The sequence below is a fragment of the Cricetulus griseus genome, chromosome 5, assembly GCF_003668045.3.
Source record: "Cricetulus griseus strain 17A/GY chromosome 5, alternate assembly CriGri-PICRH-1.0, whole genome shotgun sequence".
NCBI lineage: Eukaryota > Metazoa > Chordata > Mammalia > Rodentia > Cricetidae > Cricetulus > Cricetulus griseus.
The window spans coordinates 60295870-60367958 of NC_048598.1; the positions used below are offsets into that span (position 1 = coordinate 60295870).

Sequence of the window (72089 nt, forward strand, 5' to 3'; positions counted from 1 at the left end):
ACTCACCTATAAAAAGTCACAGGCTAACAGAGTGGATATGAAGACAGAATCCATCCTTCTGCTGCATACAAGAAACACACCTCAACTTCAAAGACAGACATTACCTCAGAGTAAAGGGTTGGGATAAGATATTCCAATCAAATGGACCCAAGAAATAAGCTAGGGTAGCTATCCTAGTATCTAACAAATTAGACTTCAAACAAAAATCAATCAAAAGAGATGAAGAAGGTCATTTCATATTCATCACAGGAAAAATCCATCAGGAAGAAGTCTCAATTCTAAACATCTATGCCCTAAATACAAAGGCCCTGACGTTCGTAAAAGAAACATTATTAAAACTCAAATCACAAATAAGACCTCACACAGGTATAGTGGGAGACTTCATCACCCCACTCTCACCACTGGACAGGACCACCAGACAGAAACATAACAAAGAGACAAAAGAACTAACAGAAGTTATGACCCAATTGGGATTAACAGACATTTATAGCTCATTCCATCCAAACACAAAAGAATATACCTTCTTTTCAGCATCACATGGAACCGTCTCTAAAATCGACTACATACTCAGCAAACACAGCAAACCTCAACAGGTACAAAACAATTGGAAAAACCCCCTGTGTCTTATCAGACCACCATGCTTTAAAGTTAGAATTCAAAAACAACACAAATTGCAGAAAATCTACCAACTAATGGAAATGGAACAACACGCAATTGCACCATTCCTGGGTCAAGGAAGAAATAAAGAAAATATCAGGGGCTAATTAGAACACCCAATATAGCCATAACATATTTGCAAAGAACTTGAACAAGAAACATGCTGCTACCAATATTTAAAAATGAGAGAATGATATGAGGCCCTACGAATTAGAGGTTATAAGAATATAATGTTAGGCAATTCCCCTAAAATCAGGAACAAGACAAGGCTGTCCACTCTCTCCATATTTCTTCAATATTGTCCTTGAAGTTCTAGTTAGAGCAATGAGACAACAAAAGGAGATCAAGGGGATACAAATTGGAAAGGAAGAAGTCACTGTTTGAAGATGATAGGATAGTCTACATAAGTGAACTGAAAATCTCTACTGGGGAACTCCTACAGCTGACAAACACCTTCAGCAAAGTGGCAGGATACAAGATTAACTCAAAAAAATCAGTAGCCCTACTATATATGAATGATAAATGTGCTGAGAAAGAAATCAGAGAAACATCTCTCTTTACAATTGCCACAAACAACATAAAATATCTTGGGGAAACTCTAACCAAACCAGTGAAAGAACCATATTATAAGAATTTTGATTCTTTAAAGAAAGAAATTAAAGAAGATACCAGAAAATAGAAGGATCTCCCATGTTCTTGGATAGGTAGAATCAATACAGTAAAAATGGCAAGCTTGCCAAAAGAAATCTACAGATTNAATGCAATCCCAATCGAAATCCCAACACAATTTTTCATAGACCTTGAAAAAAACAATTCTCAACTTTATATGAAAAAACAAAAGACCCAGGATAGCCAAAACAACCATGTACAATAAAAGAACTTCAGGAAGCATCACCATCCCCGACTTCAAGCTCTAATATGGAGCTATAGTCCTGAAAACAGCTTGGTATGGGCACAAAAATAGACAGGTAGACTGATGGAATTGAGTTGAAAACCCTGATATTAACCCACACACCTATGATCCCCTGATTTTTGACAAAGCAGCTAAAGCTATACAATGGAATAAAGATAGCATCTTCAACAAATGGTGCTGGCAGAACTGGATGCTGACATGTAGAAGACTGCAGATAGATCCATGTCTATCGTCGTGCACAAAACTTAAGTCCAAATGGATCAAAGACCTGAACATAAACGCAGCCACACTGAATTTATTAGAAGAGAAAGTAGGAAATACACTTGAACGAATTGGTACAGGAGACTGCTTCCTGAAGGTAACACCAGTTGCACAGACTCTGAGATCAACAATTAATAAATGGGACCTCCTGAAACTGAGAAGCTTCTGTAAGGCAAAAGACACAGTCAACAAGACAAAACGACAGCCCGTGGATTGGGAAAAGATATTCACCAACCCCACATCTGACAGAGGACTGATCTCCAAAATTTACAAAGAACTCAAGAAGCTAGGCTCCAAAATACCAAATAATCCAATTAAAAAGTGGGGTACAATTGCAGATTTGGCATGAGAAGTAACTCAGCTGAGCTCTGTGGAGTCACTTGTTGCTGCAGCATAACCAACTTTGTCCTGACTGATGCAAGTGGGTGACTGAAGGAAGACAGCGACCAACTGTGGGCTACAAGGCCTGACCTCCACCCTGAGTGGAGTTTCACCACATCCCCCATCTCTTCCCCTATCTTGGAAGCACTCCTATTCCCTCTCATGCAAACAATGGGTGTGAGGTTTAGAATAAACTGGGATCCAGGTCCTTTGTTTTTTCCTCCTTTTCATATGACACTAAATATACAAACACTCTTCTTTATCAGATTAAATCAAATTCTGTGAGAAAGAAAGAAAAAAGTGGGGTACAGAACTAAACAGACAATTCTCAATAGAGGAATCTAAAATGGCTGAAAGACACATAAGAAAGTGTTCAGCATCCTTAGCCATCAGGGAAATGCAAATCAAAACAACTCTGAGATACCATCTTACTCCTGTCAGAATGGCCAAAATCAAAAACACCAATGACAGTTTATGCTGGAGAGGATGTGGAGAAAGAGAAACACTCCTCCACTGCTAGTGTGAGTGCCAACTCGTACAGCCACTTTGGAAATCAGTATGGCGATTCCTCAGGAAAATGGGAATCAATCTACCACAAGATCCAGCAATTCCACTCTTAGGCATATGCCCAAAAGAAGCACATTCATACAACAAGGACATCTGTTCAACCATGTTCATAGAAGCACTATTTGTAATAGCCAGAACCTGGAAACAACCTAGAGACTCCTCAACTGAAGAATGGATAGAGAAAATGTGGTACATTTACACAATGGAGTACTACTCAGCAGGGAAAAAAAACAAACAAACAAACAATGGAATCTTGAAATTCAAAGGCAAATGGATGGAACTTCTGGGCGAGGTAACCCAGTCACAAAAAGACAAACATGGTAAATACTCACTCATATGTGGATTTTAAACATATAGTAAAGGATTACCAGCCTACAATCCACACTGCCAGAGAAGCTAGGAAGCAAGGACTCTAGGAGAGACATACATGGTCCCCTGGAGAAGGGGAAAGGGACAAGATCTCCTGAGCAAATTGGGAGCATGGGAGGTGGGGAGAGGGAACTAGGAGAATGAGAAGGGGAGATGAGGAGGGGTGAGGAAGACATGATGGGGCAGGGAGGTTGAGTTGGGGGAAAAACAGAAGAGAGCAAGATAAGAGATAATATCTTGCTCATTATAGGTTTAAAGAGAAATCAGGCACTAGGGAAATGTCTGGAGAGCTACAAAGATGACACCAACTAACAATCTAAGCAACAGAGGAGAGACTACCTTAAATTCCCTCTTCTGATAATGAGATTGATGACTAATTCATATGACATTGTATAGCCTTCATCCACCAGCTGGTGGAAGTAGAAGCAGACACCCACAGTTATACTGTGAACTGAACTGAAATCCAGTTTCAGAGAAGGAGGACAGATGAGCATAGGGGTCCATACCAGGCTGATGAAACCCACAGAAACAGCTGACCTGAACAAGGGAGAGCTCTTGGTTCCCAGTCTGATAGCTGGGAAACCAGCATGGGACTGATCCAGACCCCGTGAATGTGGGTGTCAGTGAGGAGACCTTGGAAATCTATGGGGCCCCTTGTAGTGGATCAGTACTTATCCCTAGCATAGGAATGGACTCTGGGAGCCCATCCCACATGGAGGGATACTCCCTGAGCCTAGACACACGAGGGTTGGCCTAGGCCCTATCCCAAAGGATATGACAGACTTTGAAGACCCCCTACAAAAGGCCTCACCCTCCCTGGGGAGCAGATAGGGTATGAGATAGGTAGTGTATTAGTTGGGGGGGGCAAGGGACGAGGGGAGGGAAAAGGACCTGGGATTAACATGTAAAATAATCTTCTTTCTAATTAAAAAAAAAAAAGAGGATTGAGTGCTTATCCCTAAATAGGACACCTATATCAGTTCCACCCCACTCCAACCCCAACCCTGACCAAGGCAAAAGGAACATCATGAAAATAATGTAAGAGCTGAAGGATGGAGAAGAGAGCAGTGAAATGACCCAGACAGTGCACTCACAAACTCCCTGCAGCTGTGGTTGCCTGCACCAGACCTGCACAAGGTGAAGCCAGCAAGATCAGTCAACATTCTAGGAGGCAGCAGTGATTGGACTCAGCAGGTTACAAAAACAGGGGGAAAAAAGGAAAGGACATGAAGGTGAGAGGAGGGTGCTGTGAGGGGTACTCGGGAAGTGGAAGGGGAGATTTGGGGTGGAGATATATCCATATATATCTATGAAATTATTAAAAAATAAAGAAAATATATTCTATTTATCCTATTTAAAAATAGGAACAGGAGATAGTGCTCAATGGACAAAACACTTGCAAGCACAAGTGTGAGTACCTGAGTGTGGATTCCCAGAACCCAAATAAAGGCATATTGTGCTCTCTGTCTGTCTGTCTGTCTCTGTCTCTCTGTCTGTCTCTGTCTCTCTGTGTGTGTATCTGTCTCTCTCTCTCTCTTTCTCTCTCTCTGTGCATGTGTATGTGTACGTGTACGTGTACGTGTACGTGTGTGTGTGTGTGTGTGTGTGTGTGTGTGTGTGTGTGTGTTGTGTGAAGTACATGTGTATCTGTATGAATGCAGAAAACAACCTGAAATATCCTTCCTCAGACCCCATCCACCCTGGTTTTTGAGACGGGAGTTTCTCAGCAGCCCGGTAGGCTAGGATGGCTGGCCAGCAAGTCCTAGGAATCTGCCAGGATTACAAATGTGCACTGCTACCACTGGCTTTTTATTTATGTGGATCCTGGAGACTGAACTCAGGTCTTTGTGCTTGGAAGGCGAGCACTTTACTGAGTGAGCCAACTTCTCCCCAACCCCTAAGACTGTCTTTTTACGATGTATTTTTATTTTTAACTATGTATAATTGTGCGTGTCTGCCTGTGGATATGTGCGTGTGAGTGCAGTTGAGTGGTGGCCAGAAGACAGTGTAAGCTAACCTGGAGCTGGCGTTGCAGGCTCTGTGAGCTATAGGACATGGAAGCTGAGAGCCAAACTTGGATCTTTTGCAAGAACAGCAAACGCTCTTTTGTTTTGTTTTGTTTGTTTTTGATTTTTCAAGACAGGGTTTCTTTGTGTAGCGCTAGCTGTCCTGGAACTCACTCTGTGGACCAGGCTGGCCTCAAACTCAGAGATCTGTCTGCCCCTTTTTCCAGAATAGTGGTACTAAAGGGGGTCTGACACCACTGCTCCACCAGCAAATGCTCTTAACTGCCAAGTTATCTCATCTGCCCTTGATGCTGTCTTATCTAGAATGAGATTAATATTGTAACTCTGTTTTCATCCTGATGAACACATAGACGCCAGGATGCTGCCGGCACTAGATGAGTTTAGAATCTGCCTAGCAAGCAGTGGTTTGCATGCAAGCACCTGCACAAAATAGCTAAGCCCCCTTGACCACTAGCTCACTCAGGGCTGGAATCCTAAATAACTACTACAAGGTGCTATGAGCAGTTCGGATCATAGAGACAGGAAAGGCTTGGCTGCAGCAGCAGCAGGAGCAGCGTTTACAGAGGCAGTGGGAACAGTCTCTAGGCCTGCACATCATCTTGTGGGCTCTCTGCCGAATCTCCAAATAACTTCAGAGCGCTCAGTTTCCTCACAGTGTTACAACTCAGCTCTATGCCTTTGATCGTCACACCCTGTCAAAATATGTGAAGTTGAGAGTCCAGAGTCCAGACCTCCCATGGAGGTCTAAAAGAAAGAAAGAAGCAGCTACTCACATGCTGGCTGCTACCTCCTTTCTCCCTTCCTCCCTCCCCTTTGCCCTGCCTCCCAGGCAGCTGGGTATAGGAGCCTTTGCCCATTCTTCTCCATTCATTTCCTTTTTGAGACTTCTTTGCACTTGGCTGTTTGTCTTAACCAGAGTTTGCCCATATTTGGGATGGGGGAGTTAGCAATGGAAAGAGTCAGTTCCTCTCTCTTTCCCCGGACAGGCAGCCTCCTTTAGACACATTATCTCTATTTTGGATAGCTACAGCTAGGGCAGGGCCTAGCTTATTTTGTCTGTTTGGTAGGTGGGAAAAGGAACTGGGGGGTACAGAGCAGTTGGTACAATGCCTTTGGATTCATGAATCCCTTGGTTCCATCCCAAGCATCATATAAACCCTGTATGAGCTGGTCGAGGTAATGCACACCCTTAATCCCAGTACTCAGGAGGCAGAGGCAAGGAAATCTCTGTGAGCTTGAGACCAGCTGGTGCTACACAGTTAGACCCTGTTTGAAAAAACAAAACTGACGTGGTAACCCAGGCCTTCAATCCCAGCATTGGAGAGGTGGTGGCAAAAGAATCAAAACTTCAAGGACTTTGACTAACCTTGAGGCCAGCCTGGGCTACATGTGACCCTGTCTGGAAAGTATAAGAATGATATAATTTGTTTGAGAGCTAGATGAGTGATAGGCCTATGTCACCCGAGCCCGGGCACTATGAAAAACACACCCTCTCTGAACTCCACTGAAAAAAATATGTGCCACACATTTTAATTTTTAGGTTGCACCTGCCACTCAGTTACCTTTCCAGTACTTCACAGAGATAAGAAACTCACTTAACATCTGTCATTCCACAGATTGTTTTATAAGTTTCAGGAGGTGGCAGAAACTACATTGCAGCAAGCAATAAAATATGGTATAGATGCCTCCAAGGTTCCCATTAAAGATTATTGAAAGTATGTTTAGAACTACCACAGGCAATAAGATGACTAGCCAGGCAACGGAAATGGAAACAAATACAATTGACATTATTTGGTTTTAAAGGGCAGAAAAAAAAATACTAGGTAAATATTGTAACCTCAAAAAAATCAAAAGAAAAGATTAAGATTCATTTATGTTAAATAAATTTAGACCATAAAAGGAACTACTTTCTGTCTAATGTCAAAAGCCAATTATCATTTGCCTACCGTAGAAGTAATGATACCCTCTTTGTTTAGCGCTACAGTCTCTCTGTCTCCATCTCTCTATGTCTCCCTGTCTCCATCTCTCTCTCCCTCTCCCCCACCAGGGTCATACTCCACCAGTGAAGTTATCATTGCCTCCTCTGGAGCTATTTTCGGGTTTGAGAAGACGATTCTCAAGAACTTCGCCTGTGGTGATCCAGGAGGACGTTCTCACTAGGCAAGTCTTAAGTTCAATGGGAAGGAGGAAGGAACTTGTCTCAGAGAAGTGAGAGAAAGGTAAACATCACCAGCTTGGGAGCTCAGGGCTCGCTAAGACTTCTGCCTAAGCAGAAATGCAAGGCAGCAGGGAGCAGAGGTCTGTGATGAGCTGGACGGTCAACCAGGGAAGCTCTGACAGGCCTGCCCTGAGAGCAAAAGGAGGACTGAAGTGAGTGTAGCTTTTGAGACAGAACTGTAAGACTAAATGAAGAATTCAGATAGAAGATGATAGATAGATAGATAGATAGATAGATAGATAGATAGATAGATAGATAGATAGATGAATGATTGCTCAGACGGTGGGTTTTAAGCCAATGGAAAGTCTTTATTAGCTGGTCAGTGACTACACCTGGTGTTCAAGATCCCAGCACATCTGGAGTCTTTCTCAGGGTGAGATTTTAAGCACATAACCATGACCTGGGTTGAAACACTCCCGTTAACAAGAACAGTTGGCCAGAAGCAGAACTACAGAAGTAAAAAAGCAATGTTAGTACATTTAGAGACTTTTCCATAACTATGAACTTCAATGGATTAGGTCTTTGTTTTTGTTTTGTCAAGTGGTGATGTCTAATGCTGAGTTTTACAGCCTGAATGGTACTTCCATCATGGAATCAGTTGTGTTAAGGTCTTGGGGCCTACTAAGGTCTGGGGCTCTGTTATAGTTAGATACATACATACATACATACATACATACATACATACATACATACATACATAGAGTGGTAAAGTGGTAGAGATTTTTGTTTTTCTTTTTTGAGACAAGGTCTAATATAACCCAGACTGGCTTCAAGTTCACTGTGTAGCCAAAAATAACCTTGAATTTGCAACCCTCTTTCCTCCACTTCCCAAGTGCTGGAATTACAGGCACAAGCCACCATGCCCAGTTTATTCAGTGCTGGGTACCAAACCCAGAGCCTCCTGCATGCTAGGCAAGCACTCTACTGTCTGAGCCGAGCCACATCCCTAGAGAAGCTGTCATATTCTTGAGGGCATTTTGTTATTAAGCATTTCATCTCTATGGCAACCTGTGAGGGTAAGTCCTATCATGGATTCTATTTTATAGAGTAGGAACCTAAGGAGGAGAGAGGTTTGTAAGCAATGGATCTAGGGGGTAAGTAGCTCCTTGTATGTTATTGAATAAAAGAGCAAATCAGTAAGTCACAATTCCTATATTTGGGGTGGGTATTTTGTTTTGTTTTGTTTTAAAGAAAAAAGCCTTTTCAAGTTTCTCAAACAACTTTAGTATGTGTTTGAGATTCCCAATTAAAACCTTGGACACAAACTGCTTAAAGTGAGCAATTCAAATGGTGTACAAAGCAGCCAAAGGGTGATCTTTAATTAGTTTATTTGACTGTAAAATGCAAGACTGTGAAGACTGTTATCTCAGGGAAGGGATAAAAGGCAAGCAGAGGCAAAGATAACAGATTTCGACAGTCACAGGATCTGCTCTCTGGAAATCACAGCTGTTTTCCTTATGTGCCAGCCAACTGGAACTCGTCAAACGACTCTGTTGAAAGCCCACAGGTCCTGGCAGTTTAGAGAGGGATTCATACAGATGCCATGGGAAACTGGCCTGCTAAGGAGGTGAAGGGTATCCGATCTTCTGGTTTCTCTAGGCTAAGGGGCATGCTCAAGAACTGTGAAATCAAGTTTACGCACACGCGAGTGTGCGCACATGCACACACACACACACACACACACACACACACACACACACACACACACAGGTGTGCTTGGCTTGCAATCCTGAGGAACCTAGGTCAATCCCCAGATCTCACATAAAAGAGCTGGATGTGGTGACCACACTTGTAATCCCAGATCTGGGGAGATAAAGACAGGCAGACTCCTGGTGCTCACTGAACAGCCAGCCAGGCCTACCTACTGAGCTTCAGACAAGTGAGAGACTCTACCTGAAAGAAAACGGTAGATGGTGCCTATGGACTGACAGCCATACTTGTCCTCTGGCTTCACACCCACATACACACACGTACACACACACACACACACACACACACACACACACACACTCTCATTAAATACATGCTGTGAGAAAAGTGTGTTTTTTTTTCATTTCGCTCTCCTGTCCTCCCTTTCTCTCCCCATCTGTCCTTTTACCACAAGAGGCTAGAGTAAGAAGGCATTTATCAGATGCCAACCCCTCACCTGAACTTCCCAGTATCCAGAATTATGAGGCAACAAATCTTTGTTCACCATATCTTATTTAGTGTGGAGCTGGGGACACTCCCCAGCTGGTAGAGTGCTTGCCTGGCATGCCCAGGACCCTGGGTTCCATCCCCACTCTTGCATAAAGCCACATGTGGTGATGCATGCATTAACCAGTAGAGTAATATACACCTGTATTCTTAGCACTTAGGTAATGGAGACAGAAGCATCAGAAGCTCAAGGTCATGCTCAGCTATATATTGAGTTGGAAGCAAGCCTGGGCTACATGAGAATCTGTCGATAGATAGATAGATAGATAGATAGATAGATAGATAGATAGGTATACTAATTTGGAGAAAAAATGAATTACCCAGTCTGTGGTATTCTTCTATAACAGCACAAAACAGACAAAGACAGCCAACTAGCCAATCAACAAGCTTTGGGCATGACCCACACTGTTCTGGTTCAATGCTTGGATTTGCCAGCAGAGTAAAATGGTCCCCTTGGGCTACAACTCAAGGGACCTCATTTCTTTATAGAAACCAACAAGCTAGACTGCAAGTTGAAGCAAGTCAGTTTCAGGTGGAAAGCCAGCTGCATTAACAAATTCTCCCAGCCACTCTGATCCAATCAACAAACACATTGCCTCCAGCCTTATCTGCCTGGCATCAAAGCAACAGGATCAACTGCATCTGGTTGCCAAGGGCCCCCTGCCAGCCTGCTGCCCTTCCTGACATTTTCATCTCTCACTCCCCTCTGACTACTTGTCCTTATCCCTAGCACTTCTGTGCACTGCTGCCCCTTGAGCTGGCACTCACACTGAGCAAGGTCACCTTCGAAATTTCATTCTCACTAGGCTTTGTCTGTGTGTCAAACACTTCTGACCCTTAGAAAGACACCCAGTGAATAGTTGCAACCCAACAGCTTGGCTGAGATGAAGGGGGGAGGAATGGGGTTAGCATTTACTGAAACTGGGCAGGCTGAAGTGGAAATCCCCAAAGAGAAAGATGCAAAGTACACTGTTTCTAGCAAGGATGGAGAGATTTGTCGAACCAAAGTGGGTGTGGGCACCAGAACACAATGCAAAATTAGCTCTATAGTGAGAGGAAAATGTGAAGACTATATCTCTTTAGGTGAAGAAAAAAAATTTCAAACCTGTAAAATAATAAAGAGAATAACTTAATAATGCCCCAATGAAATAAGTTATGTCTACTTTTTTCTCCAAGTCCTTTAAAAACCATGATAACCAGATGTGATCTTGCCTGTAATGCAGCAGTCAGGGGGCTTAGGCAGAGGGATGGAGAGTTCAGGCTAGCCTGGGCCACATAATAAGACCCTTCCGGAGAGAAGTGAGAGACAGGAAAAAAAGGGAGGGAAGAGGAGGGGAAGAAAAGAGGAGGGGAAGGAAAAAGGAGGGGAAGGGTAGGGAGGAGAGCACAGGGAAAGGGATCAGAGGGGAGGGGAGCAGGAGGGACGGGATCAAGAAAAGAAAAGAGGCCTGGGGCTGTAGCTCAGTTACTGGAGTGCTTGCCTAGTGTGCACAGAGCCCTGGATTCAATCCCCAGCACCTCATAAAACTGGTGTGGTGGTGCATGCCTCTAATCTCAACACTCAGGAGATAGAACCAGGAGGACAGAAGTTTAAGATGATCCTTGTCTATATGTCAAGTTCAAGCTCAGCCTGAGCTACACCCACCTTGTCTCAAAAAAGAAAAAGGAATGATGGCAGGGGAGATAAGGTGAAACCTACTTTTTTGATATTTTGGTCTCATGTCACCCATCTTTCTTCTGTGAAATGCCAATTATTCTCAAAAGTAAAAGCTATTGCTACTCAATCATCATGCTGGGGGTTTCAGTGTGTGTGTGTGTGTGTGTGTGTGTGTGTGTGTGTGTGTGTGTGTGTGTGAGAGAGAGAGAGAGAGAGAGAGAGAGAGAGAGAGAGAGAGAGAGAGAGAGAGAGAGAGAGAGAGAGACTTCTTGGTGGTTTTCCCTTCATGTTAAACATAATAAAGCTGCTAAACATCTATCTGCCTCTTTAAAGATGTGACACAAAGCAAACTCTGTTTCCTATAGACTCCATTGTGTGACGGAATAAAGTCTGCTCCTGGGTCTCTTCATGTGGAAGGATGCTTGTTTTACAGCTGCTCTGGGCCCCATTTCTGAACTTCACCTCTTTCAACAGATGTTGCTCACTTGTGGCCTGTGTCACTTTTGAAGCTAACCAACACCTCCCCCTAAGAGTGTCTCTCACTTTAAGTCATGTAAGTCAAAAGGAATCTCCCTACATACTTCATGCATATTAACCCATCTCATCTCTACAGTGCCCTAATTTGGATAGATCCAATTATCATTTCCGTGTGTGTAGTAGCAGTAGTAATAGTAGTAGGTTAGTGATGCATTTACCTGTGTGTGCACATGTGGAGACCAGAGGTGTGCTATGTGTATCTTCTTCAATTGCTCTCCACCTTAAGTTTATGAGACTGAGTCTCTCCCTGGACCTGGAGCTGACTGTTTCAGCCAAATTGGCTGGTCAGTGAGCAGTTGATGGTCCTCCAGTCTCTGACTCCCCAGTGCTAAGATTATAGGCAGAAGCCACATGACTGGCTTTGACATGGTTGTTGACTGTCTAAAACCAGGACTTCGATGCACAGCATGCACTTTACCCACTAAGCCATTATCCCCATCTTACAGAAAAGAAAATTTTATCTGTAAAACCTCCTGGTCTGTGTGTTTCTGTGATGGAGTCACAGGACTGCTAGGATTGCTCGTGTGCAACTGCACACTGTAGCCCTTGTCCCACCTAATGTCATTGCTCTCTATATAAACAACTGAACCTAGGGGTTCAAACCACCCCACTGTGCCCACATTTGGTTGTATGGTAACTACTCCTATGCCCTTGGTTTCCTACAAATACAGTTCTCATATCTTCACAGAGAATTTACCAGAACACAAATGTTGCCCAGAGTCCAGATTGCCCATTTGGTATGCAGGAATAAGTTAGCCAGCCAGCTAGCTTCATGAGCCAAAGGAGAGGCTGCAACTCCACTGGGGGTACATTGAGTCACTCAGCAAAGGCAAGACACAAGCCAGATGGATACAAAGGATACAGCTACCATCTCTCTGCCCTCCCTTTTCTTTCTGTGCTCTGATCACTTCTCTCTTCCAACTGGCCAGGGCAAACAACAGTCATCTTTCATGGCCAGCTTAATTCATCTCCAGAACTGAAGCCCATTCTTTCCTTTGTTGTGTGATTCCCCCAACAGTGTGCAATTGTCTGTTGTGTTCTCTCCCTTCATTTCTTTGACTTCCAAAAGGCAAGGACAACAGCTTATGCTTACATGTACCTATTAACCACTATTGGACTCACTGAAGGGACTGGAGAGATGCCTTGGAGATTAAAAGCATTGGCTGCTTTGAGAGGACCCAGGTTCGATTCACAGCATCCACATGGTGGATTACAGCCATCTATGACTACAGGTCCAGCGCCCTCTTCTAGTCTCCACAGGCTCTAGGCACATATATAGCACAGAAACATACACACAGGCAAACATTTATACACATTTTTCAAAAAAAAAAAAAAGACTCACTGAGGGGTGGGCCAGCAAGATGTCTCAGCTGCACAAGCCTAACAACCTGAGTTCAAAACCTAAATCCCAGAGAAGAAGGAGAGAACTGGCTCCCAAAAGTTGTCCTCTGACCTCCACATGCATATTGTGACTTATATGCTCCTGCCCTCACATCTCATACATATACTAGCCATATACATAGTAATATTCACACATACACACAGATATACATATAGATAGATGTATAGAGTTACTGAGGTGCAGAATGGGGAACAGGCACACTACCATGCCCAACCTTTTTACATGGGTTTGGGGAGCTCAGATCTTTGTGACTACATAACAGGCATTTCACCAACTGAGCCATCCCACAGTCCATGCCTGCTTCTTAATCTGGAAAACCAAGGTGGTCAAGATAGCACCTACTCTATGAACTCCTTATGACTTTAAACCTGTTGATCTACACCAAGCTCTTAGCATTATACACTATACAGCCTTAGCCATTTTGATCAGCATCACACCCTCTTCTAACATTTTTCTTTTTCACTCTCATGACGCTTTTCCACAGACACCTGATCTTTTGCTTTGCATCCTATGGGTCTAAAAGCCCACTTTAATATATAATGGTGATTTCTTTTTTCAAAAGCAATGATCATAAATGTCTGACACCATGGACAAAAAGGACTATAGCAAGCATACTCAAATACCAGTTTTCCCCCAATAGTATCTCTGAGTCCCAATTACTTTACCTGATGACATTTTCTTCATATCCTTTTGAAATGAGAAGCAATGGCAGGTATAGCAATCAGCTGAACCATGCATGGTAGGCTCTTGATTCACACAGACTTTCACTGTTACCACCGCCATCATGAACTAGCTTCTTTTGTGTTCTATAGAGTACTTAAGAGTACTTAAATACAAGGAGAGATGTTTGTTTCTTTTGAGTGAAAGAATATGTAGCACAGGCTGGCCCCCAACTCACTATGTAACCAAGAACAACCTTGAACCCCAGATCCTCTTGCCTCTGTCGCCTGAGTACTGATGACAGGCATTTAGCTCCAGGCTCAGCTTCAGAACTTACTTTTTTTTTTTTTTTTTTTTGCTTTTTTTTTTCGAGACAGGCTTTCTCTGTGTAGCTTTGGAGCCTATCCTGGCACTTGCTCTGGAGACTAGGCTGGCCTCGAACTCACAGAGATCCAGCTGCCTCTGCCTCCTGAGTGCTGGGATTAAAGTCATGTGCCACCAACGTCCGGCTAGAACTTACTTTTTAATAGTAGTTTAAAGAATTATTGACTCTTTAGCTACAAGACAGCATGAGTTCCATAAACTTTATTGTACAATTCCAAGACTTTCTACCAGTTGACAGTGATAGGTAAGAAAAATCTAAAAACAATTTTGTGCTGTGTCTATTTTAAGCAAAATCCTATTTCACTATACACACTGAAGGATGAGTTTAAAATTCCTGGGACTAGGGTATCATTCAGCTGATATAGTACTTGTCCAACATGAATGGGGTTTGATTCCCAGCATTTCGTAAGCCAGGTGTGCCAATCATGGCTTTGATCTCACCACTCAAGAGGTGGAGGCAAGCAGATCAGTAGTCCAGGGCCATTGTTAAGTACATACTGAATTAGAGATCAGCCTGGGCTGTGTGAGACACCTAAGATGGAATAGTTGCCTACCATGTTCCAGCTGGTTGTTGTCTCTGCCATGGCTTCTGACTTCTATGAGGATATGGGGATTTTTATAATGAAATAATAAATGATGAAACTTTTCAAAATGAAGGATTTGGCTTTAGTGGTATCCTAAGTGTGATTTCATGTCATATGCAACAGCATGCTTCACTATGTGAATTTAACATCATCAGTGGAAGACAGTGATGGTTGTTATTCAAGAGGCACCTTGCCTAAAGAACGCATGACAGTGGAGGAGCAAGTACCCAAAATCCCTTTGAATTGACGAGGGATTCACTACCTTAAAATCATTTTCAGACAAGGGGTGTGTGTGTGTGTGTGTGTGTGTGTGTGTGTGTGTGTGTGTGTGTGTGTACACATATATAATTAAATGGCTTTTGCTTCACATAATTAAGAACATAAGATTATATTTGGGGGCAATTGTCCTGTTTCACAGATCAGGAAAAAAAAAAAAAAAAAAGCTTGAGATATGAGAACAGCCTCTGAGGGCCAGTCTTCTGCCACCTTCCTCAGCTGGTGGCCTCTCTAGCTTGAATTTCTACATTTGTACTAAGCTCAAAAGCAACTGCCATTTCTTTTCTGGCTTAGATTTAGAAAAAAAATGTGAGAACTGAGGTCTAGGCCGCCAAAGGGTGGGGGGAGATTTACATCTACTTGTGTATGTAAGACGAAAAAGAAAGCAACCCAAGAGCAAGGGGAGAAACGCCAATTTGATGTAATTTTGTTTGATTGGTGTCATTGACTACTTTATCTACTTTTTAAATATCTACCTAAAAACTATGAGTTTTGGTGAGGAGGCAAGGCTGTGGCTGAGTTGATAGAGTACTTGCCAAGCATGCAGGGAAGCCCTGGGCTTCATTCCTAGTACCATGTAAAGTGGCTGCAGTTCCAGCAACGAAGAGATGGATGAGGGAAGATCAGAAGACCAAAATCATTCTTAGCTACATATTGAGCTTGAGGCCAGCCTGGACTACAGGAGACAATGTCCCCCCACCCCAAAGAGATGAGGAGAAGAGCCACCCATCTCTGAATCTTCGAGGCACACTGAGTAAGAGAAGAAGCAACTGAAAGGAAGAACTCCCAGAATAGAGAGCTGTATTAGTCAAAGAGGGATCTGTGGTCATGGTGTGTTTACCGAAAGCCCCATTATTTACAGAAATTCAAAGACAGCCAGGTCAGGAGACATTGGGGCCCAATGACGTCATCAGGAAGCCCTTCATCTACCTGGATAGTGTTGAATGCTGCTCACCAGAGTAAAATGGGTAGCTCAAAAATGGGCTTCAGTCCCTCCAGCTCTGTTCTAGACTTTGCAAAGAGCTACCACATTCCTGGGACGTGAGGAGTTATTTACAGGAGTGTGTATAGCTTACAGTGTCTACACCACTGAAGAAAATGTCTGTCCCTGTCCCAAGCAACCATTAATTGCCTGAAAGAGGGGCAGTGTCTCAGGCTTGCTGAGTTCTATGACACTCCTGTTTGTGTAGTGCCTTCTCAGTTTTCTAGATTAGATGGGAAATGGAGACCACCTCACCCCAGTGGCCCCTGGTCTCAGCATACTGTCCTGATGGTTATCTTCAAAGTGCCTAAATGTGAGAAATGTCTATGGCCATAGCATCCTGAGTGTTCACGAACCTCATCAAAATATGAGTTATTCTGAAACTGTAATTTGCTGAGGTTTTCTCCTATTAATCAACTGCATCGTTATTTCACCATTCATTGACACCTCTGCTAGGGAATACAGCACAGGAAACAAGGCCCCTAAGGACACCATAAAGAAAATATTTAATCTGTTCAATATTATTAGAAAAAGTCTTTAGGGCTAGTGAGATGGCTCTAAAGCATTTGCTGCCGAGCCAGAACCCACATGATGGAAAGAGAGAACTGACTCACCCAAGTTGACTTCTGCCCTCCACACATGCACTGAGGCACACACATGCCGATCACATACACACAAATAAATAACATTTTTAAAGGATCTTTTAAAAGTGACTTTAGGGACCATCAGTCTGTTAAGATGCTACCATTCTCCAAATGCTTTGCAGGTGAGTGCCACCTTTCAACGTTCCAGCAAATTGTCATCTCAAAATTTACACTCAAGAACTGCTCAGTCATGTCACAAAATAAGAAAAAAAATGTGATGTTTAAGCAGGTTTATGATTTTTGTATTGAGCTTCATTCATAGCTCTATTGGGGCACATGAGAATTAAAATGTGATTTTGGCCATAGAAAGAGAGAATACAGGGTTAAGGATGTAGCTCAATGACAGATTGCTCGCCTACAGGCAAGGTACTGGGTGCCATCCCACTGAACTCAGCCAGGACAGAGAAGGAGGAGGAAGAGAAGTAGGGAAATTAAAGGCCACATGCCTTTAATTCCAGCATTCAGGAGCCAGAGGCAGGTAGATCTCTGTGAGTTCAAGGCCAACCTGGTCTGAGTTCCTGGACAGCCAGAGCTGTTACACAGAGAAACTGTGTCTTGAAAACAACAAGAGAGAAAGAGAGACGGGGGAGAAAGGGGAAGGGGAAAGAGAAAAGGGAAGGAAAGGATGGAAGAGAGAAAGGGAAGGAAAAGGAAAGAGGAGAATGGAGGGTAGGAGGGAATGAGAAACAAGACAAGAGAAAAGGGAAAGAAAAGAGAAAACCCAACAGCCAAATCCTTCACATAGAAGAATCGTGGGTGGGCAGCACTGGGATCCATGCTGTGTGGTGGAGGGTACAGGCTCTCACAGACTCAGAATGCTGGCTTTTCCTTCTCATGCCTGTTCATTTATAGAGTCGAGATGGGCATCCCAATTCCAGAAAATTCTCACAATTAGTTTCAAGACAGAGAGCAGACAGCAGGAAGGAGGCTTTCTTCTGGCATCTTCACATTATTTATAAAAACAGCCCTTCTGTGAAACCCTTGCTTATGGCCCTTAGGTCACAGGAGCCAGACCTCATCTCAAGGAAGGCTAAGTCATATGGGTCTTTAGAGCAACCAGGCTATATTGAGAAGAAGGCAGGAAAGGCTTTGAAATGACTAGAGGGCTAGCTGGGCAATAATATCTGACACAAGGCGAGAGAGAAAAATTAAGGCTAAGTTCAGAAATGAACAATTAGCATTTGTTTACTTGATTCATAGCTGCTGGGTGACATGGCTAAAGCCGGAAGGTGGGTCAGCCTGACTCTAGCCTTCTGCATACATATTAGATAGAGCACATCAAGTTTGCCAAGAAGCCAAAAAGAGGCAGGCAACAATGGGGATTTCTGCATTAGCCAGATGAAATAAGGTGAAAGGCAGAGTTAGGTTTTCTTGAATAATATAGATACTGCCATTTTTCTTTGTCTTTTTCTTTTCCTTTTTGATTTTGTGTGTGTGGGGGGGGGGAGTGGAGAGAGCCCAGAATGAGTGAAGTCTTGAGTGAATATTTGTTGACAAGAGCCTGCCATGTTAAAGACACTAGAGCCTCAGACCCAAGGAGAAATGCCAAAAATTTTCTCCTGAGGTAAGGTTTAGAAGCATGGCAAAGCCTTCCTCAGAGGACCCAATGCCAGTGTTGATGGTGTTTGCAGAAAACGTCTGCTATAGCTCTCCTGCCTTGTCTAAGGCCTGAAGACTGCTACCCTGGAGAGACTGCTCTGAACAATGGAGATTAACTAAACCTGTTTATCTGCATGTCATAACCCCACCTCCTGGGCAAGCTGTATGCAGTGAGTAACACCACCTCTCTGTCCAAATCTATATGATAAACAGCCTGCACTTATTGGGAGCTGTGACTTCTCCAGAAGAGAGTCCAGATTGCCCAATTCCAGCTTTTGTCTGTGTAATTCTGTGTGTCTATATTTTCTTCATTCCCTTGCCACCCCCACCGGGTCCACCCCTGAAGCCATGCTGGATGTTGCACATGTGTTTGAGTTGTATCTGTGGCAGGGTGAAACGGGACACAGGTGTGGGAGGACTTAGTGTGTGTGGTGAGAAGACCACCTTAATGCCATTCCTCAGTGGCTTTCCTCCTTTTGTTTAAGACAAAGTTTCTCATTGGCCTGAACTTCAACAAGAAAGCTAGGCTAAGTGGCCCAAAAGCTTTCAGAAAGGTATCTTCCTGCCTCCACATACCCCATAGTGTTAGAATTGTCAAGGAGTTAGAATTGTTGGAAGTGTTAGGGAGTATCGTTTTGACTAGCTTTTTATGTAGGTTCTGAGAAGTTAAACTCATCATCATACATGCAAGGCAAGCACTTCACTGAGCTATCTTTTTAGCCAATACAACCACCTTTCTACACACACACACAAAAAAAAAAAAAAAACAGGCTTAGCTTTTAATATTTGTTAAGATTCACTTTTATTTTTATTTTTATGTGTGTGTGTGTAATTGTCTGGCACACCTGTACAGGTACCCCAGAGTCACAAGAAGGCACTAGATCCCCTTAACCCATGAAGCTGAGTTACAGGTGACTGAGAGCTGAACAACATAAGCACTAGGAACCGAACTCAGGTCATCTGGAAGAGCAGGAAGCATTTTTTAACTAAAGGAACTACTCGCTAAGATTTCAACAGACCATATGAACAGTTATCTGGTTCATAGTTCCAATGTAGGGATACATACCAAGATGGTTCAGGATATGTTTCCCTACCTTTGTCTGACATGTTGGGAGTCAGGGAATCTGGAGAGAGCTGACATGCTTCAGAAAATTAAAATGCATATGCTATTTAAATTTTACAAAGTATAAAGTCTACTGTCAAGATCAGTTAAAAATTCATTAATCATTAGTCTTGTGTGTTCTTGAGTAGCCTTGAGAACTTAACATGTGTTGAACTTGATTTAGCTTTAGTTCCTTTTTTACGGCATCAGAGATGATTTTTTTTTAATGGTTCTAGGAGCTGCATCGATGGATGGCTCAAGGGTTAAGAACTAGTCCTGCTCTTGCAGAGAACCTGAGTTCAATTCCCAGCACCCACATCAGTGGCTCACAACCACCTGCAACTATACCTCCTGGGATCTCATGCCCTTCTTCTGGCTTCTACAGGAAACTGTACACATGTGTAGTGGCATCTTGTTCTGCCTTAGGGTGTGGCTTCGATGTGATCCCTTAAAAAGAAAAAGAGGGGCCTCATGTTCTCTCTCTTGGGTTGTGGTCTGAGCATCCTTCATGGCAGCATCCTTCAGGGACAGAAGACCACGGCGGCTATTTACCTTAATTGTGTGAATGCTCCCCAAATAAATATCTGTTATTCATTTATTCGGGCACCCGTGGACTTCTTTTACCAGGCCTTCATACATGTACACAAACATGCACACTCACACAGAGAAAATTAAATAAATACATCTCTTTTAAAATAAAAAGCTTCTAAACTAGCGTGTTTTATATTTTTATTTTTCTGTTCTTGGGAGGCTAGAGTCTAGATTCTTTGTGGATAGTTATTAAAGGCCCATCTTTCGACAGAACAGAAAAAAAACAATGCCCTAAATGGTATTAAGAAAGCAACCACTCTGGGCTGAAATCCAGGGCCAAATTACTTGATTCTCTTATGAAACAAAGAGATGAGGTGTTGGTATCTCCTGAGCAGATCCATCCAGATCATGTACAGTGGGAGGCATCTACCTTCACACCCTCTATGAAGAGATGCTTTTATAAACAACAGTTAAGTGCTCACTTTAGCAGCACATATACTAAAAACTAGGACAATACAGAGGAGACGAGTATGGCCCCTGTGCAAGAATGACAAGCAAATTCACAAAGCATTCCAAATTCTTCATGCAAAAACTGCAAGAGTCTACAGTATCATTCAGCCTGCTATGGGTATCATTGTAAACAAGGAAGTTTACAAATTATGAAAGTTTGGCCTTAGCTTAGGCTTGTTCCCAACTAGCTCTTATAACTTAAATTAACCTGTTTCTATTAATCCTTGTTCTGCCATGTGACTTTTTTACCTCTCCTTCATTCTGTATGTCCGACTCCCTCTGTGTCTGACTGAATCTGAGCACCTCAGATTCTTCCCAAGTTCCTTTCCCCAGAAATCCTTCTTCTCATCTCCTGCCTGGCTATTGGCCATTCAGCTTTTTATTAAGCCAGCCAAAAGGCACCTTAGGGAGAGACACATCTTCACAATATACAGAAGGATCATCCCACAACAAGGAAGTTAAGGGTAAGATTCCTACCAAGAGAATTAATGTACATATTGTGCAAATCAAATACTCTAAAAGCCAAGATAGTGTCCTGAAATGGGTGAAAGAAAATGATCAGACAAAGGAAGCCAAAGAGATAGGCAACTGGGTTCAAGTGAATCGCCAGCCTGCTCCACCCAGAGAATCACATTTTGTCAGAACTAACAAGAAGGAGCCTGAGATAGTGGAACCCATTCCCTGTGAGTTCATGGCTTAATGTACAAAAAGAAATAAAGACACTAAATCATCCTTCTAAAATTAAAAATTAAAAAAATGAACATTGAGGCCTGGGGATGCAGCTCAGTGGTAGACTACTTACCTAACATGCACAAGGCCCTGAGTTCAATCCCTGCTACTCCAATAAATAAATAAAAGTACAATTAAATTGATAAAATCAAAAAGAGCAATTGATGACTTTGAAATCACATGACACTTCTGATAGATTGTGGTCTTTGATGAGTTTACTAGGAACCCTGTCACTATTTCCGAACACAGAAACAGTACACTTATGGTTTCAAACAAGCATCTAATTTTAGAATAAATGAAATTCATAAATAGTCTTCATCTATGACCCCTGTAGAGTAGTTCTTGGAAATTCTTATGTCATGCCTATACTCACAGGTACCCCATGACTATAACAAGCCTTTGATAGCTAGCAGGGAGTTGCCCAAGCTCTGTCCCTGGAGTCCTACTTCTCTGTTCTTCCAGTATCAGAATGTCTTCCCCTGCAGCAGACAAGGCAGTAAGTCCCTTCTTAAGATAGACCTAAGTTTCATCCCCCTCTGCCACAGACATCGTAGAGGAAAACCTATAAGTATGGCGTGCACAAACTAACACCTCTCAGATCCCCGGCCATGGAGGGACTTGCTTTCCAGATAAGAACTGTAGCCAACAGATGGCTGCCAGCTGTCAGCATTTTCATGGTCATCCTTGAATAGAAAGAACCACTTTGCCAAGACCAGGCCTTCTCAGCACAGTCTGCATTTACTGGCTAAGCAAGGCAGTAGGCTGTAAACTGAGACAGCTTGGTTTGGCATGAGAAATACAGGTGAGCAATACTCTCCAGTGATTTCCAGAGGACCAGCCAAGTTTTTTTTTTTGTTGGACCTGCATGGCAATTCACCTTTTTCTTCTACCCAATCCAGTAACTCACCTCTTCTAGTTGGTTTCTGTTTGTCTATAAGATACTTAGCCTCATAGAACAGTTTCTGATATACAGAAAAGTTGGGAAGATTTATCAGTTCAGTCTCCCCCCATTACTAACACTTTACATTAGGATGGTTGTTTTTGTGATGTTATGTTTGTTTGCTTGCGTTAAGACTGGGTCTCTAGCCCAGACTGGCCTCTAGTTCCCTATGTAGCTAAGGATAGCCTTGAATTTCTGATACTTCTGCCTTTACCTTCCCAGAGCTGGGATTACAGGAGTGAATCACCATGTGTGCTTTATGCTGTGCTTGAAGATCAGAGCCAGAGCTTCATGTATACTAACCAAGCCCTCTACCAACTCAGCCGCATCTCCAGCCTTACTGGTACAAGTAATGAACCAGTACCAACACACTGCTATCAACTAGTCTAGTTTTGATTAGATTTCCTTAGAATTCAGCTACTTCTTTTTCCATGAGCCATGGTCATCACATTGCTTTTAGTTATCATGTTTCTTCAGGCAATGGTCTTTCCACAGGATCTAAAGATCCATCTTATAATCTACTTCTAGGGGCAGATATGGTGGTGTTTGCCTGATATCCTAACATTTGAGAGGTCAGAACAAAAAGACATGATGTTCAGAGTCACCTCTATCCACATAGGAAGTTAGAGACCAGCCTGGGTTACATAAAACCCTATGTTTAAATTTTTATTTAATTTTAAAAGAGGAGCTACAAAGATGACTCCATGGTTAAGGGAACTTGCTGCTTTTTCAGGGGAACAGAGTTTGATGCCCAGTACCCACACAGGGTGGCTCACAACCACCTTTAGCTCCAACTCTGGGAATCTAACACCCTCTACTGGCCTCCAAAGGCACACACACACACACACACACACACACACACACACACACACACACACACGACATACACATATAGTCACACATATAAATTAGTAGAATCTTTGAAAACTTTCAAAAAGGAAAATAAAAACCTGTTTCTAGACCTAACCTGTGTGTGACCATTGGCTGCATGCACAATAGCCCTGCTACTTTCTTCTTGCTAACAGCACCCCAGTATCATTAATTGCAATGTGTCTATGGAAAGAAACTTGTTTTTTGTTGAATGGTATCTGATCCAGACCTAACCAAGACATAAGGGGATGTTTTCTTCTAGGGGCTTTCCTTTTGGTTGATAAGTAAATAAATAAAAGTTATCAAATGAGGCTCTACACATCACTGGGTATTGATAACAGTTAATGGTTTCTGAGGGAGGAAGAGATTTTTTCTTCAATGGTGTAGACACAGGTGCCTGTGCTCCTGGAAACAAAGCTGCCCTCATGCTACTTGTCTTAGGGTTTCTATTGCTGTGAGGAGACATTCTTGACAACGGCAACCTTTATTTATAAAGGAAAACATTTAACTGGGGCTAGCTTTCAGTTAATAGGTTTAGTTCATTGACATCATGGCAGGAAACATGACAGCATGCAGAAAGACATGGTGCTGGAGAAGGATCTGGGAGTTCTACATCTGAATCTGCAGGCAGCAGGACAAGAGAATGGGCCACTGGGCCTGGTTTGAGCTTCTGAAACCTCAAAGCCCACTCCATGTGACACATTTCCTCCTACAAGGCCACGCCTCCAATAATGTCACTCCCTGTGAGTCTATGAGGGCCATTTTCATTCAAATTACCACACTCCTGGGTAAGCAATCCTAAGAAACCCAGTGTTTCACACACACACACACACACACACCAATGACTATGAAAGTAGAACTTGTTGAGAAGAAAAAGGGAATCAGCAGGAGTGAGAGAGGGTTAGGATAAATCTGATTGAAATACGTTATACACTTGCATGAAAATGTCATAATGAATTGTGTTATTCTGTATAATTATTACTAGTATATGAATATGCTAGTAAAGATATCTTAAAGTTATAAGAAGGATCCAAGGAGAGAATTTGTTGCTCTGAGTTTGGGTCCTGTTCTCCCCCATCTGCCTTAAGCCCTGCTGAGTGATGACTGTAACATAATGGCTCTGGCAATATGGCAGACTGTAAGAGGACAGCTTCAGATCCTCCTGCCGTCACTGAGCTACAGAACCAACACTGTAGCTGGAATTCCTGTTAAACTGGTAAAGAATAGAAAGTCCTTATGATGCCACCATTTCTACTTACTAGGGATAGTGTAGAGAAAGTGTTTACAATAAGGAGCACAGTGGCTAAAAGGAAGATAGAACTCATCAAATGTGTGTATGTGTGTTTATGTATGTGATGTGTGCATGTGTACACAAGTGTGTGCACAGGTGTATTTACCCATGTGTGCCCATTCAAAGGCCTTAGAAGGCCATTGAGTGTCTTCTTCTAATGCCCTCCACCTTATCCCCTTGAGATAGGATCTCTCAGCTCAAACTGGAGCTTACTATTTTTCAGCTAGGCTGTCAGCCAGCAAGCCCCAACAATCCTCCTGTTGCTACCTCCCTAGTGTTGGGGTTACAGGCAGGTATAGCTAAACCTGGTTTGGTTTGGTTTTACAAGATGGGGTTTCTCTGTGTAGCCTTAGCAGTCCTGGAATTCACTCTGTAGACCAGGCTGGCCTTGAACGCAGAGATTCACCTGCCTCTGCCTCCTGCGTGCTGGGATTAAAGGTGTGCACCACCACCACCCCAGCATTAAAGCCAGCTTTTTACATGGATAGTAGGAGTCCAAACTCGGGTCTTCATGCTTTCATGTCAAGAATTCTTACTCACTGAGTCATGTCCCCAGCCCAGATGAATTTTTAAGAAAACAGCCCCACAGAGGCTGAACAGGACAAATGGTTCTTGCCAAAGCAGCAATAGCCCTTAGTGGCTGGATCCTTACTTCTCTGCTCTGCTAGGTGTCTTTTCTCTGCCTCATAGTTCCCACTCCCCATAAAGATGACTTACTTATTGCTTCCTACACCTCTCTTAATCTGACGACCTTTTAGCTTCACGTCCCACTAGAAGTTCTCATGTGGCCCCTGTTGAAATCTCTTAGGGGGAGAATATAGTCAACTTGGCTTGTCTTTGTGAGGTCACACCTCAGGACACACACCACCTGGGATATCTTGTCTTAGTTCCATCAGTTATGCTTGGAAGAACAAGGTCTCCTGGTGTAAAGCCTAGTCATGCAGAGCTGCCTCTTCAGCACAGCTGTGTGAGAAACTGAGTGCTCAGGCACTGAGACATTGAGTCCAGGATCTGCAATAACTGGTAGCATCATCTCTATTCTCTCTCTTACCAAATTAATCTGTTTCTAATACTTGAATGTATGCATGTGCAAATTTCTATGTGTGGATGCATGTATGTGTACAGAATATACACACACTTGGGTGAAGGCCCAAGGACGGCCTCAGATGTAGTCCCAGAGGTATCATCCACCTAATTTTTTGAAACAAGGCTTCTCACTGACCTAGAACTCATGGCAGTGCTAGTGGCCAGTGAGCCTCCTCTCACTACCTCCCTTGCATGGGGCTTACAAGCATGCACCAGCATGCCAGCTTAAAAAAAATGTATCTATGTATTTTTATTTATTTTGGGTGGGTGTGCATGTGTGTGCCACAGTGCATGTGTGGAGGTCAGAGGACAGCATGCTGGAATTGGGTTCTCTCCCTTCATCAGGCAAGCCCCAAGGATCACCTAGGTCTAAGACTTGGTTGCATCCACCTTACAGACTGAGCATCACTGGCCCACTCCTAGCTTTTTTAAAACTTGGGTTCTGGGAGTTAAACTCAAGTCGTCATGCTTGCAACATAAATATGTCTTCTTTGAAGCCTTGGCCTGGAACTTTTCTAATCTATTTATATTGTTATAAACTGGAAGCATTCATGTCTCATGTGAATGAAAGATAGGGTATTTCCATATATACTTTTGGTTACTCCAAAGACCAGAAAGAATGGGTAAGGGAAGAAAGAGAGCAAAAGAAAGGAAGGAAAAGAGAAGCACAAAGCAAGTTTTTGATGGATGCAGACAGGTGTTGTGATAAAGACTTGGCACTTCAGCAAGAGAAGGAAGCAGAAAACACAGTGTAGGAGGATTGAGGTCCAAGCCAGCTCCCATCTCAGGCCAGAACCAATGGGAAACAGAGTGTGTGTCATGGAAGACAGAGGTTTTAATGGGTGACAAAAGCTAGACTAATCCAACAGGCTCCTGTGGCTCAGTTCTGCTCCGGGAAAACATTCCACGCTCTCAACCACACATGGGTCACTGGGTTCTGCTCACAGGCGTGCCATGTGTCTTCCCTGGCATCAGTGTAGGAGACATTGTTACTGAATATCTCATCAGAGTGGCCTAAGATAACTCCGTTTCCCCAAGGGCCAAAGATGACTCCAACCAACCACACTGAATAACAACACAAGCCAGTGTGCCCAGAATCACAAAGTGGAACTGAGGTGGGGCTTGTACTCCATGACGAATGAAGTTTCTGGCAACCATTTGCTGTGCCAAAACCTTAGCTTTCATTCCTCTCTTGATTTTTAAAGCTGGTCTTTGAACACTCTTCTGGAGGTAGTTGGTCCTTTTGATGTTCAGTGCTTACATGAAAAAGATGAGTTACCTCATTTCTGCAGAGGGGGCCAACCCTGCTCTCTATGGGAAGAGGCAAGCTGTTCAGGCATCTATGCCCACGAAGGAATGAAAGCTGTTTTTCTTAGAAGGTTCAAAGTTAATATGTCAATTAAATTCCAATGAATTGTGCATCAGACCTTGAAATGCAGAAGCTACGATAGGAACCTGAAAACACGGGGTTAGAGAGCCATTACTAGGAAGATAAATGAATCTGAAGTACTGGCCATAGTGGCTAACTTCCTTTCCTTTTTTGTTTTGTTTCTAGTGTGTATGCTTTTGTGTGAGTCTGCATGTGAGGGCAGTAAGAATTAACTAAAAATAAAGTAAGTCTTGGTTAGGGTTTTTATTGTGAAGAGACATCATGACCACAGCAACTCTTCTGAAGGAGAACATTTAATTGAGGTGGCTCCCTTATAATTTCAGAGGTTCAGTCCATTATCATCAGGATAGGGAGCATGGCAGCACGCAGGCAGATATAGTGCTGGAGCTGAGAGTGCTATATCTTGACTCAGAAGCAACAGGAAGCTGACTGACTGTCACACAGAGTGAAGCTTGAGAAAAGAGACCTCAAAGCCCACCCCCACAGTGACGAACTTCCTCCAACAAAGCCACACCTACTAACAGTACCACTCCTTTTGGGGGCCATTTTCTTTCAAACCACTACATCTACATAGACTATGGGTTTTGAAGAGGTTTCTTCAAACAGGACAAAAATTCCTGCATGGAGAAGGAGAAGTGGACACAAAGCCACTCCTAACCAAGAAGCTACTTCCAATTGATACAAGCTGGGAAAGAGAAAAAATCAGTTTTTCCCTAATGGAGTGTCACCAGATAGATCAGCTACACTCTAAGGTGGGACCCATGTCCAGGAATGGTTAGCTGACATAAAACAGACTGACTCCATGATTTTATGAACTTTTTGTTTTGTTTTTTGCCTTATTGGGGTTGTTTGTTTTGATTTTTGTTTTCAGAGGTTGGGGTTTTCTGAGAGAAAGGGAAAGAACACGTAGGTAGGGAAGTAGGGAAGGATCTGGGTCAAGTTAAGAGAGGAGAAAGAATGTTATCAAAATATATTGTATGAAAAAGATTACTTAAAATAAATCAGAAAAAAAATTTAGTTTCATGAACTTTCAGAAGCCTTGCTCTGGGTCTGAGGACACACCTCAGTGAGTAAAGTGCTTGCCATCCAGGCATAAAGAAGCTATGTGAAAGCAGACACAGTACTGTGTACATCTGTAATGATAACATCCTTAACGTTATGGGAAGTGGAGACGGGAGAATCCCTAGAAGCTCATTGGCTTGCGTAGGCATCCATAGAACAACAAAGAGAACATGTCTCAAACAAGGTAGGAAGCAAGAACTAGCAACAACCCCAAGGCTGTTTATTCTCTGACCTCTATACATGCTGTGGCGTTCATGCATCTGCATTCACAGACATGAATGTGCACATACCCATATCAAAAAATAAGAAATAAAAAATTAAGGCCCAGACTGGGGCCTGCATAAATGGTTCAGTTAGTAAAGTGCTTGTCTCGTGACCTGAGTTTAGTCCCTAGGACCCTTATAGAAGTGTTTGGTGCAGGAGTGCATGCTTGCAATCCCAATGCTGAAGAGCTAGGGACAGGTGGAACTCTGGGCTCAATGGCCTGTGAATCTAGCCTATTTGGCAAGTTCCCGTCCAGTCATAGAGCCTGTCTCAAAGAAGCTGGACAGTGTTCCTAAGCGTGATACCCAAGGTTATCCTCCAGCCTACACACACACACACACACACACACACACACACACACACACACACACATTACATGCACACACACACACACATGCACACACACACACCACACACACCACATGCACACACACACACACACACCACACGCACGCACGCACGCACGCGCACACACACACACACACACACACATGCACACGCACACGCACACGCACACGCACACACACACACACACACACACACACACACACACACACACCTGCACATACCTGCATACATGGGAATATGTGCCCACACATTAATAATAAAGAGGAAGATGAGATACATGACCATATTTTTAAATAAGCATAGCCAACCAAAAAAGCCCAGGAAAAGTTTAAAGTGCCTTTTACTATCTTCTATGTCATCATGTTGCCTTTTCCCATGGGTTTCCCTTACAGGCATCTGTAATTCTTGATATTTTTATTTTTTAAGACTTGTTTTTGTTCAGAGGCACTATCCCTTTGGGAGTCTGTCTGAATCAGGAAGTGGGGCCACTCCAGGAAAGCATGGGCCAGTCTGAGATAGACAGAATTTCCTTATCATCAAGACATGTCCTTGCCCAGACATTTCAAGGAAGTGTTGGGGAAGGTGTCTTCATTCTAGAGCATACCTGTCACTACAAGAGGGGAGGCTATGAAGACAAACCCATGTGGAGTTTCCTATTTGGAACCAGACTTCACTAGATCCAGGCTAACATCAGCTAATTTCTTCCAAAAAGTTAAAAGAAGAAAACCAGGTTTAGGGAGAGGATTGCTTTATGTCAAGAATTGCAAACACTTGGACAGGACTGGGGAGATGGCACAGACAATGAGGCACTTGCCATGCAAGTGTGAGAACCAGAGTTCTGACCCTCAACACCCACAGAAAAGCCAAGCAGCAGCTGCCGGGAACGCTGGCACTCGAGAGGCAGAGAGAGAGAGAGCATCCGCAAGGCAAGCCAGCTGGCTAGACTAGCCAGTCAGAGAGCTCTGAGTTCACCTGAGAAACCCAGCCTCAGGAAATAGACAGTGGAGGAGGATACTAACAACAAGCTTGGGCCTCTACATGCATGTACACATGTGCACTCACACCTGTTTGCACATACTCATATCCATACACATGTGAACATGAATACACATACACATCACACATACATATGCGAAGAAAAAAACCTGAAAAATTTAGATGGAGCTGGGGAAATGGCTCAGTTTGTAAAATGATTCCCACACAAGCAGGAGGACCTCAGTTTGATCCTCTCGGAACCCATGTAAAGAAGCTGGATCTGGTGGTGTCTGCTTGTAGTCCCAGCGCTGAGAAAGTGGAGGCAGGTAGATTTCTGGGCTTCACTGGCCAGCCAAATAAGTGAGCTTCAGGCCAATAAGAAACCATGTCTTGAAAAAATCAGAGTAGATTGTATGACTGACAAATGCTAGCCAACACTGACTCTGGCTTCCACATGCATACACACACACACACACACACACACACACACACACACACTCATACACACACTCACACGGACCACAAAATATATTAAGAATAGAGAAAGTAGATGAGGGAGGTAGGAAAGGCAAACTGTCTGTGAAGCAAGCTGCTTCTTTCATGGCCTTCTGCTGTTTAATAAAAAGGATGATAAACAAGTTTAGTGGCAGCCCAGTGACAGGGTTATACATTCAATAAATGTTTTTAAGCATCTATTGGGTGGAAGAATTGTTCACAGAACAATGCAGAGTAAGGAAGCTAGAGCTCAAATAGCAGCCACATAATTAAAGGGTGAGAGTGTAGCCCAGCAGTACAGTATGTGTTCATCACTGGTTTCCATCCCCCGTACCAAAAAGACCAACAAACAAAACCCACACACAATTAATTGTAAGAAAGACAACCGGCTTGAGATGCAGCCTTGGCCCCTGTGGACCAGATTTTCTGTATGCTGAGTCTGAGAAAACGCCTTCCAGACTGCACCTCTGTGATGCTGATCTCATTAACCACAGCTGGTTCTTTAGCCCCCACTGACCAGTACCCACTGTCCCAGTAAAGCAGAGGTTTCACTGCAATGGTGCTGGTCTCTTGCTGGTCACAACATATGCTTGCACCCCGCTGACCACCAACCAGAGAGTCTTACTCCAAAATATCACAGGAATGTCCTAGACAGTCCTTGCTTTACTCTGAAACTTCACAAACCAGGCCTCCACGGCCCACATTTCCCTTCATGAGATTGTCATCTAAGCTTACGAAAGGACAGCTCATGAAGTTCTGAACACTGGTTGACTTTTTCAACTCCAAGTCCCCAAATACTCCGAAGTCTTCCCAAAATAGTCCAAAGGCACAAAAAGCCACATGGTCAGGGTTATCACAGCAACACTCTGCTCTTGGTACTAAATTCTGTCCCAGTTTGCTTTTTCCATTGCTGTGATAAAACACTCTGACCATAAGCAACTTGGAGGAGGAAAGGGTTTATTTCATCTTACACTTCCAGATCACAATCCATCTTTAAGGGACTCAGGATAAGAACTCAAGACAGGAACCTGGAAGCAGGAACCATGGAGAAATGCTGCCTACTGTCTTATTCAAGAGCTCGTGCTCAGTGAACTTTCTTATTCAGCCCAGCCAGACCCATCTGTCTAGGGATGGTGCCACCCACAGTGGGCCAGACCTTCCTACATCAACCATTAAGCAAGGCAATGCCTCATAGGCATGGCCATGAACCAATCCGATTCAGACAATTTCTTAATTGAGGTTTCCTCTTCCGAGGTGACTCTATATCATTGGTTCTCAACCTATGGGTCACAACTCCTTTGGGGTTGCATAACAGATATTTACATTACAATTCATAACAGTAGAAAAATTACAGTTATAAAGGAGAAATGAAAATCATTCTATGGTTAGGGGACACCACAACATGAGGAACTATATTCAAAGGTCCCAGCATTAGGAGGGTTGAGAACCACTGCTTTAGATTGTGTCAAGTTGGCAATAAAAATTAACCAGGCCAGAGATATTGTGATGGAGACATGTATGGACCACTAGAATGAATGCTGAAGCTATGTAACCTAGTCTTGGAAGTCAAGGAAGCTTCTCTACGGAAATGGCACTTAAGACGGGCCCACAGAGACAAGAGAACATTTGTTGTATTAAAAAGTGAGCCCAGCTCCTGTACTTACTTCTTTGGGCCTGCTCTCAGGCCCTTCCAGCTACCTGCTTCCTGGCAGCCTCCCCATAGGGGGCTGTGGCTCCACCCCTCCCACTCCCACTGGGCTGGCCTCTGCATCTGACAAGAGAGAGGGCAGCGGCAGTTCAGAGGGACATGGGGACACCGACAGGGAAGCTCAGCCTCCCACCGCAGCTCCGCTTTATGGTGGTGTCCCATTTTCCATGAGTCACAGGATCTAGTTACCCAGCGGTAGAAGACTGGGCCCCCTGTGATGCTGTCCTCCTTAGCAGACTGAGCCACCTGGGCTTGACCGCTCAGCCCCTCCGTGCTTCTCCAGAGCTCAGGCAACCTGGACCAGAGCAGAGTTATCTGAAGAAGCTGCACACACAGGAACGGGCATTGGAAGAGGTGAAGTTGGCCATCAAGCCATACTACCAGAAGAAAGACATCACCAAGAAGGAGTACAAGGACATCCTGAGGAAGGCTGTCCCACAAGATCTGCCGCAGCAAAAGCAGGGAGATCAACCCTGTCAAAGTGGGCAACCTGATGAGGGCCTATGTCCAGCGCTACCGCTACTTCTGCAAGCACAGGCGCAAGCCGGGGGACACCCCAGGACCCCCTCAGCCACCCAAGGAGCTAGGGCCCCCAGACAAGGGTGGCCCAGGCCTTTCCCTGCCTCCTCTCTGAGACTTCATACCCTGTTCCTGCACCTCTGAGACTCTGGACATATTTATGGCTTCACTTCCCCACTAAACCTCCCCACACCCCCAGTGGGATGATGGGGTCCGTTGTGAGGAAGAGGAGAGCCCCCAACCAGCCTTGCCCCTACCCATTATCCTGGCCCCTTAGCCTATCCCCAAGGCCTCAGCCCTTCTGTCATGTCCCCTCCAATTTTATTAAAGATTTCATGAAATTCAAAAAAAAAAAAAAAAAAAAAAAGTGAAAACAGGCAACAAAACGGTTCAGAGGGTAAGGGTGCTTGCTGACAACCTGATGACCTGAGTTTGATCCCAAGAACCCACACGGTAGAAGGTGGAAGGAGGACACCAAGTCCTGCAAGTTGTCCTCTGACCTCCACACTCACCCTAAGGCACATGATTGCCCACACTAGTTTAATTTCTTTGTTCTGACAAAGTTCTCTAACAAAAGCAGCTTAAGGAAGAAAGGAGCTTATTTCAGCTTGCAACTCCAGCCCAGAATTGTAGGGAAACCAAGTCAGGAACTTGGAACATCCAGCCACATCATTTCCTCAGTCAGGAGCAGAGAAATAAATGCATGCTGGATGGCTTGCCATCTGTGCTCAGATCTGTTTCTCCACTTCCAGACAGTCCAGGATTCCTTGTCTAGGGAATGATGCCACCTACAGGGGGCTGAGTCATCCCACATCAATTAATTTAATTAAGACAATCCCCTACATGAACCTAGGTAACAAAGTGGACCCTAAAAGAGACATACATGGATCTGCGTAGAAAAGAGGGAAAAAACAAGATCTCCTGAGTAAATTGGGAGCATGGGGGGAATAGGGGAGGGTGGAAGAGGAGACGGGAGGAGAGAAGGGGAGTTCGGAAGAAATGTATAGCTCAATAAAAACAAGCTCAAAAAAAAGAAAAAAAGACAATCCCCTATACAATCCAACCCAAAGTAGACAGTCCCTCATTGAAACTCTTCCCACGTGTTTCTAGGTTGTGTCAATCAGACAATTGAAGCTGACTGTCACAAGCATGAAATTTTTACAAGAATCTACAGCACTCTACTACTAATTACAATAGGAGAGAGAATGTTAAATTCATCATTCTTTGGATTCACCTATATCATAATAACAATACAAATATAGATGTACAACATTTTAAACAACCAATTGATCCAGACTTTGTGGATATAAAGCAGATAACAATATCCCCATATGTTGTGGGATATTTGCACACTGTGTGCAAATGCATTGCTGTGATTGGAATAATAAAAAGCTGAACAGCCAATAGCTAGGCAGGAGATATATATGGAACTTCCCGGCAGAAAGTGGACTCTGGGAAGAAGAAAGGCAGAGTCACCAGCCACATGGAGAGGAAACAGGAGGTACAAGCTGGAAGAGAAGTAACACCATGTGATAGAACCTAGATTAATATAAATGGGTTCATTTAAGTTATAACAGCTATTTAGGAACAAGCCTAGGCTATAGGCTGAACTTTCATAACTAATAAGAAGTCTCTGTGCCATTATTTGGGAGCTGGCTGGTGGGACAGAAAAAGACTTATTATACCCATGTCTCCATAACTTTGCATACCTTCGGGGGGTTCCTTCCAATCCTTCTAGCCCCTTCCTCTGTACCTAACTTCTGTCATTATATGGAACTATGGAGGGAAAGAAACAGGAGCCGGAGAGTTAAATAGAGAGGTCAGCTAACACTAAGGGGCCATTTGAAGGATCATATGGAAACAGATTACATAGAAGCTTCTTAAAATATGCGCATATATATGAAAGAAATCTAAGTTGAATCACCAAATAATGGGGGAAACAAAGACTCAACTAAACATCTCTTGCCACCAAGTGAACCTCCCTCCAGTGCCAGCAATGGGTTACATCTAGTTAAGTTGTTGGTCAAAGGTGCCCCCTGGGAGCCCCCAAGCTGTTCAGACTGTTGCCAAGGCTATTGATTTCTCTCCGAAAACTGATGGTAAAGCCCTATTGCTAAAGACAGTACTCACCTATCTCATTGAACACGGAGAATCAAGCTGGTGCTGACTAGTGTCCATGGTACTGGAAGGTGCTCTGAGCACTACCAGAAGACAAAGCTAAATACTCACCCAGCTACAGACCCTTCCACCTACAATAGTGACCTGTTTGCAGAATATGCTGGTTCGATAGTGGCACAAAAGTTTGGGACTAGCCGGGCGTTGGTGGCGCACGCCTTTAATCCCAGCACTCGGGAGGCAGAGGCAGGTGGATCTCTGTGAGTTCGAGACCAGCCTGGTCTACAAGAGCTAGTTCAGGACAGCCTCCAAAGCCACAAAGAAAGCCTGTCTCGAAAAAAAAAAAAAAAAGTTTGGGACTAACCAACAGCTATCTGATTGGATTCAAGGCCCACTCCATGAGATGGAACCCGTGACTGGTACTGCTTGGGTGGCCAAGAACCTAAAACTAGATAGGTCAAACCAAATACAAATGCTCTACTAATAGAACATTGTAATAAAATAACTCCTAACAACATTCTGCTACATCCATAGATCTGTGTCTCCTGAAGCCATCATCAGAGAAGCTTCCTCCTACAGTTGATGGAAACTAATACAGAGTCTTACAACTGGACAATGTGTGGAGAGTGAGAGACCTTGGAACACTCAGTCCTAAATGGGATGTCTTCATTAACTCCACTCAGGGCTCAGAGAACCCTGTCACAGAGAAGACAGAAAAATTATAAGAGCCAGTGGGGAGGAACAGCAGACACCAGGGACACAGTGCCTTCCAGACACAGTAGGGCTGACAAACATATGTACTCACAGAACTGTGACAGCATACACAGGGACTGTACAGGCCCAAGCCAGATGGGGTCTCAACATGGAGACAAGAAGTGAATATGAATCTCCACTCCTAACCCAGAAGCTATCTCCAATTGGCAGTTGCACACAAAGGAAAAATTAGTTTTCTCCAATAGAGTCTCACTGGATACACAAACCACACTTAAAGGAGGCCCCATGTCCAGCAGTAGATGGCTGTTGTGGTTTCAAAGAAAATGGCTCCCAAAGGGAGTGGCACTGTTAGGAGGTGTGGCCTTGGAGTAGGTATGGTCTTGTTGAAGAAGTGTGTCACTGTGGAGGAGGGCTTTGAGGTCTCATATATGCTCAAGCTATGCCCAGTGAGATAGTCCACTTTCTGTTGCTTGCAAAACGTAGAACTCTCAGCTACCTCTCCAACACCATGTCTGCCTGCATGGCACCATGCCCCACCATAATGATAATGGACTGAATCTCTGATACTGTAAGCCACCACCTCAATTAAATGTCATACCATGGTCATGGTGTCTCTTCACAGCAATAGAAACCCTAACTAAGACAATGACCAATAGAAAACAAACTTAATGGTGTTTTGTAGATTATTTTTATGTTTCATATTGCTTTGATTGGACATTTTTGTCTTCTTGTCTTTTGCTCATGTATTATGGTTTCCAATTTTGTGTTTTTTATGGTGTGTGTGTGTGTGTGTGTGTGTGTGTGTGTGTGTGTGTGTGTTTCTTGGGCTTTTGCTGCTGTTTTTGCTCTTTTGATTTTTTCTATGCATTCTGTTTGCTTAGTTTCATTCTGGTTTGTTTTCTATTGGCCTTTTTGTTGTCTAAAGAGAGAGAGAAAAGGCTTAGAGTTGGATGAGTGAAGAGGTGAGAAGGATTGGGAGGAGATGAGGGAGGGGAAATCACAATCCAAATAGTGTATGAAAAAATATTTTCAAGTTAAAACACAAACTAAGTTTTAAAAATCAAAAACAAAACAATAGTTGCATTTACTCAACTAAAATCTGTTTAAAATCCATAAGCACATTTGTAATAACCTGAGAAATCTTCTTCTTGCCAGAAAAATACCTTTGCTGTCTAATTATTTCAGAGTTTTGATTTGCCAACATTGTTTATAAACTCTGTTGTTTTATGTATTATGTATTTTTCTTTTAAATCTTAACTGTGACATCTAAAACAGCTTTACTGAGGGAAGACAAAGTGATGGCACAGCAGTTAAGAGTATGTACTGTTCTAGCAGACGCTATATTTTAGTTCCCAGAACTCATTTGGGGTGGCTTATAAACACCTGTTAACTCCATCTCTAGATCAGTGGTTCTCAACCTTCCTAATGCTGCAACCCTTTAATACAGTTCCTCATGTTGTGGTGAACGCCAACCATAAAATTATTTTGTTGCTACTTCATAACTGTAATCTTGCCACTGTTATGAATCATAGTGTAATATCTGATATGCAGGATATCTGATGTGACCCCTGTGAAAACTCACAGATTGAGAACCACTTTCCAGGGAATCCTACACCCTCTTCTGGCTTCCACTGCACTCATACACACACACACACACACACACACACACACACACACACACACACACACACACACATTTTTTTAAAAGAAATTTTACTGAGCTATAACTCACATACCATTTCAAGTGCACAATTCCGTGGCTCTTACTACAGTTACAGAATAGTGCTCCATCACATAATCAGTTTCAGAACGTTCGTTGTCCACATCCTTCAGCCATACCCCACAATCTTCCCACCCATCAGGTTTCAAGAAGCATTAATCTGCCGAGCAGTGGTGGCACACGCCTTTAGTCCCAGCACTCGGGAGGCAGAGGCAGGCAGATCTTTGTGAGTTCCAGACCAGTCTTGACTACAAAAGCTAGTTCCAGGACAGCCTCCAAAGCCACAGAGAAACCCTGCCTCGAAAAACAGAAGAAGAAGAAGAAGAAGAAGAAGAAGAAGAAGAAGAAGAAGAAGAAGAAGAAGAAGAAGAAGAAGAAGAAGACAAAGCATTAATCTGTCCTCTGTCTCTGTAGATTTGCCCATTGCAGCCAGCCCCACATACAGTGAGAGGTACTATAGAAGATGGACAACATCTGAATGACATCTGAACTTGACATCTTGCCTACATACACATAGGCACACACATGCACAGACACCTGAAACAAACATGCACCCACATGCAAACATGCATATACAAACATACACTCATATAAACACTTCTAAAAAAAGATGAACATCTCCAAACTGAAACTCTGACACTATATTGTGTGCACTGTACAATCTCCTTGGATTAGACTTTTCTAATTCTTCAAAATTAGACAGGGGTCCATAATAGGATCGACCAATTTAATCTGTATTTACCTAGAGAAATGAATGTTCATGTACTCTGTGTGTGTGTGTGTGTGTGTGTGTGTGAGAGAGAGAGAGAGAGAGAGAGAGAGAGAGAGAGAGAGAGAGAGAGAGAAGAGAGAGAGAGAGCTGTAAGCATGTATGAACATGTAGATATGGGTTACTAACCCCCCATGCAGGCACATGTGGAGACCGAAGGTTGATAACAAGATGTTTCCATCAATTGTTCCTCAAATATATTTTTTCTTTTCAGACAGGTCAACAGGTCTCACTATATTATCCCTAGCTGTCCTGGAACTAGCTATGTAGACTAGGCTGGTCTTGAACTCACAGAGATCCACATACCTCTGCCTCCCCAGTGTTGAGATAAAAGTATGCTCCACTATGTCCAACAAATTTGGTTTTGGTGTGTGTGGGTGTGTGTGTGTGTGTGTGTGTGTCTGTGTCTGTGTGTGTGTGTGTATGTGGTAGGTGGGTACATGCATGACGTGGAGGACAGAGGACAGAGAAAAATTTGGAGTAGCTGGTTCTCTCCTTCCATCATGGGTTCTAAGAATCAAACTGATTTGTCTGGCTTGCCTAGGAAGCACTTTTACCTCTGAGCCATCTAGGAGGCCTGCTTCAACCTTATTTTTTGAGGCAGGGTCTCTCACCAAAGCTGGAGTCTGCTATTTCCAATAAACTGGCTAGCCAGAGAGCTCCCAAGACCCATCTGTCTCTACCCCCTCATCACTGACAATGCAGGTGCGTGCAATCATGTCTGACTTTAATTGTGTGCTAGGGATTTCCTGTAATACAAGTTATTTTATTTTTAACAAAATAAAATATAATAAGATAAAACAAAAACCACCACACCAAAATTGGACAAGGCAAACCAACAGAAGGAAAGGAGCCCCAAGAGAAGTCACGAGAATCAGAGACCCACTTGTTGGCTCATTCTGGAGTCCCCTAAAAACACGAACTACACAGAGGACTTGGTGCAGACCCATGACGACCCTGTGCTTGCTGCTTCAGCCTCTGTGAGTTCATATGAGCTTTACTCACTTGATTTAGAAGGACTTGTTCTCCTGGTGTCCTGGTGTCTTCCTGGTGTCCCCTCCGGCTCTTCCACTCTTTCTGTCTCCTTTTCCACAGAGCTCTCTGAGTTCTGATGGCAGGGACTCGATGGAGTCATTACATGTAGAGTTGTGTGTTCCAAGGTCTCACTCTCTGTATAATGTCTGGCTGTGGGTCTCTGTATTTGTTCCCATCTGCTGACAGAGGATGCTTCTCTGTGCTAGGGATCTTAACACGGTTCCTTGTGCTTACACAGCAAGCCCTTTACCCACTGAGATATTTCCCCAATACCTTTGGCACATGCATGGATGAACAACTGTGGTATATTTATACAATGAAATGTTCCCCAGCGGGAGTGATGGACAAATGTTATCGTCTGAGTGAATCTCAAATGATTCCTCCAAAGCCCAACCAAACATGAGGGCATGGATGCTAACATTTATGTAAAATCCTAGCAAATGAATCCAGTGACAAAAAAACAATCTTGGGACTTGCCTGAGGATTATGTGAGGAGAGAAACTGAAGATGGGTGGATAACAGGGAGGAGGAGGAGAATGAGGAAGCCTGGATGTAATGGATATGCTCATTGTCTTTACTGTGGCACTGTGTATGTATGAGTGAGTACATATACATGTACATACATACATGTATATGTACACATGTATAGGTGTGTGTGTGTGTGTGTGTGTGTGTGTGTGTGTGTGTGTGTGTGTGAAAATATCAAAATGGGGGCTGGGATATAACTCAGCTGATAGCTAGCATGCATGTTGCCCTGGGCTCCATCCCCAAAACCACATAAGTTGGGAGGAATGGTGCAGGCCTGTAGTCCCAGCATTGAGGAGTCTGAGGCAGGAAAATCAGAAGATCAGGTCATCCTCATTACACAGCAAATTCAAGGCCAGACATGGATACAAGAGACCGCCTTTCAACAGAAAAAACTCAAATTGTACATTTAAGTATATGTAGTATATGTACATTAAGTATATGTTTTGTACATTAATTATACCTCAGGAAATTTTGAATTTTATATACTGCAAACATTTATTTTGCCCTGGACCAAATGAAGTCATTTTTTAATCTAATCATCTTTTTTGTTTAGTTCCACTGTCTATCATAGACTACTGACACTCTAAAACTATCAGTGATAAATACTTACACATCTCATTCTATCATTTTTTTATTCTATGAATTATTCTTTCAGAAAATGTATATCCCAGGACTGAGGAGTAGCCCAGTTGACAGAACGCTTACCTAGCATACATAAGACGCTGGGTTCCGTGTACATGACCAAATAAACCTTGAATGGTGGGGCAAACCTACAATCCAAACACTCAGGAGCTAGAAGGAGGATAAAAAGTTCAAGGGAAATGGAATCAGGAAGATTCTAAGTTCACAGTCTCAGCTGCTTCTGATGAGTTCTTGTCTCAAGAAAAAAGAGGAGGTGGGGAAGGAGAGGGGAGGGGAGAGAAGAAGAGGGGTGAGGAGGAGAGAGGGGAAGGAAATGGGGAGGGAGCAATGGATGTTTGGTTCTGCAGGAAGCAGGGAGAGAGCACATGGAGGAAAAGATCCTTGAAACAAACAGCTGAAGGTCGAGAGCACTGTCTCCTTAACGAAAGACAATACACTACATTTCAACAAAAAGCTACTTTGTATCTACCCTCTCTAAGAGCTTGGCCTTGCAAATACCAGCCCCTAGAAACAGAAATGGCACTATTTATGAGTATTCCCCAGAGCATCTGGGCCGAAACATGCTATTTGATGAGAACAAGGATGTGCCAGCCGAATCTTGATTGTGCTCTGTAAGAATCTAGTTATTTTGCAGCTGCTTAAAACAAGTGTGGCTTTTCAGGGTTCTAAAAAATGAAAACAAGCCAAGATAGCCCATTGTTTCAGACACCATCTGAATAGCATGAGAAGTCCTTGTCCTCAATATAACTGCCTTGTGGATTCTGGGCACGTGGGCCTTTGTTTATTTGCTCATCAATCATAAGCCCATCCACCTTTGCAGGCTTCCCCTGGAGATGTGCTGATGACCTCTTCACCAGGGTTTTCTCATCCCAGGGATGGCTCACCCTGGGTTTACCATGTCTCAGCCTCTGAACACCATTAACTTAATTGTGTTTTAAGCCTATTCAACGACACGGAGGAGGAAAACTGGAAGATTAATATGTTGTACACATGCTCAGTAGATAAAAGATTTTAAAAATAGTGCCTATTTTTATGTGTTTTTCTTTCTTTTTAATTTTTTTTCTTATGTGGAGTGTGTGCGTGTGTGTGTGTGTGTGTGTGTGTGTGTGTGTGTGTGCATGCCTGCATGCATGTGCATGTTTGTTTGCAGGTATATGGGTGCATAGGCTGCTGAAGGAGCCTCCTGTATCACTATCTGCTTTATTCACTGTGGCAGAGTCCCTCAGTTGAACCCAGAGCTCACTAATACAATTGGTCATTAGCAGCTTGTTCCCAGGATCCCTGCCTGTGCCTTTCCAGCACTGGGATTACATGCCTCGGTGCCCAACAAGCATTCGTGTGGATTCTAGGAATATGAACTCTGGTCCACATGCTTGCTGTACAGCAAGCTCTTTGATGCTAAGCCATCTGACTCAATACTTCTTTTTTAATGCATGAGTGTGTAAGGGGGCAGGGGGAGTGAGTGCGAGAAAGAAAAAAACTCATGTGTGAATGCATGTGAAGGAAAAAGGTCAACACTGTTTCCCTCAATCACTTTCTACCTTCATTTTTGAGATAAAATCTCTCATTGAACCTGGAGCTCACCAATTCCGCTGAGCTGGCTAGCTAGTGAGCCCCCGAGAGCCTCCTGTGTCCGCCTCCCCAGTGCTAGAATTATAGGTGTGCACCTGGCTTTCATGTAGGTGCTGGGATCCAAACTCCGGCCCTGATGCTTATGTGGCAGGCACATTACTGGCTGAACCATATCTCCAGCCCCAACTTAATGGTGTCTTATTTCTATTTCATTACATGGGAAAGATTAATATATTTCACACATACTTAGTAACACAATTGTTCACTGAGACTACTGTTTTAGCGTTATGCTGTTCCACTTGACAAAATTAAGCTAAAGGAGAAAGGTTTATTTTAAGTCACGGTTTCAGTCCACAGTTGCTTGGCTCTATTTTGGGTGTAGATGGGTGTGATTCAGTGAGGAAAGGCATCGTGGTGGGAGGAGCAGGGTTGTTCACTTCATAATGACCAGGGACCTTTTATCCCCTTCAGGGTCATACTCCCACCTCCGTCAACCTCTGCTTTCTTCTACTGGGCACCCCCTCCTGAAAGGTCTTCACCCTCCTGGCAGCAGCATCTGCTGGAAAACAAGCCTCCAACACGTAACCTATTAGGGGCCATTGAAGCTCCAAATCCAATACCTACTTCCAAATTTTATATGGGATGAGGACCTGAGTGCTTAGCATTAATCCTGCTGTGTATCGATCCTTTCTCCCAAAAACTGAGGGTTTATCAAAGGCATGACGGTGTGTCTTGATACTGTGCACACATTCACTCTTTTTTTTTTTTAAGCTTAAATCGTTTATCTAAGAAAATGTTTTGAGGTCTAAAAAGATAGTTTTAAGATGTTAATACAAGTTATGATAGACAATGATTTAGGTATACAACTTTAAATTCATCAAGATGAGATAGACTGTTAATAGAGTATTTTCTCCCAATATGCCAAATACAAATGGACTGGATTTTGTGAATGTAATTCTTTTTTTTTCTGTTGAAAAGTTCTTTTTTTTGCAGATTTTTTTATTTGAATTAGAAACAAGACACATTCACTCTTAATATTTTCACTTTCAAAAATATTTTAAGCTCTTTTGTGTATATGAGTGTGTGTGTGTGTGAGAGAGAGAGAGAGAGAGAAAGAGAGAGAGAGAGAGAGAGAGAGAGAGAGAGAGAGAGAGAGACCTCCTAGGCAGTCAGCCATGTCAAGATGAAGCTGAGTATCTCCTTCCTAGCTACTGGCTGTCAGAAACTGAAGAGGACAATGAACAAAAGCCTCTTCTATATAATCATGGCCACAGAAGTAGCTGCTGATGCTCTGGGTGAGAGTGGAAGGATTGTGTGGTCCAAACCAATGATGGGAATGATAAACAGGTTTTGTTTTGTTTTGTTTTCATAAAACATGGCATCTTGACCCACAGTGAAGTGTCTGCTGTTGAATAAGGGGCATTTTTGTTATAGATCAAGAAGAAAAAACGGGAGAGAGGAAGTGCAAGTCTATTCATGGGCGCATTGTGGGTGAAAATCTCAGTGTTCTCAACTTGTTATTATAAAAAATAAAAGGAAAGAAATTTATTACTGGACTGACAGATACTACTGTGCCCAGGCAGTTGGAGCCCTAAGGAGCTAGCGGAATCTAAAAGCTTTTCAATATCTCTAAAGAAGGTAATGTCTACCAATATGTTGTTAGAAAGCCCTTAAACAAGGAAGGTAAGAAGTCCAGGACCAAAGCACCAATACTTTGGCATCTTGTCATCCCATGTATCCTGTAACACAAATGTGGATAAATTGCTCAGAAGGGACAATGCACTAATAAAAATAAGGAGAAGGCTGTAGAATATGCTAACCTTTTGGCCAAACTTTAGAATACACTCGAAAATGCCAGGAACAAATAGATTGTTAAGAGATATAGGCTGGCCTCACCTAAAGTACCTACTTCTAAGTCTGATCCAGACAAAACCAAACAAATAATAAGCAAAAATATTTTATGAGCATATATCAATTATAATTAACAGTTGGCTTCATTGTGATATTCCATGTGCCATATAATGTATTTTTCTCATGTATGCTCCCTCTTGCCCTCTCTTGTCTCCCTCCTCCTCCCACTGATCCTCTTCCTCTTCCTAGCTAGTTCCTATTGTACTTTTGTGTGGTTTCTTGTGTGAGTTTAACAGGAGTGTGAGCACCTTACCAGTGGCTACACCACTGAAGAAACTGTCTGTCTTTCCCAGCAACCATTAACTGCCTCTAGATCCTCAAGAAATGGCAGGGCCTTATTGTCCCCTTCCCCTGTGGCAGATTGTTGATGATCAGTCTTGTGCAGGATATCACTTCTTCCATTGAGAAGTGTCACAGCTATGTCATGCCCAGAAGACAGTGTTCCACAATACCCCACCCCTTTCTCTGGCTCTCACATTATTTCTGTCTCGTCTTCTTCTTTTTCCCCACCTTGGAGGGAGTGAAATGAATGCCTTAATAGTGTTGGCCTTTTCAAAGTTTCTTCAGAGGCTAGGCATGCCATCAAAGAACCAGTTGAGATGACTATATCATCTTTAACCAACACATAAACAGCACCACTCTTGGGTGCCTAAATTTGCCAGAACTCTAAGATTCTGTTGAGTTATCACAGAAATCCAAAGGTATTAGAATAAGGAGGGCTGCCCGGAGTTTGGACAGGATAGAGAACAACTAGAAGTCTTCAAGATAGGAAGGGCAAGTGCTTAGGAAATGGCTTAGTTGGTAAAGTGTTTACTGTCCTAGTGAAGGTTTCTAGTGCTGTGATGAACACAATGACCAAAAGGGTTTATTTGCCTTATACTTCCATATTGTAGTCCATCATTGAAGGAAGTCATGACAGGAACTCAAGCAGGGCTGGAACCTGGAGTCAGGAGCTGATGCAGAGGCCATCAAGGGATGCTATTTACTGGCTTGCTTCCCCTTGGCTTGCTCAGCCTGCTTTCTTATAGAACCCAGGACCACCAGCCCAGGGATAGCACCACCCACAATGGATTGTACCCTTCCCATCAGTAACTAATTAAGAAAATGTTCTACAACTGGATCTTATTGAGGCATTTTTTTCAGTGAGGTTTCCTCCTTTTAGATGACTCTAACTTGGTTCAAGTTGATATAAAACTAGCAGGACACTGTGCAAGCATGAGGGGCTAAGTTCCATCTCCAGAACCCATGTTAAAAGCCAAGCATGGTGTAATCCCAGCACTGGGGAGATGGAGACAGGCAGATCAATCCCTGGGGCTTTCTGGACATCCAGTCCAACCTACTGCCATGAATTCTAGGCCAGTATGAGATACTGTACTGGCTAGTTTTATGTCAACCTGATACACAAACTAGAATTATCTGAAAGGAGGGAACCTCAGTTGAGAAAATGTCTCCATAAAATACATCTGTAAGGCATTTTCTTAATTAGTTAGTGATGGAAGAAGGTCCAAATCATTGTGGGTGGGGCCATCCCTGGGCTGATGGTTCTGTGTTTTATAAGAAAGCAAGCTGAGCAAGCCATGAAGAGGAAGCCAGTAACCAGCATCCCTCCATGGTCTCTGTATCAGCTCCCACCTCCAGGTTCCTGCCCTGTTTAAGATCATGTCCTGACTTCCTTCAATGATGAACAGCAATATGGAAATGTAAGGTAAACCCTTTCCTCCCCAACTTGCTTTTTGGTCATGGTGTTTCATCACAGCAATAGAAACCCTGACTAAGACAGATTGTGCCTCAAAAAAGTTAGACAGCATACCTAAGCAACACCCAAGGTTGTCCTCTGTCCTTCACACTCGCATGCACACATGCACCCCAACACATACATGTACCCAAGTAGACACAAGCATACACATATGCACGAAATGAAACGGAAAAGAGGGAAAGAACAGGATAAAGATAATTTTAGAAGAATTGGGCTAATGGAATTGTCCTAGGTAAACTTAAGGTGAATTAACAGCAAAAAAAAAAAAAAAAAAAAAAATCTGTGTCTGTGTGTGTGTCTGTGTGTGTCTGCTATCTACTTTTACCCCTTCTTGAAAAATATATTTCAGGGGCCTTACAAAAATTCAAGGTATTTGGGTTGAAGAGATGGCTCAGTAGTTAAGAGCACTGACTGCTCTTCCAGAGGACATGGGTTCAATTTCCAGCACCCACATCGTAGCTCACAACTGTCTGTAACTCCTGTTCCAGGGAATCTGGCACCCTCACACAGACAAACATGCAGGCAAAACAGCAAATCAGAATGCACCAATGCAGAAAAACAAATTCATGGAATTTTACAAAAAACATATACAGGATAGAATAAAATGTAAAATAAGATAGTGGGTCGGGGATACAGCTCAGGGGTAGAACATTTGCCTAATATGTGCTCTTGTTTCAATGCCAGTAGTGCAAAAATAAAAAAAATAAAATAAGTTGGTTATAACAAAAAGTTGGTAATGAAGTTGGAACAAAGGAAAATTATGTTACAAAATTAGGCAAAATGGAAAGTGAGGCTACTATGAAATTTCATGCCATGAAGGGAATTCAACCTGATACCCAAATCATTGCAAAATGAGGCAAAAACAAACCTGTTTCTTGGGATAAAGGTAAAAGCTCCTGTTGCTAAGAATAAGGAGAGGATTTTGTGCCCTGTGATGAGTATTGAGTATCCCCAACATATTCTTAGAATAAACATATCTAATAGCTAAGCAGGTGCTTGTCATGGCTAGAGAGGTATGATCAGAAATGGTGAAGACAACAACTTGAGGACCGATGGGTTTCCTTAGATCGGATATGAGCTTTATTACTGAGCATGATTTAGTGTGGAGTAGGGCAACACAGTAGAAGCCCTCAGCAGTCTGGGGCCCACCATTTGCCCAGGGAATCATGACTGGGGATATATTTGACCCCACAGACATCAGGTGTGAGCCAGTTACTCTGAGTCATCTGCATTAAAACCAATGAAGCCTCACTTCTTTGAGTTGTGGCTTCTGTCAGGCAGGGAAGTTGAACTTGCCTCTGTGAGAGGCTTTGACCACATGTTTTTTATTCTGCAACTTGGTGTGCATGAACATAATGACCTGGCCAATAGGTACCCTGGCCACTGTGCCCTGGAGCTTCCCAAAGGCAGCTCAAGTAACTGTTTGGAACCTGGGCTCATGACAGCATTGAGATCAGAGACATGAATATCCAGTAGAAAGTTATCTTAATAGAAATTGCCCTTAGGGCAATTCATACTGGCAGCAGACTGTGTGCACCATCATGGAGGCTGCTGTTTGCAGCCATAGCCCATCAGGCCCCAATGAGGAAAGCAACCTGGTCATCTTAATTGGCTGCAGAGAGATGGCTATTTCTTTTAATCTCTATATATGTATTAATAATTTTCTCATTGATACAGCAAAAGTATATTACCAGGCCAAGATAAAAATTTTACATGCATTCATGGGATTAAAAAAATTTATTCTGTGAACGTGGGTGTCAGTGAAGAGACCTCAGAAATCTATGGGGCCTCTTGTAGTAGATCAGTACTTATCCCTAGCATTGGAATGGACTTTAGGAGCCCATTCCACATAAAGATATACTCCCTGAACCTAGACACAAGGGGGTGTGGGCCTAGGCCCTATCCCAAAGGATATGACAGACTCTTAAGACCCCCTACAGAAGGCCTCAGCCTCCCTGGGGAGCAGAAAGGGTATGGGATAGGTAAGGTATTAGCTGAGGTGGACAGGGGAGGAGAGGAGGGTGAGGGAACTGGGACTGACAGGTAAAACAATCTTGTTTCTAATTCAAATAAAAAATGGAGAAAAAAATTACGCTGGATTTCTGTGATCAACTAGATTCAAACAGGTAGGATGCTGAATCCATCTTCTTGAAAGTGGGGTTTAAATGAGTCCACAAGACCCAAGATAATTAGATATTTATTATTAATAATTAGATATTTATTAGGGATGCTCTTTCTGTTCCAGAAGACACAGTCTCTGCCTTTCTGATGCTCTCACCACAACTCAAGAGAGCGAGCCCACCCCTCCTCTACCTTATGAGGGGTCACATCTGAACCCTGAAGCCATGCCCCTAGGATGTGGCCACCATTGAAAGTTCACTGGCAAAGCAAGATGCCACTACATCTTCTCATGATAATGTTTTCAAAATACACAATAATCCCCAGCATTCAGGAGATGGAGGCAGGCAGATCTATGAGTTTGAGGCCAGCCTGGTTTACAGAGTGAGTTCCAGGCCAGCCAAGGCTGCAAAGAATAGAAAAAAGTAGAAAATAGAAAGAGAAAAAGAAAGAAAACATTTAGAAAAAGAAAGAAAACAATAGTATATTATTCATTGCTGAAAAAATTTAAAAGATAGTACAAAGAAAATACGTGTTTCTATAGTGCTGGGAATGAAATCCAAGGCCTATACGTGCTAGACAAGACCTCTACTGAGCTGTACATCCAGCCCCTAAGGGAAATTTTTATTTAATCAACTATTTAATTCTACCACCTACAGAATGGCAATTACAATATGTCCTCCTAGATGTGACTTAAGAAGACTCAGTTTATCAAATATTTATGTGAAATTTTTGGGCTCATGAGCCCCAAGGACAAGACTTTGCTATCAACCCTTCAGCATAATGGTAAAATCAGATAGAAGAACAAATGTAGTTCAGGCAATTTCTTCAAAGAAAATTCATTAGACACCTTTCTTGATACGGCTATTAAAATGGAGGGGGTGGAGTGTTTGCAAAAGGTAACTTCATAACCAGGACAAGATATGCAATTACTGCCTTAATAACCAAATTACTCTGGGATATTACTTTCATTGAGGAATGTTACACACCTAATAAGAGCCGGGATGGGTGTGCTCTGCATTTTCACAGCTATTTATTGCAATACCTCCAAGCATTAGAGAATGTCTGAATGAAATGCAATTTTCCAGCTAAGTCACAAATCTGCAGAGTTAGGGAAACACAAACCCTAGATTTTGTCCCAGAGAGTTAAAAGGTAATGTTATTATGACGATCTCACAAGCCAAGGCAGACCCTGCAGTGTTAAAGTACACTCATGTTACAACTGACTTGCAAAAAGAAAACACACGGAATTGGGGTTGGAGAGATGGCTCAGCAGTTTCTGAAAGCGCTTGCTGCCAAGCCTGGGGGTCTGAGTTCATTCCCCAGAACCCACAGTGTAAAAGGACAAAACTGACTCACACAGGTTGTCTTTTGACTGCCATACATTCCTTATGGCAGGTGCATGTCCTACACACACACACACACACACACACACACACACACACACGGGATGTAGCTGGGGGAGATGCAGCCAGATGTGGTAGCACATACCTGTAATTTCAGTTCCAGCATTTAGGTAGCTGAGGCAGGAGGATCAAGAGCTTAAGCCAACCAGAGCTACAAAAGAAGAGAGAGAGAGAGAGAGAGAGAGAGAGAGAGAGAGAGAGAGAGAGAGAGAGAGAGAGGAGGCTAATACATTAATGTCGATCTTGATAAGATAAAAGCAACTTGATTATCCCATCCGGCCATGCATATCCAGCTGCAATGTAAATAAAAATAGAAAGCGGATTGAGGATGTACTCAGTAAAGTTTGCCTAGTATGCACGAAGCCCTGGGTTTAGCGTCTAGCACCGCATACTTGGGCGTGCTAGCACACCACTGTAATCCTAACTCGGATAAGGTGGGACAGGAAGATCAGAAGTTGATCATCCTCCGTTATGCATCGAGTTCCGGGCCAGCCTGAGATACATTCAATGCCATTTAAAAAAAAAAAAAAAAATGGTGACACTCTGCCCTCTGTCCTGCATCGGCTGCCCTAGCCTCAGTTGAGTCTGGGCGCTGCTTGGCCCACCCCCTAACCTCCTCCATCAACATCTGCTGGCTTCTGCCTGAGCCCATCCGGACAAGAGTGGACCTGCCCAGAACAGAAGGCCCACCCTGAGTCCGGACACACTGCACCCTTGTCCACTGACCACCCTCTACCATCCCGCTGCCACCAGAGGCTGAGCCCTCCTCCAGCCACCTGAGAGAGGGAGAGACCCCACCTGCGCTCACTGAAAGAAGGGATGGGAAGAAGACAGAGTAAGAACACACTCAACAACAGAAAAATCAATATGACACCACCAGAATCTAGGGACTCCACACCAGCAAGATCTGAAAAGCCCAACACAGAGCATGAAGAAGAGATGGACCTCAAAAATTATCTTAGGAAGATGATAGAGTCCTTTAAAGATGAAACAAGAAAATCCCTTAAAGAAATAGAAAAAAAAAACAAGCAAGAAATTACATGAGATGGAGGAAAAGACAAACCAAAGAATTCAAGAAGTAAACAAATCTCTTAAAGAATCTAAAGAAAGCAAAGAAAAAACAACCAAACAAGTGAAGGAAGCACTCAAAACAGTTCAAGGCATGAAAGCTGAAATAGAAACAATAAAGAAAACACAGAATGAGGTGATGCTGGAAATAGAAAGGCTGGATAAACAATCAGGAACTAAAGATGTGAGTATAACCAATAGAATTCAAGAGATGGAAGAGAGAATCTCAGTTGTTGAAGACTCTCTAGAGGACATACAGTCATTGACCAAAGAAAAAATCTCAAGTCCAACAAATCCTTAACACAAAATATCCAGGAAATATGGAACACTGTGAAAAGGCTGAACCTAAGTATAACAGGTATAGAAGAAAGTGAAGAAATACAGCTCAAAGGTACAGAAAACATATTCAACAAAATCATAGACAAAAACTTCCCCAACCTACAGAAGGATATGCCTATGAAAGTACAAAAAGCTTACAGAACACCAAATAGACTGGACCACAAAAAGAAGTCCCCTCGACACATAGTAATCAAACACCAAGCCTTCAGAATAAAGAGAAAATATTAAGAGCAGCAAAGGAAAAAGGCCAAGTGACATATAAAGGAAGACCTATCAGAATCACACCTGACTTCTCAATGGAAACTTTAAAAGCCAGAAGGTCCTGGATAGATATCCTACAAACATTAAGGGAGCATGGATGCCAACTCAGAATGCTGTACTCAGCAAAAGTTTCAATCAGTATAGATGGAGAAAACAAGATATTCCATGACAAAACAAGACTTAAACAATACATATCCACAAATCCAGCACTACAGAAAGTTCTAGAAGGAAAACTCCAACCCAACGAAGATAACTACACTCACAAAAACATAGGCAATAGATAATCCAATTCTACCAAACACGAAAAGAAACAGGAGGGCGAAATCTACACACAATGACACCACCAATAATAAATCTAAAACAAATAAAAACAAACAATCAATGAACATTAATATCCCTCAATGTCAATGGTCTTAACGTGTCCATAAGAAGATACAGGGTAACAAAATGAATACGAAGACAGAATCCATCTTTCTGCTGTATATAAGAAACATACCTTAACTTCAAGGATAGGCGTTACCTCAGAGTAAAGAGTTAGGAAAAGATTTTCCAATCAAATGGACCCAAGAAACAAGCTGTTGTAGCAATCCTAATATCTAACAAATTATACTTCAAACTAAAATCAATCAAACGAGATGAAGAAGGACATTTCATACTCATCACAGGAAAAGTCCATCAAGATGAAGTCTCAATCCTGAACGTCTATGCCCCAAATACGAAGGCACCCACATTTGTAAAAGAAACATTACTAAAGCTCAAACCACACAAAAAAACACACACACTTATAGTAGGAGACTTCAACACCCCGCTTTCACCACTAGACAGGATCACCAGACAGAAACGTTAACAAAGAAACAAAGGATCTAACAGAAGTTATAACCCAACTAGGTTTACAGATATGTATAGAACATTCCATCCAAACACAAAAGAATATACCTTCTTCTCAGTGCCACATGGCATCTTCTTTAAAATTGACCACATAGTTGGCAACAAAGCAAACCTCCACAGATACAAAAGAATCGAAATAACCCCTTGTATCTTATCAGATCACCATGCTTTAAAGCTAGAATTCAACAGCAATACAAATTACAGAAAACCTACAAACTCTTAGAAATTGAATAACACCCAATTACACCATTCCTGGGTTGAGGAAGAAATAAAAAAAAGAAATGAAAGACTTCCTAGAATTTAATGAGAATGTAGACACAACATACCCAAACTTATGGGACACTCTGAAAGCAGTGTTAAGAGGAAAATTCATAGCACTAAGTGCCCACATGAAGAAACTGGAGAATAGTCACATTAGAGAATTGACAGAACAACTGAAAGCTTTAGATCAAAAAGAAGCAAACTTACCATGGAGGAGTAGATGCCAAGAAATAATCAAACTGAGGGCTGAAATCAATAAAGTAGAAACTAGGAAAACATTACAAAGAATCAATGAAACAAAGAGTTGGTTCTTTGAGAAGATTAAGAAGATAGACAAACCTCTATCCAAACTAACCAAAAGGTAGAGAGAGAGCATGCTAATTAATAAAATCAGAAACAAAAAGGGGGATATAACAACGGACACTGAGGAAATCCAGAGAATCATCAGGTGATACTTTGAAAACCTTTACTCCGCAAAATTCAAAAATCTAAAGGAAATGGACAGTTTCCTGGATAGATATCACTTACAAAAAATAAACCAAGAACAGATAAGCAGTTTAAATCAACCTATAACCCCTAATGAAATAGAAGCAGTCATCAAAAGCCTTCCAACGAAAAAAAGCCCAGGGCCAGATGGCTTCACTGCAAAATTCTACCAGAAATTCAAACAAGAGCTAACACCAGTACTCCTCAAACTGTTCCACACAATAGAAGCAGAAGGGACATTGCCAAACTCTTTTTACGGGGCTACAATCACTTTGATACCCAAGCCACACAAAGATACAACTAAAAAAAGAGAACTACAGACCAATATCCCTCATGAACATCGATGCAAAAATACTCAACAAAATACAAAAATACTCAACAAAATATTGGTCAATCGAATCGAGAACACATCAGAAAAATCATCCACTATGATCAAGTAGGCTTCATCCCAGGAATGCAAGGATGGTTCAACTTTCGAAAATCCATCAATGTAATCCACCATATAAACAAACAGAAAAAGAAAAACCACATGATCATCTCATTAGACGCTGAAAAAGCCTTTGACAAAATCCAACATCCCTTCATGATAAAGATCTTGGAGAGAACAGGAATAACAGGAACATATCTAAACATGACAAAAGCAATATACACCAAACCAACAGCCAATATCAAACTAAATGGAGAGAAACTCAAAGCGATTCCACTAAAATCAGGAACTAGACAAGGCTGTCCACTCTCTCCATATCTCTTCTATGTTGTACTTGAAGTTCTAGCTAGAGCAATAAGACAAGAAAAGGAGATCAAAGGGATACACATTGGAAAGGAAGAAGTCAAACTTTCACTATTTGCAGATGATATGATAGTCTACATAAGTGACCCCAAAAACTCTACCAGGGAACTCTGACAGCTGATAAACACCTTCAGCAAAGTAGCAGAATACAAAATTAACTCAAAAAAATCAGTAGCCCTACTATATACAGATGATAAATCCAATGAAAAAGAAATCAGAGAAACATCACCCTTCACAATATCCACAAGCAACATAAAATATCTTGGGGTAACACTAACCAAAAAAGTGAAAGACCTATACAGTAAGAACTTTGAGTCTTTAAAGAAAGAAATTAAAGAAGATACCAGAAAATGGAAAGAGCTCCCATGCTCTTGGATAAGTAGAATCAACATAGTAAAAATGGCAATCTTGCCAAAAGTAATCTACAGATTCATCGCAATCCCCATCAAAATCACAACACAGTTCTTCGCAGACATTGAAAGAACAATACTCAACTTTATATGGAAAAACAAAAAACCTACGATTGCCAAAACAACACTGTACAATAAAGGATCTTCTGGTGGCATCAGCGTCCCTGACTTCAAGCTCTATTATTGAGCCATAGTTCTGAAAAGAGCTTGGTATTGGCACAAAAATAGACAGATAGACCAATGGAATCAAATTGAATACCCTGATATTAACCCACACACCTATGAACACCTTATTTTTGACAAAGACGCTAAATCTATACAATGGAAGAAAGATAGCATCTTCAACAAAAGGTGCTGGCACAACTGGATTCGGTCATACAGAAGATTGCAGATAGATCCATATCTGTCACCATGCACAAAACTTAAGTGCAAATGGATCAAAGATCTCACCATAAATCCAGCCACACTGAATCTTCTATAAGAGAAAGTGGAAGATACCCTTGAACGAATTGGCACAGGAGACTGCTTCCTGAACATTACACCAGTAGCACAGACATTGAGATCTTCAGTTAATAAATGGGACCTTCTGAAACTGAGAAGCTTCTGTAAGGCAAAGGACACAGTCAGTAAGACAAAACAACAGCCCACAGAATGGGAAAAGATCTTCACCAACCCCACATCTGACAGAGGGCTGATTTCCAAAATATACAATGAACTCAAGAAGCTAGCCACCAAAACACGAAACAATGAAATTAAAAAGTGGGGTGCAGAACTAAATAGAGAATTCTCAACAGAGGAATCTGAAATGACTGAAAGACACTTAAGAAAGTGCTCAAAATCCTTGGCCATCAGAGAAATGCAACTCAAAACAACTCTGAGATACCACCTCACACCTGTCAGAATGGCTAAAATCAAAAATACCAATGACAATCTATGCTGGAGAGGATGTGGAGAAAAAGGAACACTCCTCCATTGCTGGTGGGAGTGCGAACTTGTAAGACCACTCTGGAAATCAGTATGGCGGTTGCTCAGAAAAATGGGCATCAGTCTACCTCAAGATCCAGCAATTCCTCTCTTGGGTATATACCCAAATAATGCGTGTTCATACAACAAGGACATATGTTCAACCATGTTCATAGCTGCATTGTTTGTAATAGCCAGAATCTGGAAGCAACCTAGATGCCCCTCAACTGAAGAATGGATAGAGAAAACGTGGTACATTTCTACAATGGAGTACTACTCAGCAGAAAAAAAGCAATGGAATATTGAAATTCGCAGGCAAATGGATGGAACTAGAAGAAACCATCCTGAGTGAGGTAACCCAGTCACAAAAAGACAAACATGGTATGTACTCACTCATATATGAATTTTAAACATAGAGCAAAGGATTACCAGCCAATAATCCTCTTCACCAAAGAAACTAGGAAACGTGAACAACTCTAAGGGATAAATGCATGGACCCCAGGAATGGGAAGAGGCAGGAACTCCTGAGCTAATTGGGAGCATGAGGGTAGGGGAGAGGGAGCTGCCAGAATGAGAGCAGGAGAAGAGGAGTGGAGAGGAGGAAATGGAGGAGCAGAAATATTGAGTTGGGGGAAGAATAGAGGAGAGCAGGAGGAGAGATACCATATTAGAGGGAGCCATTATAGATCCGAGGAATGATCTGGCACTAGGGAGATTTCCAGAGACCTACAAGGATGACACGAACTGACAATCCAGGCAATGGTGGAGAGGATAACCTAAACGCCCTTCCCCTAAAATGAGATCGATGACTACTTTTTATGCCATCCTAGAGCCCTCATCCAGTGGCTGATGGAAGCAGAGGCAGACATCCACAGATATACACTGAACTGAACTCTGGAATTTAGTTGCAGAGAGGGAGGAATGAAGATCGAAGGGGGTCAGTACCAGGCTGGTGAAACCCACAGAAACAGCTGGCCTGAACCAGGGGGAACACATCGACCCCAGATGCTGTCTGGGAGGCCAGTACAGGACTGATCCAGACCCCTGAACATGGATGTCAATGAGGAGGCCTCTGCACTTCAGGGGGCCCCTGGCAGTGGATTAGTATTTTTCCCTGGTGTAAGAAGGGACTTTGAGAGCCCATCCCATGTGAAGGGATGCACTCTTGGCCTGGACACATGGGGAAGGGCCTAGGCCCAGCCAGGATGATGTGGTGGACTTTGTGGAGCCCCGTTGAGGGCCCTACCCTTCCTGGGGAGTGGAGGGTGGATGGGGTGGGGGGTACGTTGGGGGTTGGGGAGGAGGGGTGGGGTTGAGGGGTGGGAGAGGGAGAAGGGATTGACATGTGAAATAAGCTTGTTCCTAATTTGAACTAATAAAAATTTTTTTTAAATGGTGGAGGTGGGGGGTTTAAGAGATGGCTCAGTGGTCAAAAGTACATAAGACTCTTGCAGAGGACCTGAGTTCAATTCCCAGCACCCATACCTGGCAGCTCACAACTGTCTATAACTCCAGCTCTAAGAGGTTCCAAAGCCTCTGGCCTCCATGGGCACATGAACTCTCATGCACATACCTACCACAAACACACACACACACACACACACACACACTCACACACGCGCACACACACACACACCATAATTGCAATAATTTTTAAATAAATAATAAGCGATATATAAATAAAAATGAGGTCAGGATATCTAAGTAGGGCTTTAGATACTAACTGGACCAAATTTAAATTGGTCAAAGACTAAAGACATTGCAGCTACCAATACAGCTAACTGTACTGGTATATGTAATTAGAGTTGTTCTCACAATTTACTTCCAAAAGCTTAAGACACCCCAGCTAACACTTGTGATTTCATCTCACCTGAAAGTTCAAAGGTACAGTTATTTTAAGAGTGAACGCCTATAATGACATCCTTATTGGTAATTATACGTTGTGGAATGTATAACGATTCCCTGATCTTTTGATAATGCCTGGACCGGTTGAATGAGACCCCGAGTGAAAGCAGTAACTCAGAATTTCCTTTCTTTGTGATTTGTAGGGTCTAAATCTCACCGTTGCTTTTTCATTGTTTGGGTCTTATTGTGTTAAAGGGCAGGACCACCCTGATAAGAGCAAAGGAAAGCTGTAGCACAGTTGGGAGAAGGCTGTATAGATTTCCTCCAACTTCAACACAGGGACCCACCCTGAGGGCCTATAACCATGGGAACTTCCTACAGAAGCAAGTACCAGTCTAAGAGCTGAGGAAATAGCTAAGTCAGCAAAATTCTTGCCTGGTAAGCCTGAGGGCCTGAGTTCAATCCGTAGCACCGGTGTAAAGAGCTAGGTAAGACTGCAAATGCTTGTAAGCCCAGCCCTAGGAAGCAGAGACAGGTGGATCCCTGGGGCTCCCTGGCCAGACAGTGCAGCCAAATAGATGAGAGGTCCTAGATCAATGAAAGACCCTGTCTCAAAAAATAGGGTGGAAGGGCTGGGGCTAGAGCTCAGTGGTAGAGCACTTGCCTCTCATGCATGCAGTCCTTGGTTCAATCCCTAGTACTGCTATAAGCAAACAACTATGTAATGTGGAGAGTGATTATGGAAGACACCAGATGTCCACTCATAAGTACACTTAACACACACACACACACACACACACACACACACACACACACACACACCAGCATATAACTTAACTCTCACCATTACATTGATAGAACCTGGAGTAAAGTGTCTGCCTGCTCTGGATAAAACTAGGTACCTCAAGTTAGAAGCTTAGATGAACATTTCCATTTTATGCTCTCAGTAGATCATCATCCAGCCCCACAGACTCAGGAAAAAAAGTTTTCTCTGGGACTCCAGTGAACTGTGAAGAATTTCAGTTCTGTGCCTGAGGATGACAACCACATAAAGTCTCAGAAGGAGACAGAGACAAAAGAAATAGCAATGACTTTGAAGTCACTTCTTCAAATAAAGGACTGTCATATGTTCTGTTCACAGAATAGTATTGTGCGTTCTGTTCACGGGATAGCCTTCCCCTGTCAGCTTGCAGCTGCGACTGTCACAATCCTTGGGTGAAACTTTGCTCCTTGTCCAGTTCAGCCTGACTTGTTTGTGAAAGATTCTAGCCACAAACACGGCCATTGAAGCCTCCTGTTATCCCAGAACTTCCATAAATGCTTTGGGTCCTGCCTAATTGGTTAACAAAGTAGACAATTCTACTAGAATGGTTCTTTTCATCATGGGTGACTTTATCCATCCTCATGAGGCTTTTGGTGACATCAGAAAACTTTATGTGTGTATGTTCATGGGGGGGTGCATTGTGTACATGATTTGTGAGTGTGTGTGTGTGTGTGTGTGTGAGAGAGAGAGAGAGAGAGAGAGAAGAGAGAGAGAGAGAGAGAGAGAGAGAGAGAGAGAGAGAGTATGGAGGACAGAGGTCCGTGTCTGGGGTCTCCACCTTTTTTTAAAAAAAGATTTAATTATTTAATTATATGTACATGCTGGTGTGTGTGGTTGGTTATGTACTCAAGAGTGCAGATGCCCACAGAGGCCAGAGACATTGAAGCCCCCTGGAGCTGGAGTTACAGGCGCTTGTGTGCTGCCTGACTTGAGTGCCAGGAACTAAACCTGGATCTTCTGGAAGAACAGTAAGTGCTGAGCCATCTCTCTAGCACTCCTCCTTATTTTTTGAGACAGAGTCTCTCAATGAACCTGAAACACAACTTACCTAGACTAGCTGGTAATCAAGCCCAGGGATACTTCTGCCTCCAATTCCCCAATACTGGAGTTATAAGAATAACTGGAGTTATTATATAAGTTAATAATAATACTATATAATATTATATTATAGAATATCATATAAATTAATAATATAAGTTAATAATAATATTATATAATATTATATTATAAGAATGCTGGAGCTATAAGAATATGCCACCATGTCTAGCTTTGTAAACATGGATTCAGGGGATATGAATTAGGGTCCTCATGCTTGCAAAGCAAGCACTTTACTCACTAAGCCATCACCCTAGCCCCAGTGAAAACATTTTGATTGTCCTAACTAGGAGTGGAGAGATTGATACTGGCATCTAGTGGTAGATAGAGGCCAGGGGCATTGGTACATAGCCAACAAAGAGGGACAGGTATCCCAGTTGGTTTTAGAACAATGCAAATAATATCCTATAAGACACAACAACCACTCGTAGTAAAAATTATCTTGCTTAACATATTACTAACTCTAAGGTTAAAGTTTTCTGGATGAGAGTTATATGTTTTTGCCACTGCTCTGTGGAAATGGACTGGGTAGAGCTGAATTAGGATGGAGTAGGGATGATGTGTGTGTTCCAATACTTTTCTATGCTTCAACACCTCTACTTTGTTTTATGTCATCACCATTTTGTTCCATGACTTCCAACCAAAAGACATAAAGGTTTATTTTTAGAAAAAGCAAATGTTGGTCTCCTCCAGGAACCAAATGGTAAATGCTAACTTTTCAAACGACCTCAACTGTTTTTCACTAATTGACTTGCTTTTCCAGCTGGTAAAGAAAAACAACCCAGATAACGGTCTCTGAGTGGGGTGTGTGTGCGTGCGTGCGTGCGTGCGTGTGTGTGTGTGTGTGTGTGTGTATGTTGTCCCAGCTACATACAACTTATATACACTTGAAGAAGCAAAATGTGTCATTCCCGAAATTTGGTAGTCTACAGAGGATCAACTAGGAAGGAAACGTGAGCTCATTGGAAAGAAGATAAGCTTGACCTTGATGGCTTGTCTTCAGAAAAATCTGTCTTATAATGCCAAGGCCATCTGCTGAAGTCCAGGACAAGGAACAGTGAGTGAGATGAAACATTCTTCTTCCATATTCAATAGCTAATCTCTGCTGTCAAGTTAAAACACCTGGGAAGTGGGATCATCAGCAGAATTGCCTTACCAAACTGGCCTGTGGGCACGGGAATGAGGGGGGGTCATGTTTGATCGATTTCTAATTTATGTAGGAAGATCCAGCCCACCGTGGGCACTACCACTCCTAGGCAGGCAGGTAGTAGTACCATAAGAAAGGTAACTGAACTGAGTGTGGTGGTGCACATCTTTAATCCCAACACTTGAGAGGCAGAGGCCAGCCTGGTCTACAGAGAGAGTTCCAGAACAGCCAAGGGTACACAGAGAAGCCCATCTCAAAAAACCTAAATAAATAAATACATAAGAAAAAACACTATTATACAAAAAGAAGCAAACAAAGAGAGCAAGAAAAGGACCAAGATAGCAAGCAGCATTCCTTCATGCTCTCTGCTTTAGAGCCTGCCTCTCGGTTTCTGCTTGAGCTCCTTTCCTGGTGACCCTCGATGGCAGACTGTGATGTGGAACTGTAAGCCAAATAAATACCTTTTGACCATGGTATTAATCACAACAACAAAAAGAAAACTAGAACACCTTAACTACTTCTTATCTATGCCCCTAAATACAGGCATTGCTTGTTTTTCAAAAGTACCACGGGTAAGACTGGACATGTGGTTCAGTTGCTACAGGGCTAACCTAACATGCACAAAGCCCTGAGTTCAATACCTAACAGCAAATAAACTGAGAATGGTGGTGCATGCCCATAATTCCAGCACTTTGCACGTGGAGACAGAAAGACCAGAAGTTAAGGTTATACACACAAACACACGGGGGTGGGGTGGGAGGGGGGGCTATGTAACAAGTTTGAGACTAGCCTGAGTTACTTGAAATCCTGTCTAGGAAAAAAAAGGTTATACCACCTCACATCTTCCCTTGGTTACAAATCGCAAGGCTTGGATCCCTGTTCTAATCAAAAGGTAGGGATTGCCCAGATGCTTACATCTGGAAGTAGACTTGTCTAGCCAGCCTGAGAAGCCCTTACCTTTACCATCCTTTGACCTGAAGCACATCTTCACTCATGTGCCTGGTTTACAAAGAACATAAAGGGGAAAGAAGCAGAGTGTCATAAAACAGGGTCCCTTGCTCAAATATATAGGAATGTGGGCATTTTCATGAGTTTGGACATAAGCCATGATGGTTAATCTTAATAGTCAACTTGACAGAATTTAGAGTCACCATGGAGACATACCTTTTGGGCACATCTATGAAGGTATTTCCAAAAAGATCTAACAAAGGAGGGAAGATGATGCCTGAAGGTGGGTGACCCCATTCCATACTCTAAAATAAATTAAGAGGACAGAGCTCATGTTAAGTGTTCTTGGAAGAAAGGGGAGAAGACAACAAAGTGCTTGGAGATGATGGCTGTCTTTAGTACCCTTGTGTGATGATGTCATAGATATATGCTTAAATGTTAGCTACTGTTCTAGTAGTCATGACAAACACTTGCTGAGAAGCAACGTAAGGAAGGGTTTATTTTGTCTTGCAGTGTGAGGGTATAGTCCGTCAGAGTGGAGAAGCGATGGCCATGAGAGCGTGTATCAACTGGTCACATGGCCTCCACAGACAGGAAGCAGAGAGAGATGAAGGCTGTGCTCAGCTCACTTTCTTCTTTTTAGACGGGTGTGGGTTAGCACATCTGTTATTCCAGCACTGTGGAGTCTGGGGTACAAAAATTGCCAGTTTTAGATAAGCCTGTGCTACACAGGAAAACTCTGCCTATAAATAAATATATACATACATAAATATCAGTATATAATACAGTATTGCTAAGTAGGTCTCATATCATACAACAGACTTCTAGAACTTACCTCTTACCTGTTTCCTGTTTTTCTTTCCTTCTTAAGGCAGTCTCATGTCTGCCCCAGGCTGGTCTAGAACTTACTATGTAGGTAACTAAAGGTATCCTTGAATTCCTGGTTCTCCTGCCTCAACCTCTTGAGTGTTGGGATTACAAATGGTAATAGAATTCAGGGTTTCAGTTTTTTAAGCCAGCAGCACTCTACCAATTGAGCTACACCCTCAAGCTCCCTATCTTTTCTCAATAATTTGTAGTGCCCTGCCCGAAATATTACAGTCCTTTTAGGCAAATATAAAGAAACATCTCTATTTGTACAACCAGTAAACTCAGGGAAGCAAAACCAACTCGAGTCTGTAAATCAAAGTTTCCCATGTGCCCTGTTTGGTCTAGATGTTAGACCAGGAAAGGAAGAGGGGGTGTATGTGTGTATCCACAAATATGGGTGTGTGGTTAAACATAAGCTGATCAAGAATTTTCAAGTTCCCTATTAGGACAAAATGGTTTTGATTCTTTGTTCTTGTGTTTCCTTGTTTAATAAAAACTGAGAAAATTCTTCCACCCAACCCTCAGGGTCAAAGAGTTTTGTGTTCTTGGAATGTTATTTTGCTTCCAGGCTGTGTAATGTTAATTGCTTAATTACCAAAATGGAAGGGGTGGTGTAGTAGAGTTTCATTTGGGAGGTCTTAGTACCATATGTCAACGATACTAAGAAGAAAACACCCCTTTGTGTCTGTGACACACACATACCACAGAAAACTCAGACTGACTTGCCTTCTCACAAATCCCTTCCCAGCATCCTACCTAAAAAGATTTTTATTTGTGTACTTCTTTTTTCTGATTCTAATTGTATTTACTTTTTATTAACCGTATTTACTTTTTTATTAATATTACTGGTTAGCATACAAAGAGTTTGGTTTTGTCATGAAATCTTCATACATTTGAGCCATTATGCTTCCTTTTCATTCATTTCCCCTCCCCAACTACCTTCCCCACACCCCCTGGTCCCCTCCTGCTGGTTCCCTTTCCCTAGTTAGTCCCACCTTCTGCGTTTTAATTGCATGCATTCCATCATCCTCTCTATTTCCTACCTCCCTTAAGATCTCTTCTTCCCCATTGTGGTTCCCTTCCTAGTTTTGTAACTTACAAATTCACATACATAAACACACACACCTATCCACACACCTAGATATATCATTTTAAATTTAAGTCCTGTTTATGACGTCTGGCTTATTTCACTTAAGGTGATTTCCAGTTGCGTTCATTTTCCTGCAAACGCTATTATTTCATTGTTAATGGCTGGATAAAACTCATACATACAGATGTATCATATTTTATTTTTTCATTAATCTGTTAACTGGACATCTGGGCTGGTTCTATTTCCTGGCTGTTGTGAACATTGCAGCAATAAACATTGTTGTGCAAGTTTTCTCTGTGGTGTGCTGCCTGGGAGTCCCTTGGGTATATGCCCAGGAATGGCACAGATGGGTCATGTGGGGGTTCTGTTTTGGAGCTGAAGAACTTCCATACTGAATCCATAAGCGTGCACAAGTTACATTCCCACCAGCAGTGAGCAAGGGCTTCTCTTTCCATGACCTCATCAGCACTTGTTGTCTTTTGCTTTCTTGATAATAGCCAGTCTGATTGGCGTGAGATGGAATCTAAAGTAGTTTTAATTTGCATTTCCCTAATGGCTAAGGACACTGAATGCTTTTTCCAAGTATTTGTTAGCCATTTGTGTTCCTTCTTTTGACAGCTCCCTAGTCTGTTAACCCATTTATAGGTTGGGAGATGTGGGGCTTGGGCATTTAATTCTTGCAATGTTTTATCCTAGATACTAATCCATTGTCTGATGTGTAGTTGACAAAGTTTTTTTTTTTTTTCTCCTTCTGTATACAGACTCCACTCTGGTAATTATTTCCTTTGCTGTTCGGAAGCTTTTTAATTTCATATAATCCTATTTGTCAGTTATTGAGGTTATTTCCTATGCTAAGTCCTTTTCAGAAAATCTTTGCTTATGTCTCTAAGTTTGTTTCCCCTATGTTTTCCCCTGACAATCCCAAAGTTTCCGTTTTACCACTAGTGATTCTGCGTGTGACACAGCATTCGCAGCTGTTTTTGTAAAGCAGGCTTCCAGGTGCATGGTAGTCCTGCTTTGGAAAATATTCCGGCCTAAATAAATGAGTTTCAGCTGGCCACTTGAAGAGAGTTTGTTTTCGTTGTTTGTTTGGGGCTGCTGACGCGTTTCACACAATAGGCAGACAATTGAGAGCAACATCTGGGCTGTAGGCTTCAAGTGGAGGAAGCACTTGTGCACGCGGGCCCAAAGCAGGGTACTGACTCAGACAGTTGAGGAAAGGGAGTTCCGAATGGCCTCCCTTTCGGATACACGATCTTCCCCTAGTGTCACGTAGCCACTGCCTCAGTCCCTGCGCTTTGTTTCTTGGTGCCCTAGCCTGTCCTGTGAACGCTGTGCTCTGGCTTTCCCGGAGTCAGTCTCCAAGCTTTCAGTGCGCTCCGCAGGCCCAAGCGCATAGCGTCTGGTTGCCGGGCAACGACCTGGCTTACAGCTCACTTTGCAGCCAGTCTGGAGACACATCCGCACCAGCCAGTCTGCCCTGGGAACCAACCGTGTCCTGATTTCTCCCCCTCCATTGTTGTCGCTCACACAAAAGACTGTCCCACAGCCTGTGTAATCACCCCGCCTGCGTTGCATTACATGCATGGCCATTATTTGGACCCAGAGCTTTTACGAATGCGTTCTTTCCCAGGAAGGACCAGAACTCCTGGCCGAGCTCACCCCCAACGCCAGCGAGCTGTCCCAGCACCCCTGCTTCTCTACCCGGTCCATCCGCCAGCTGGTTGCCAAGCCCCTGGCTAGCCTTTTGGCTGGTATGAGGTCACTTTTGCGGCTGGTGTGGGGCAGTCCTCCCCCACCCGCGCCCTTTTTACTCTCAACCCAAGCGTGCGATGCATCAAATGCCAGCAGGTTCCGACATCTTATCTCTATCCCAGCCTGTCTCCTTCCCCACCCCCATGCCTCTCAAGTTTCCAAGGCTGCAGTTGCCATGGAACTCGTTGGGGACTGAAAGGTTTTCTTTGGTGTCTGCCCACCCCTCAAACTCATAGGGTGAAGACTGTGTTTCTCACATGCTTTCCTGTCCTCCAGCCTCGCTCGAGTTACATTTAACCCATCACTCTCCACTCGGTGACTCAGTGTTCAGCATCCTGTTGGGATGGGGGGGGGGGGATTAAATTCACACCTAGAAACCATTGAGTTTAAAAACTGGAAAGGGTCTCCCTCTAAAGAAAGAACACCCAAATGTGTGAGTTTTTCTTGAACATGGATAAAAGTGTTGCTACATCATTCAATTAATAATCCTTATTTGCTGAGGGGTAAGGGTGTGAAGATAACACCAAGCTCACTGTCGCCTTCAATCATATTTATTAGTGTGAAAAACGTGGGTTCAACACACAGCCCAGGAGTGGGAGCGCAGGCATTTACTGGTGTCTCAGCACTTACAGGCAGTGTAGAAATCCTGGTTTACCGTGGGTGGGCAACCTCCAGTCATCTCTGTTCCTCCCATTGTTCCCACCACCCTCCCACAAAATGCTGTTAAAATCTTACGCACAAGGAAGAAGTAGTGTAGGCCACAAGAGGGATTCAAACTGTAGGACTGTAGCTTAATGAAGCCTTCATAACATGTGCGAGGGAGAGAGAGAGAGAGAGAGAGAGAGAGAGAGAGAGAGAGAGAGAGAGAGAGAGAGAGAGAGCTGTTTTAAGTGTGTGTGGGCGTGTGCACGTGTGTGTGTGTGTGTGTGTGTGTGTGTGTGTGTGTGCGCCCGCGCGCGCGCTTGTGAACACATATATACCTGTGAGCATGTGGAGGCCAGAGGACAACCTCAGCTGTCCTTCCTCAAATGCTACCCACTTTGCTTCGTGACAGGGTCTCTCACTGGCTTGGCGTTTACCACCTAAAGTAGGCTAGCTGGCCCTGGGATCTGCCTGTTGCTGCCTCCCCAGTGCAGAGATTTCAAGCTCTAGACCCCACACCCAGCTTTCTATACATGGGTTTTGGACCTTGAACACATATCCTTAATCTTGCTTCAAGAAAACACGTTATCAAGAGAGTGATCTCTCTAGCCGTTTTACTTTTTACCTGGCCATATCAACCAAGTAGGTATGATGTCCAAATATCTGTCGATGGTGTGGCAAAGCAGTCACCCATCTGTGAAGATGCATTGCCATTGGCAGCAGTCCCACCCAATGCTGAAAGTGAACCAGGATACTTCTGTGATGCTGGAGGGATCACAGCCCATGCAAGGCAGGTGGGTGGGGCTGAAGGGAAGCCCAAAACACTATCTTTTCCTCATGGCTATTTACTATTTTGCTAAAAATAATATAAAACCACCATGCATTAAATAATTATCAAATACTGGATGAAAAAAATGATTTGGAGCTTAGAATGTTTCTCATTAATTGCTAAACTTTCACAACAACCCCAGGAAATCAGTATCCCTATTTTGCCTATGTAGGAACTAAAAGAATTATCTTAGAGACACCTTTGTTCAACTTTGAAAAAAAAACTTTGTTCTGTGTATGTGTATGCATGTGCCATTTGTGTTAGGGGAAGCCTGACTATATGCCATGTATGTGACCATGGAGGCCAGAAGATGCCCTGGAGTTGCATTTACAGGCAGTTGTGAGCCTCCTGATGGGAGTGATGAGAACACAACTCTGGCCTTTTGCAAGAGCAGCAAGTGCTCTTAACCACTGAGCCATCTCTCTAGCCCCAACTTTTTGTTGTTTTTTTTTTTTTTGTTGTTGTTGTCATTGTTTTTAATTTTGAGACAGTGTCTCACTATATAGCTCAGACTAGCCTCAGACTGGAATCTTTCTGCCTCAAGCTCCCAAATGCTGGAATTGCAGGTATGCCCATCCCACCTGATTATCTTCCAATTTTTTATCTGTATCAGTAGGACAGATGAAAAGACAACTGAGGCATTTATTAATTGCCTGGAGGATTTGAGGGATAGTGTTCCAGGCAAGGTAGAGTATGCTACAGATGGCCACACCCTAGAGGGAAAAAACTTAACAGCCACATGCAAGGCAAATAAGGTGAAGAAAAGCTGTAATCAAGACAATTAGGAGTCTAGAGATGTGGCTTGGCTGGAGAATGCTTGCCTGGTAGCATGCACAAAGCCCTGGGTTTCATCCTCAACACTGGCATAAAGTGGGTATCATGGCGTACATCTGTAATCCCAATGAAGACAGGAGCTGATAGGAAGAGGACCATCAGTTCAAGATCATCCTCCAGAGGCCTGCCTGGGTACATGAGACCCTGTACAAAAGTTAAAAAAAAAAAAAAAAAGGAAAAAACAAGCCGGTGATGGTGGCATATTCGTTTAATCCCAGCACTGAAGAGGCAGAGGCAGGCAGATCTCTATGAGTAAAAGGCCAGCTTGATCTACAGAGTGAGTTCCAAGACAGCCAAGTTTACACAAAGAAACCCTGTCTCAAAAAACCACTGGTCAGGAGGTGTTAGAAAGAATGTAGGCCAAAAGAAAGTAGAAAGGCCAAAGGATGGTGATGGCAGTCACCTAGCAAACTTAGAGGAGCAAAAAAAGAATAACTATGCGTTTCAAAAAAGGGGAGAGGGTCATCTCAGTGTCATTGGGATCCCTTGTGGAAGAGGTGCAAGTCTCAACTACAGACCAAAGGCGCAGTTAGGAAATAAGGCCTTGAAGACAAGCAAATGAGGAAGAAAGGAAGTGATGTAAGAGACTCTTGGGAAAGAATCATGGCCCCTGCTCTGTATGCAGGATGTGAGACAAGAGAGGCAAAAGTATTGGAGAGTTCCAATGGACAGAAGTTTGTTACAAGCAAAAGTTCTCAAGGAGCTGGGAAGACGATATCAAACTCTTGCACACAAGCTGGGAAGTCCCTAGTTCAGTTCCCCGGAACCTACATAAACCCAGACTCAACAGTAAGCATGTGTAACCCCCATGTTCCTATGGTGAGATGGGAAGTGGAGACAAGAGAATTCCTGGAAGCTTGAGGGCCAGGTACAGCAGCCACATACAAAAGGCAACCTGTCTCAAACAAGCTGAAAAGCAAGGCTCAAGACAAAGATTGTCCTCTGACCTCCACATGTGTGTACCATAGCACACATGTACCTGAGAGCTCTCTCTTCTCTGTCTCCCCACCCCACCCCAGGACTAAATAAATAAATAAATAAATAAATAAATAAATAAATAAATAAAACTCTGTCTAAAGCCATTCCACCCTGAATACTCGAATTTTCATCTAAAAAGTAAAAGTTCTCAAGTGAGCCTTCAAGAGTTAACTCCACAGCACAAAAGTGAGCCTGCAAGGGTTAACTCCACAGCACAAAAGTGAGCCTGCAAAAGGGTTAACGCTACAGCACAAAGCATCCAGCTCACCCCTGAGCAGTTCACTGACAAAAAAAATCTGAACCCATGAGTAAATATTAAATTACTTTACATTATGTAAAACAGTGCTAGGTACACAGGAGAAGCTAATTGAGTATTCATTGATTGACTGACTACTTCAATAAACTGAGGAATAAATCTACTTGCAGACCCTAAGTTGTCCTTCAGATTTATGTCTTTGGCTTCTGCCCCAGTGACTTTTTCTAAAAAGCTTCCGAGACAGGGAATTGCATCTGGGAAAAGTAGGAAACTCGACTTTGTGTCCTGGCCCTGCCTCTAACTTGGACATAATGTCATACCAAGACCGGTTGAAGGGAGAGACATTTTCTTCAATGGTGTAGCCACTGGAAAGTCACCCACAAAACCTCTTCACCTGTGCTCCCAGAAGCAACCCCAATGAAGTTCATTGGGACACACACACACACACACACACACACACACACACACACACACACACACACAGGAGTAGGAAGTGGACAAGAAAAGATAAAGGTGGCTGACTGTGATCAAAATACATTATACATGTATATGAAACTCTCATAATGAAACCCACTGGTTTTGTTTGTTTGTTTGTTTGTTTTTTCAAGTATCTCAAATTTTAATCATTTTCCTAAACTACATGAGTGGAAAGCCACTGTTATATATAATATATAATAAATTTTATGTAATGAAAAGGGCTGGAATATACATGTGTATATTCAACACTCAAAATTGTACTCTAATAGTTCACTCTTGTTCACAAGTCTCAATAAATATAGTGTCATTTAATAAAATGACATAGATTTCATAAAATCAGAGAGGGAGTAAAAGAAACCCATGTGGTTCCTTGTACTTGGATATGTCTGTTAATTACACTAATCATCTAAAAATCCAAACTTTACGATCTAGACTCAACCAAAGAACTTGAAGAAAAAAGGAAATGAAGCATTTTGTTGTTGTTGTTGTTGAGCCTGCTTCCCAGCTTTCTCAATGGCCACAGAAAGGCATCTTCTCTCTGAGCAGTGCAGATCACCACACTTTTTGATTCTTTTCCTATAAGAACCTGAGAAATAGGAGGAGGTTTTGATTCTCACGATTTCACACTATGGAAATGTCTGCAGGTCTCTTCTGACAGCAGAAGGAGGCGTTCCTTTGTTAATGAAAAAATAAACACAGAAGACACTTGCCACATGTGGGAGAATAGGTTGCAGGAAAACTAAAAGGACCTCCATAAAAACAAAAGATTTTCTTTGTTTTGATGACAGTTTGTGCTGTATTTTAAGGAGTGTGTGCGTGCGTGAGAGAGAGAGAGAGAGAGAGAGAGAGTCTTGTGTAGTTCAGGTGGGTTTTCAAATTAACGTGTACCAAGAATGACCTATAAAACTCCTGGTTTCCCTGCATGCACCTACCCAATTCTGGGGTTATATGAATGTGCCATCACACCCAGTGTGTGCAGTACTAAGGGTGGTAGCCAGGACTTTGTGCATGCTAGGCAAGCATCCTACTAGCTGAGCTATGTCCCCAGTCTGCCCCATATGCAATTAGATCCATCTCTTTGAGTATTTCATGTATATTCCAAATGAAAATATGTTGATTTTTCTTTATATTCTCCCTACTATTTAGAAGGTTGGGAGCTTTTGTGGAGACTTTAAAAACAGTGAAGTGCCTTAAAGAGTAGACAGTTCCAACAAGCTGTGCCCTTGGACAACTAAGATTCAGGTGTGTGTGTGTGTGTGTGTGTGTGTGTGTGTGTGTGTGTGTAGGTACATATGCACATGTGAACACCAAAGAATATTTCATGATGGCTCTCCACCATATTTTTTGAGACAGGGCCTCTCACTGAATCAGGGGCTTATCAATTTAGGCTAGGTTGGCTGGTCAGCGAGCCCAGAGGTCTCCTATCTTCACCTCCCTGGTGATGAAATTGCGGGTGCACCATGCCCAGCCTTGAATGTGGTTTCTGGGGTTGAACTCAGGTCCTCTTGCTTGCAAGGTAAGTGCTTTTACCAACTGACCCATCACCCTGACTACTGATTTCCTTAATTCCAAATGGAAAAAAAATTGTACAGAGTAAGAGTCACATTGGCCAAAATTGAGAGGAGAGTCCCCCAGCTAAGACAGAACGACACACTGCACTCTACCACGAGTATGCAAAGATGCCAGGGGAGGTCTGTGATCAGTGATACTCATGTCTGGGGCAGGTTTGGAATGCCCTATCCACACTACCTTCCTGTGAGTACACACATCGGTAAGATAGCTGAGATTGAAAGTGCAAGATAACCAGACAAAGGAAGAAAGCTCACTGACCCATGCTGACCTCTGACATTGACCTCATTAGCTAACCAAATGCACTAACCACTCTCAGATATCAGAGAATACGATGTGCTAAGTAAGGCACAAGAATCAGCAGATCATCGGCTTTGCAGAACTCTCTAGCTTGAGCACTCTCATTTATTAAACATAACATGGGGAGCACATACACACATTCCCTTTCATCTTTTAATTTTTTTCACATAATGAGATCTGGGACTTCAGGGAACCCAAAGATTCTTTCCCTTCATAACTCTTTAGTCTTTCCTTCAAAATACTTAAGACAAATTGTAAACAATAACTTTTTTCTTTGATTCATTGCTTTATAACAATCTCTACCAGTCAATTCCCAAAAGGTAGAGATCTTCTCCCTGTGGGTCTGCAATCCATACCCAGATTTTTAGCAAGATCCTGAAACATAGTAGGTATTTAAGATGAATTTGTCGGACAGATAATATAGCTCAAGTTAAGTCAAGTGCTTACATAGACTTCATGAAGCCCTGGGTTTTATTCCTAGGATCACATCAACTGGGTGCAATGGGCTATACCTGTAACCCAGAGCTCTGGGAATGAGATGAGAAGATTGGAAGGACAAGGTCATCAAGATGAGTTTGAGGCCAGCCTGGTATATGTAAGACCCCATATAAATAAACAAAGGATAAATGGTGCACTTACTGAACTAGCTGTGGTGTTACATACTCTTTAATTGCAAAGCTCAGGAGCCTACCAGAAGAGAATGGTTCAAGGCCAGCCTGGGCAAAATAGTGAGACTTTGTCTGAAACAAGCAAGCATTTGCTGAGTAATAGATGAAATAAGTAAATGCATAAACAGGGATCATAATACTAAATCCAAGCCCATATACTATCTTGTAGCATTAGATAAACACTGACTATTCTATTATACTTAGGATTAGATAGAAAGTTTTTCCTGCCTTTCAGAATTTCATGTTCTAATGAAATAGATTTATGACAATACAGATGGTTAATGTTGCAGTTACACACATTAACTCACTGAACCCAACAGCAACTCTAGGAGGGATCTGTGTGTGTGAAAACAAAGGCACAGTAAAGAGAGTTGCCCAAGTCCACACATCTAGTGCCTCTAGTTCCAGGCTGCTTCCACAAACACCCTTTGCTCCTTTTTCCCTTTGTGGTGCTGAGGCTGGGACCCAGGGCCTTGTGCACAACAGGCAGAGATAATCAACCACTAAGCAGCATCCTTAGTCCCAGAAACCATGGTTTGGTTTTTCTTGTCTTTTCTCTTTTTTTCCCTTAAAATAGGGCCCACTATTTAGCCCAAGCAGACCTCAAATTCTCTTTTATTCTCGTCTCTGCCTTCCAATACCTCTGGCAGCCCTGGCTGACCTCTGAATCTATTAGTTGAGGATGACCTTGAACATCTGATCTTCCCACTTCCACCTCTAGAATACTGGGATCACCAGCATGCACAACAATGCCCAGTTTTATGCAGTGTTGGGGGTTGAACCCAGAACTTTATGGATACTTTGTAAGCAATCTACCAACTAGCTACATCCCATTTCAGAAGCCAAACTGTTAATACAGCCTTTTGGTAACTTGTTCTCTGATAAGCTAGAGTCTGATGTCATGAGAAGCCATGGGAGGGGTAAATACATGATCTGAAGAAGCAGGGAAGGAACAACTGGTTGCAAACCAAAGCAATAGCAGCAAGCAAAGCAAACACTTGCTGCTGGGGGAGATCTCCCTGGGAAGGTCTGTGCGGTTGATGTGGAGAGCAACACAGTGGTTCCCTGTGGGCTGAGGTCAGTCTCACCTTCCCCCTGCTTGCTCTTTCCAGCCTTGGTAGCAGGAACCTTCACTGGGAGCTCCATGCAGAAATCAAGCTCTGGCTTCAACAATTAATTAATTGGATTCAGAGGACTTTGGAATGGGGTTATCGATGACTTCTAAGTTCAGAACTGGAGATGCAATGAGACAGTCACCCAGAACAATACACACAACTGTTCTCCATCTTGACCCTCCCTCTCTACCTTTACTCTCCATCCTCCAGGGATGTCTCCTCCAGTCTTCATGTGCATCGGGGTCTTTCAAGTGGAATCACTTCCTTTAATTTCTGATAGATTATGATTGTGGCTTCTTGCTCCACTTCGTGTGTTTCCAGCCAAGATGCCATCCAACTCACGTCTCCCTCACAGGGCTCCACAAATTACCCTAGTTCATAGACTTCGTAAAAAATATACTCTCTTCCTCAAAGTAGTTCAACGGAACTTTGAATTGGGGGAAAATTGCTCTCTCCTCTGGTGCGATTTTTAAATGGCTTGCTCAGACCAGTTCAGTTGGGAAGAAGATAGTGTTTAATTCATGCCTTCTCAGAGGGAGCTATCTTTAATTAGCTCTGCCGTCACTGAATCAATACAGCAGAAACCTTTTTCTACTAGATAAGTTATAAGAAGTAAAATAAATGAAAGTTTCCACTCAATTAAAAGTTACTTTAGGGCTGGCATGATGGATCAGTGGACAAAGGGGCTTGCTGCCAAGCCTGACCCCCTGAGTTTTCTAAAGTCACTTGTTAGGGGCTCTACTCATTTTACCTCTTTCAGTTTTCTGCACCTTTCCATGTGTTTTCTTTTCTCTTATTTCTTTCACACTTAGGAGGTACATGAATTTCTTAATTCAAAAGAAAAACATTTCTCTGATTGGGGAAGTAGCTCAGTTGGTAGGCCCAGCACTGCAAACATTGAGTATGGTGGCATACACCTGTAATCCCAGCACTCTGAAGGCAAGAGGATCAGAAGTTCAAAA

At 42.8% G+C, this 72089-nt stretch overlaps 2 non-coding genes and 1 pseudogene across 2 annotated transcripts; 2 read left to right on the top strand and 1 right to left on the bottom strand.

Moving 5' to 3' along the window:
- Positions 1 to 20421: 20421 nt before the first annotated feature.
- Positions 20422 to 20529, top strand: LOC113833849. Its single transcript, XR_003485887.1, has one exon. It is a non-coding gene; the product is annotated as a U6 spliceosomal RNA (small nuclear RNA).
- A 21883-nt stretch (positions 20530 to 42412) lies between these two features.
- LOC118238931 lies at positions 42413 to 43067 on the top strand (annotated as a pseudogene).
- Positions 43068 to 46378: 3311 nt separating this feature from the next.
- Positions 46379 to 46514, bottom strand: LOC113833850. Its single transcript, XR_003485896.1, has one exon. It is a non-coding gene; the product is annotated as a small nucleolar RNA SNORA70 (small nucleolar RNA).
- Positions 46515 to 72089: the final 25575 nt, after the last annotated feature.